General features: G+C 36.0%; 7 protein-coding genes and 2 long non-coding RNA genes across 12 annotated transcripts; 1 reads left to right on the forward strand and 8 right to left on the reverse strand.

Moving 5' to 3' along the window:
• Positions 1-5,611: 5,611 nt before the first annotated feature.
• LOC145126348 (uncharacterized) lies at positions 5,612-6,247 on the reverse strand. Its single transcript, XM_079061731.1, has one exon. The coding sequence runs from the start codon at positions 6,245-6,247 to the stop codon at positions 5,612-5,614; it is 636 nt and encodes a 211-aa protein (XP_078917857.1).
• Positions 6,248-6,928: 681 nt separating this feature from the next.
• On the forward strand, positions 6,929-10,742 carry LOC145125637 (uncharacterized). 4 transcript variants are annotated; one of them, XR_013716088.1, is made up of 5 exons: positions 6,929-7,575; positions 7,837-8,013; positions 8,104-8,383; positions 9,840-9,898; positions 10,366-10,742. It is a non-coding gene; the product is annotated as an uncharacterized LOC145125637 (long non-coding RNA). The 4 variants fall into 4 exon arrangements; XR_013716087.1 differs by having other exon boundaries at positions 6,932-7,575; positions 7,844-8,013; positions 8,138-8,383; XR_013716085.1 differs by having other exon boundaries at positions 6,933-7,575; positions 8,138-8,383.
• A 3,650-nt stretch (positions 10,743-14,392) lies between these two features.
• LOC145126350 (F-box protein CPR1-like) lies at positions 14,393-15,124 on the reverse strand. Its single transcript, XM_079061732.1, has one exon. The coding sequence runs from the start codon at positions 15,122-15,124 to the stop codon at positions 14,393-14,395; it is 732 nt and encodes a 243-aa protein (XP_078917858.1).
• Positions 15,125-18,188: 3,064 nt separating this feature from the next.
• LOC145126351 (putative F-box protein At1g47790) lies at positions 18,189-18,806 on the reverse strand. The gene has a single exon (XM_079061733.1). The coding sequence runs from the start codon at positions 18,804-18,806 to the stop codon at positions 18,189-18,191; it is 618 nt and encodes a 205-aa protein (XP_078917859.1).
• A 229-nt stretch (positions 18,807-19,035) lies between these two features.
• On the reverse strand, positions 19,036-21,125 carry LOC145123628 (putative F-box protein At1g32420). Its single transcript, XM_079058831.1, has 2 exons — positions 20,639-21,125; positions 19,036-20,558 (listed from the first exon to the last, which is right to left on the reverse strand). Exon 2 carries the CDS (start codon positions 20,522-20,524, stop codon positions 19,427-19,429), a length of 1,098 nt encoding a protein of 365 aa, XP_078914957.1. The 5' UTR covers positions 20,525-20,558; positions 20,639-21,125; the 3' UTR covers positions 19,036-19,426.
• Positions 21,126-29,051: 7,926 nt separating this feature from the next.
• On the reverse strand, positions 29,052-30,684 carry LOC145126331 (uncharacterized). The gene is made up of 2 exons (XR_013716408.1): positions 30,561-30,684; positions 29,052-30,145 (listed from the first exon to the last, which is right to left on the reverse strand). It is a non-coding gene; the product is annotated as an uncharacterized LOC145126331 (long non-coding RNA).
• A 1,736-nt stretch (positions 30,685-32,420) lies between these two features.
• LOC145125245 (F-box protein CPR1-like) lies at positions 32,421-34,978 on the reverse strand. The gene is made up of 2 exons (XM_079060735.1): positions 34,677-34,978; positions 32,421-33,826 (listed from the first exon to the last, which is right to left on the reverse strand). The coding sequence occupies exon 2, from the start codon at positions 33,785-33,787 to the stop codon at positions 32,702-32,704; it is 1,086 nt and encodes a 361-aa protein (XP_078916861.1). The 5' UTR covers positions 33,788-33,826; positions 34,677-34,978; the 3' UTR covers positions 32,421-32,701.
• Positions 34,979-36,307: 1,329 nt separating this feature from the next.
• LOC145126352 (putative F-box protein At1g47790) lies at positions 36,308-37,168 on the reverse strand. Its single transcript, XM_079061734.1, has one exon. The coding sequence runs from the start codon at positions 37,166-37,168 to the stop codon at positions 36,308-36,310; it is 861 nt and encodes a 286-aa protein (XP_078917860.1).
• Positions 37,169-39,885: 2,717 nt separating this feature from the next.
• Positions 39,886-47,901, reverse strand: LOC145124225 (RIC1-like guanyl-nucleotide exchange factor). Its single transcript, XM_079059494.1, has 19 exons — positions 47,542-47,901; positions 47,044-47,151; positions 46,256-46,866; positions 45,512-46,162; positions 44,607-44,802; positions 44,347-44,495; positions 44,085-44,259; positions 43,938-43,991; positions 43,677-43,856; positions 43,128-43,240; positions 42,889-43,047; positions 42,340-42,397; positions 42,149-42,250; positions 41,934-42,067; positions 41,720-41,855; positions 41,364-41,441; positions 40,988-41,104; positions 40,589-40,651; positions 39,886-40,246 (listed from the first exon to the last, which is right to left on the reverse strand). The coding sequence occupies exons 1-19, from the start codon at positions 47,686-47,688 to the stop codon at positions 40,160-40,162; spliced, it is 3,318 nt and encodes a 1,105-aa protein (XP_078915620.1). The 5' UTR covers positions 47,689-47,901; the 3' UTR covers positions 39,886-40,159.
• Between the last annotated feature and the right edge of the window lie 24,188 nt (positions 47,902-72,089).

Consider the following 72,089-nt stretch of genomic DNA (forward strand, 5'->3'; position numbering starts at 1 on the left):
TGCCTGAATCCCTCAAACTAAGGCTCTGATACCAACTTGTAACGTCCCAAAAATTAAGACTAAAAATTTCGATTTTCAGATTAATAAAACTATTAATCCAAAACAACATCAAAGGAACCATATTGAATCAGAGCGTATCAAGCATCCGAGTACATCAGAGTAATATAAAAATGCGGAAAAACATGGTGTGTGCACTGCAATCATCCCGGGCTCTTCCCCTTCTAACCAGAAGTACCTGAAACATATACTGAAAACTGTAAGTACAAAGCTTAGTGAGTTCCCTAAAATACCACATACCATACATATCAAACATATAATGGGCCCCGCCCGGCATCGAGCCCCGCTCGGAACAGATCTGTCAGTCATCATCACCGCATGGCATCGGGCCCCGCCCGGTATACATACAACATATAAACACATACATAAAAATCACAAAGATAAATAGCATACAATATAATCATCAGACCCCGCCAGGTAAACATATAAACACATAACACATGTAAGAGTCACGCAGACAACTAGCATCCTAAACATAACAAACCATGGGCCAGCATTGGTGCCTTCGACCCGCTAAACACAGTGAGGAAACTCACATCAAGCTGCATAATCTCTCAGATAAAAATCTCGGCTGCTGATCCGGAAAATCACCCTCGCTAACATCATCAATAATATCCGATTAATAATTGGATCACGACCCATAATCAAGAATCTAAATTACTTGCCCATCATCCAGGGTAAAAGACCATTTTACCCTTTTCTTACTTGGTCCATAACCAAGGCCCAACCCATTTGCTCAAAAAGCCCAATTTCCTAAATGGCATCCCAAGGCCCAATATGGCCCAACTTCCTAATTGGGCCCAATAAAAAATATTCTAGACCTAAACCCAAGAAGGCTCATATTCTAACCATGACCCAAAGTCAGAAGTCTAATGGCCCAACAAAGCCCAAATCCTAAAATCCCAAAATATGGCCCAAACCCCTGAAAGTCAAACCGAAAGTCAATCTGCTGAGTACGTGGGGCGTACTCAACTCGTACGCTTAGCCTACTCCTTTCGGGGCCAGTACGTGCAACGTACTAGCTGGGTACACCCCGCGTACTCCCCAGATAACCAATCCAACCCATTAAGCACTTATTCGGTTAAGCCAACATGCCAAACTCTCACATCTGATTCTAGGAAGTGACTTAATACGTAAAGTTGGCAACTTTACACCGATGCATGACTTAATAAGGCCCAAAACTCAAAAAGAACCATAACAAAGAACCTAAGGTGCTGTTTGTTTTTTTGAAGCAAAAATTCATTAAGTCTGCAGAACACCTCTGCAACCCTCTGCAATAGAAGAGGTGGACCAAATGGCTGCAGACTGTAACAAGAAGCGTGTTTGTTTTTTTAACATCTGCATGTTGCTGCAGATATTAAAAAATTAAAATAAACTGATTTTATAAACCAAAATAGTTTTTTAATACCGAAAAATTAATAATGTATGACATTTCAGCAAGAATTTATGATATTTCAGCAAAAAAGTAATGATATTTCAACAAAAAAATGAAGATATTTTAGCAAAAAATAATGATATTTCATCAAGAAATTATCATTATTCAATATAAAAAATCGAAAAAAATAAAGAATTCAACAAGAATAAACAAAAAAAACGGAAAATAAGATTTCAGCAACATATAATCAATATTTCAACAAGAAAAAAGAAGAAGAAAAGGTTGGAAGAGGCAATACAAGTGTTGCGCCAAACAGAACACGCGTAGAGGTTTTTTACTCTGAAGACTTCTAAAAAACAAACAATTGCGAGATTAAAAGTGTTGCGCGTGTGCTGCGCCGCACAGGAATAAGAGGTCTGAAGAGGTTTTTTTACAAAAAACAAACAGCACCTAACTCTTGCATGGACCAAAATAACTCATAAAGGTTGCATTTTTATGGACAATGGACCTCATTTGTGCTAAGATCTAACCCCCATGGCTTATGGGGTAGACCATAAACCCAACTTTAGCTCGAAAGACCCAAAAATGCATAAATAACACCCTAAGTTGGATCTAGCATAAAGAATCATCAAGATGAGAGCTTTTTACCTCAAATGACTTGCTAAGGTGAAGATAACTCTGGATCTACAAGCTCAAGCCAATCCCAAGAAACCTCCAAGTGTTCTTCTTCTTCTATTTCACCAAAAACACCACCAAAACTCACTTTCAAGCTCAAAACTCATAAAAAGCACTTAAGGTTTCGATATTAGGGTTAAGGTTGATGGAGGCTGAAGATAATAGGGTTTGAACACAAGATAAGGCCTTTAAATAGGGTCCAAGACCCTAAATTAGGGTTTGCATCAGACTGGAGGGCGTACTCCTGGTACGCCCAGCGTACTCCATCGAACACCCGCGATCAGTCTGTCGAGTACGCGCAACGTACTCTTATGTACATCCAGTGTACTAGGCTTTGCCTTAAACCTACCAATCTTCCGAAAGCCATAACTTTTCGTTCTAAGTCTGATTTTGACGATCCTTATATTCGCGAAAAGGTAACGAGAAGCTCTAAACTTCTATCAACTCTCCTTTGCCTTAAAACTTTTCGAACTTCAACCCAAAATTCATAAAGGCCCGAACTGATACTTTACCGATATACCCTTGGGCTCCAAAACACAAACCGAACTCCCGGGTCGTCCAAACTACATTTTCCACACTCAATGGGGGTGTCTAATTCTCTCTTTTCCAAAGGCCCTAAGCCTATGATAACCGATCTTCGAGTCATGGCCCCGAATTAGGAACGATTCAGAACAGGGTGTTACAATTATCTATACTTGCATCAAATGCGTTCTTACAAGCTTTCAACTTCCTATCTGTGATCATCCGGAAGAGAAAGAAGGTCCCGATATCATTTTCAGTCAGAAACCAATAGATAATAGAGTACATAAGCTTTAAAAAGTTCACTGAGGACTTTTCACAAACACTTGGTGGACAAAATTTTCAATATTTAATCAAACTTACCATCCCATTTGAAATTGTTCCAATTACTAGTATTGCTCCAATCCCAAGCTTTGTCAGGTTCAAATCAGAACCAACCAGCTTCACAAACTTATCTTCCTTGGTTTGCACCTTCACAAAGCCATCAGAAGCAACTGCCCTAATTCGTTCAACAGCAAAGTTACAGGCACCGTCGAATTGCAACGTCATTCCCTCACTTGATCTGTCAATTACTCCAGGTTTTGGTTATTATGCTTTCAGAAAAGAAAGCCCAAAAAAAACGGAAAAAAAACTACATATATAGTAGAAGGCGATGGATTTTGATAACCCTAACCTGAGCGGTGACGATCGTTGGTACCGGTGCAACACTAAGTGATGAATAATGAAAAATGACCATATTACCCCTTAATGATAAACTTTATATAGCGTAAAAAATAAGAATGAATTTTATTCTTGATTTTAGAAAAGGCAATGAACTTTGATCCAACCATGAATTCACCATTGAGATAAGTTTTGATGGGAGCTTGTGATACAACAAACAAATAAAGTAATTCAAGAAACAGGAATATTGATGGTACGATTAACCATAAAATGTATTTTTTTTTTGTTCAAAAGGAACTCATTCAAATGACAATATCATTGAATTGACCATAGTTCACATATAGTTTAAACAACACAATCATTGAGCATAATTTTCTAATAATACAACTATTGAGAATTGTGGTAAAAAGAGATCAGAGTATAAGTTTACAAGCTTACAACTATCACCATATTACAACCATAAATAACAACCAAACCACCACCATCTTGACTCACATTCGTCACCATTGCACACCTTAACCCACCAAAATTCACCACATATCTCCTTATCACCCACCACCAGACGCAACATTACCATCTCCGACCAACTTATCAATTGAAGGGAAAGAGGGTGAATATCGAATTTTTTGGTGATTGATTGGAGGACTGGTGTGTTAATTTCTGAGACCAAGAGAGAGAAGAAGTGCGATTTTGAGTTTCTTGCTGGGTACCGGACACGCACGCAAGGTCATCGATTCCAATACTAATGAAGTGAACACCAAATACCGATTGCAAAAGAAATCTAGACAGAGAGAGAAAATAGATGATACGAACCTAGACGCAGTGCAACAAAGAATCGTGTTCTTGTTCTTCAAATCGCAGGGCTTGAGTGAGATGAAATCGATTGAAATCTACCTTTCTGATCGACCCTTCAATTACCGATTTGAGGAGAAGTTGAGAGAGCTGATAACGAGAGTGGCAGGTTTGAGGAGAGCAGTGGGAGGAGAGTTCGATCAACCAGAAAGGAAGAAAGAAGGGCAAATGAGGGCAAATGGGTTTCTTTACCAGTCAGCTACGCTTTTTTCACTTACCGGGTCAGGAAATTGGTCGGCTATTGCTGACCGAGTAAGCCAATTTAGGGCTCTACCAAACGGCCTGACCGGACCGAGTCGGCCAAAATTTACTAAAATTTACTAACCGGACCCGGTTAGTTCATTATCAAACAACCCTTGGTCGTCTTGACTCCGGGTCGGATGGGGAAAGCGATACGTCATTAGCATGCAAGTTTCAAACTCAAAGAACAATTTCAGAACTCAAGGAACATTTTGAATACCCGTTTAATGGTTTTGAATTACAATTTTCATTTTTATTTTATGTAGATTGCACTTTATATTAGTTAACATACTACATTAGTTACAAAGGGGCTAGAGTACTTAATTTAAGTTATAAAAATTTGAAACTCCAATAATAGTATCAAAATTCGAAGAACAATTTTGAAACTCTTCTTGGTCATGTTCTTTAGTTTTTTAAAAAAAGATGTTTATATTTAATGGAAACCATGCCTGATAAAAAATGTTTAATATTTAGTTGCGAACTAGTTTATTAACATTAATTAATTTCTTTTCATTTCTTATACTCACATGTTTTTAAAATAATTATTTATTACTTCTTTCTCATTTTTCATACTCATTTTTTAATATGCAATTAGTAAATAGATTAAATAATCACTCTTGTATCCTTTTTGCCAGAAAGAAATTGCACAAAAGAGAGTTGTATAGTTTTGAGTATTACATTAGATAATCTTCAAAAAAAAAAAAAAAACTACATGTAAAATATTACTGTTCAACTCCCTGGTTAGTCTACCAAAGTACATTTTAAACAAGGTGCTAATTTGTATACATACATCAAGTAACATCATCCCCGTTGCAATAATCAGATCAACAGAGCAAAGTAGTGTTTCCATGTAGGAATGAATACTGAAGTGATAAGGCATATCACAAATCTCAAGAACATTGCTGTGTTCTGAGTTGGGCTCATAAACCACAAGTTTAGCCAGTCCATAATAATCAGCTTCATCCGTCACTTGCATTATAGGTATGCCATTTTTGCTAAATCCCACTATACAGTCGTGTGGAGTTTTTATGGTGAACAGCTTTGTAAACGATCTTTGAGACCCATGAGGCTCCATTATCCATACAGTAGTGAAGTTGTCGTTTTCACCATATTGAATCAGGGCAAGAGACTCCCTTACCTTAGAAATGCATACAGCACAAGGATGAAGGCGAGCCAAACTATCCTGAAGATCTATCATGTCAAAACTCTCACTAGTCAAATCAAATGACATAATCATTTTAACATCCTGTAACTGAACTTCCCAATAGATAAACCGATCAGTAAATATCGAGTTCGATTAAGGGGCAGATTGGTGGATACACTTCTCCATTTCCCCGAGCTCAAAGTGTAAACCATAACTCCATAAGAATGTGTAATTGCCACCATCTTGGGGTCACTAGTGACAGGACAAACCCCAAAAGCAACAGATGGTCTGATTGGGTCACCAGAGAAAGGACAAACCCCAAAATCAACAGATGGTTCGCCAGGCACGAGAACAGCAATCGATTTTCTAATTGAAGGATTCCAAAGAACAGCCATCTGAGTAGTAAAGTTGGGATGAGACCCAAACAAGCACAACAAGCCCTGAGAGCTGCCAACTACTATAGGAAGGATAAGTTGTTTAACCGATAGAGGGAGAGTAGGAACAGACATCTGTTGGGGGAAAGTGTCGTCATCGATATAACATCGGGAGAAGAGGACATAGTCTTCATCTACTGCTGGATTTTCATACGATACAAGCAGATGATGTGGTTGCATGTGGCGGCAGCGGCTGTGAGCAGCGATGAACTCAGAGCTGTCGATCAAAGACTTCCATGCTTTTGAGACGCATCTGGACTGAACCAGTGATTTCACGGGAAGCCTTTTCATGATTTCCTCTTGAACATGGAAAGGAATTTGGTCTGACATCGTTGATTTTGGGTGGTATTATGAATTTCTAGGGTTTCTAACGCTGGGAGAGAAAAGATGAGGCGTAATCACTACTCTGAAACAAAAAAGTTCATCAAACCGAAAGAAATCAAAGTAAATCGAAAAACTTAAAAAAGCAATGCATCAACATACAAGATAAAGCAATACAGCGTTTAGGGGTGGCGAAAAAGCAACGGTGGACGCCTGGAGTCGTGGTTTGGAAACCGAGAGTGGGAGAGATTGCGATTAGCAGAACTAGAATACAGATTAGAGTCAAAATCGGGCGAATCGAGTGCCTAGAGTGACAGAAGGCTGGAGAAATCAATTTTTGCTTGCCCTTGTAAAACGATAATTGCGATTCGGTTTGAGTATTCCAACTGCTCGTTCCCGCCTCCTAATTAGATCTATATCAACAAATAATTGGGCCTTCTTTTTATGGGCCTGTTAAAGAGCAATCCAGCATTCGATCTTTAGTATATCGGGTCCATTCTTTATATATATATAAATTTCATGTTGCTTTAGGAGCAGTATAGTCTGTCCATTTTAGAGTTGGCAACACCAATTTTCAAATTCATATTCTGATCACATTTCTTTGCTATAGTTCTAGTCCAAAACCATTGATTTTTCTTTTTCTCCTCTTTATTATAACATTTCACAGTTTTTCACAACGTGGCTGTTTTGGGTTTACTTTGCTTACTCATCAAACTTTTCCCTGGACACGTGGTATGTGTTTCTTCCACCGCTTTTTCATTGTTGACCATAAAGAATCACAGACCCACGGGTTGATTTCGTCATTCATCTCTGTCTTCTCCACTTCTTCCATATTTCATTGTCGTCTTTGGGCTGTGATCATTGGAAATCGGTTGCGCCTCCGCCGTTCTATTCAAATCGATTAAGGAGTTTAGTGTTACTCATCTAGCATCGGCGCCACTGGTGGTGGTCGGTTTGGTAAAGGGCGATAATGACTATTTGGTAAATCGAACCGACTTTGGAAACGATACTATTTGGTGGAGCATCGCTTACGATAGTCGTCGATAACTTGAATAGAAGATTTCCGACTGTGTTGTTGCTGCAAACACGAACTAATTTGAAGCAGGTATGCTCTGCTTTTTATCAGTATAGAGGTTAAGTCACCACCATTTTTGCTGCTTTTCGGACCATCTCTTCTCTCCTTCAACTCCGACCACTGGCCTAGATTACATGGACTCTCTATTTTAATGGACGACGTCGACGAGTTTTCAACTTGTGTCGTCATCAGATAGCTAATGTACACCATAGAAATGCGCTATGTAAGTATCCTCTATCTTCACATTTTGTGACCCTGTGAATGACCTTGAAGTAGTTTACGTCAGCAATTTGACAGTAATTCGGTCAAAATTCTACCAAAATAACTTGAAAATGTTCAAAATTAAAAACCCTAACGTGGTGTTTGGTGATAAAGTTGACTTTGTTGATTTGGAGTCGATTGATGTGTGTTTTCCTGGTTTAAAGTATCTTGCATTGATTTATGGTTTTAGAGATGATTTTAATGACGGTGTTCTTCATTATAGTTTGCAGGGTGAATTTGAATTTGAGAATGTGAGTTTTTAGATCTTGAATGGATGATTCTTGATAAACATTTTGTGGATTGGGCTGCGTGTTTGCTTAGAAGATGTCGGTGATTAAAGAAGTTAGTAATCCATGGATTTGTTTCAGAGTCTCAAACACATGTACACTCTCATATGTTGGTGAGTTTTACTTATTCAATTGTTGAACTTATGAGAAATTACATTCATGTTGATGTTCAATTTCTATATGAATATACCATTTTTTTCCAGAATTGTTTCAAGATTCGGGTTTTTGTGTTACTAGGCATGTGGTCGTGGGTTTCATTGGCGATGGAAGAGAAATCACACCCACAACTTATGTTAGTTTCCATCTGATTTAGAAGGTTTTGTGAGCAATCATTCCAATTTTCTGCATACAAATTTTTAAAGTTTTTCCAAAATTGAATGTTTGGAGTTCTTGATGGGTGTAATTTGGTGGATGTCGATGCACTTCCAGTTGCTTACGGAACTTGTCATGTGGCATTGGTTCATAGAGCCAATCTCAGGTCTGGTGAGTATGTCTTCAATTTCTTCAAATTTTTCTATTTTTAGATTTATGTTAATATCATACTAACCATCTGATTTACAAATTATCGTTATGAACTTCGCTTAGATTTGTTTGATTTTGGTCGGTAAATCTATATCATCATATTCAGTTAGGTAGCTTGAATGATATATAAGCAATTGTTTTTTCCTGGAATGTTCTTTTTTAAGCCTTTGGGTCCAAGGGTAAAATGGTAACTTTTAGAAAGTTACAGCTGGGTATTTTGTATTTTTTTTACCTCATCAATTTGAATTTTATGGGCATTCTGAAACTATGATGCCTAAATAAGAAAAAAAAAGATGAATGAATAATGTTATAATGATATAAAAGGGAACTGTGTCGCTATACTACGAAATAATTGAAATCTAACTAAAATTTACATTATGTTTTTTTGTTTTCCTTATACTATAAATACATATATCGGTTTTTCTTTTGTTTTGTAAATATATAGATTGAGTTTTTTTTGTCTTTTATATAGAAGAATGAATAATTACCTATTTAACTTCACCCATCTTTATTCTTAACAACACAACATACATTCATCACGCTTTGACAACAATATTTGAAATTGTGTTAGGGTTTAAGTTTTTATATCAACAGATAAGACCAAATGCCAATAATATTTTTTTTCATGCCACTCACACAAACCAACACCAAAAAAGGTAAATTTTCTATCAAGTACATATCACTGTTCATATCAGATCATAAATCAACATATCACCTTTATTCTGATGTTTCTTCTATATTTTACATTCTTATCTTCTAATATATATTTGAATATTTTTTGGTGTCATGAAAAAAGGCCATAGTGGAAACAAGAATGTAGTATAAACAACTCATGAAGTCGAATGCTAAATCCATAGTTCAGAAAATCCCTTCACAAAAATTGTGTGATTCAAAAATATTAGATATGGTTCGGTTTTATAATTCGAACCCTAGAAGAAATTATAGGTTCATCTTTAAGATTCAGAAATGTAAGAACTAGCCACAAGCAACATACTTTCCTTTTATTTTGTTATCTATAACATTCTACTTTTGTAACAGACCATATTTTAGCTGGAAAGTATGTATATCGATCATCAAATTGATCTTAATCCATATTGTGTGTTCCTTATCCACATTTAATATATCATATGAATTAGATTAAATGACTATTTTACCCTTACAATTCAAGAAAAAATTCATTATTCTACAATTATTTTGCAATAATTAAGCAAGCAAGTGTTTACAAGTATCTTGGAGCATTTTAGTATCATACAATTATTAACTATGCCCTTAACAAAACACTTTTTTCTGTTATAGAAGACAACAGTGCCTAAGGGTATGAAAAAAAAATTATAATAAATAAACCGTATTTTTTCATCATTAGCGACTCTGACTCACGAATTTCTAATGTGTTTTTCCTTATTTTTTCATTCATAAGGCAATGAATGGTTGACAACTATTGGCCAGACGAGCAATTCTACATGTAACATGTTATATGTAAGTTCTCACATCATGTTATCTCAGTTACAAGGTTATTTTAAAAAAACAACTTAATTAGTAGCAAAGATTGAGGCGATTTATAAAGAAATGTGGGTTCAGTATGGTATGAAATATCTGTTAATTATAGCATTCAAGATGTTTATAGTAATTTCACATATAAAACCAAATCTTCCTGAAAATGTTTATCACAAAGTAAGTTGCTATTTTTCTATGTCTGTTGTCTGCTATTGATATTGATGTGTCTTGAACTGGAATTGTTCCTATGTCAATCTTTCAATCAACAAAAAATAAACTACTAACACTAGAGGAAAATTGATTATATGTAATTTTCATATTTAAAGTTCAAACACCCCTTTTTATCCTTTATTTTTCCACCAATTTTGTAGTAAGTTATGACCTCATTATCTATCATGGTAAGTTTCAAATGTTTTGTGATTTGGAAGAATAAATGTGTCAAACCGCAGATTTAAACATGGAGCAAAAAGATTCTGAAGATAAAGGACTTCCACCTGGATGGGATAACACATATCAGCTAAAAAAAGAAGTGGAACATATGCTTACACCACAACCGTTTCACCAATTTCATCAGGTGGTGGAATTTGGCATATCTTAACCAAAATATGGCAATGTACTTTCATTTTAATGTTTGTTTTTTTTTTTATAATTTGGATCATCAAAATACCAATGTACATTCAATTTTTTTACCATGTTTGTAAATGGGCGAATTAGAGAATAGCAACATAGTTTACTATGGATACCAATTAAGGGAATGTACTTTAGTTGCACACAAAATCAACACCTTCCAACCCCCGCACCGCCGGGGGAACGCTTCTAGTTTCAATTGAATATCATTCATAAAATTATAAAATACAGATTAGAAATACTGAAAAATGCTAATCTAGCCAAACTTCTAAAGTACTTTTCAAAAATAATTTTTTTCATGTTTAGTCATTATTTTTGCAGAATAATCGTTGATACTGTGAAATACTGTGAACAATCTAAAGTACTTTTCATTAGAAATACTGTGAACAATCTAAACGACGTCGTTTAGCATTATTGGGCCTAGACTGTGAAAATGCAAATAATAATAATAATAATAATAATAATAACAACAGTATTTCTGCATTGTTCGTTTTTTTTTTCAAAAATTATTTTTTAAGTTTTTCAATGATAGGAGTCTTCAAATACTTGATGTAGCTTATGGATTTAATTTTTTTTTTTTGTATAAAATGAAAACTTTAAATATGTATTCGCAAACAACTTTTTTTTTAATTCGAGGTTTTTGTAACAAAAACTAAAAGCTCGACACCCTTATTGTTTTATGCATATATCTTAGTCCTTGCATTTACTGACTTTTACTTATATTGAAATATCTTATGTTTTGTTTGGAAAATAACATTATTTAATATAATAAATTAAACACGAACATAAAAAGTGCACATTTTACAGACGTAACGATGTTGACGAAGACTTATGTTTTATTATAACTATAACAAGTTAAATGTACATAACTTGGAACAAAAAAGGTAAAGAAAAAGCATGCCAAACACTTTTAATGTGTTGAAAGCCCCGTATTTGTTTTGGGTCACAAACTTCTTACATCGACAAGTACTAGTCAAACTAAGTATTTCTTTCATATTTAAGCTCAAACCTTTTATTCAATTTACAAGTCTAACCGGGACAAGACGTAGTGTAACAAAATGGTAATATGCATCATCTGACCAAATAATACACATCTCATCCTCTATGCTCTTATCGCGTAACGAATGCACCTAATGCCAAGGGGGTGAACATACTCCACTTGAGGTGCTCCCATCCAATACCATGGAAAACTAAGACAGAAAAGACATTGATATTATACCTTACTATAGTCAACATTACACCTAGAGAAATTTTTTAGTATTATGCTATATATTTATTTAAAGAGAAATTAAATATCCTCCTACTTTTGTTCCTACAAATCCTCTACCCAATTAAATGATGATATTTGTGATATTAGTATATTAAAATATCATTAAATGGGCATTAAATGTTACACATGTCACTATTTAATTGGGTAGAAGGATTTATAGGAACAAAAAATAGGAGGATATTTAATTTCTCTTATTTAGAAATAAAAAAACTTATAATAACGATAAGGACCCTTTTTTCTGGTTCGTCCAGAGCAGTTGAGGATATTTAAATCCCCAGGACCGGTCTTGGCATTATAGCAACACACAGGGCCGGCCCATGGGCCTGGGCAAGCTGGGCGACCGCCCCGGACCCCCAAACGCCAAAGGGCCCCATATTTATACTTGTTATTGGGTTATATTAGTCGCAGCCCATATTTTTTTAAGCCTATATTAATGACAGCCCATATTGTTTGGCCCAATATTAACATTTGCGCCTAATTTGAAGAAGCGGAAGCGGGAGTGTGACCTACCGTGTTTGAGTTTCTCGGTTACAGTTTCCAAGACTCAAATCGCAATTGAATCTTCGGCAGTTCGGCTTCTCTTCAGCTTCGTTTCCATGGAAAATCCAAACGACACACCATCTCTAACGGTTAGTTCTCGAGTCTCCTTCTTCTATTTCTAGTTCAAGACTTGAAGTTAATCAGTTACCCTTCTCCAATCTCCTCCTCAACTTCTCTTCTTTGAATTTTGATTTTCTGATTCGCCATCGCCGATTAGTCGATTACGGATTGCACAATACTCATTCTCTATTTCTCTTCTATTTTCCGATTTCAATTTTCTGAAATAGCTGGTTTGGTGGTTCTCTTTCTGAATCGTTTGGTGAATGGTTCGGATAATCGGATTTCGTATGAACTTGGAGTCTTGGAAGTATAGTACAATGCGTACAACGCTTTGACGGTTTTAGAATCGGAACTCGACATTCGACAAGAGGAGAACTCCGTTTTTTTAATACATGTAAGTCTAATTTTTTAATCTGTGAACTATTTATCTATTTTGTTAAAAGTATGTTGTATGCAATCGAATATGATTTATTGATTTTGATTAAATAAACTTATATAATGTTGATTTTGTTATGAATGATTAATCAGATTTGAGATTTGAGATAATAAGATATGAAATAAAATTTTTGATTTCTCTGTTTAACTGTTTTTTATGTTCAGATAATCAGATTTGAGATTGCTCAAAGATTATTAACAGCTAAGCAGGTTACACCCTACAGGTAATTTCTTTTCAAAAAAAAGTTAATCTATTTTCTGTGATGTTGCTAAATTCGAATTTGCTGATATTTAAAGATTATTTTGTATTTTTAATCTTCAGATTTCTCATTGTTTTGGGCTCAAAGGATTAAGGATATAATCTTATATACAAGCAACAGAAAGCAACCTGCTGAGCTACCACATTAGCCATCAGGTAGTCGTCTTTTCCTTTGTTTTTTTAATTTGTTTTTTGTGAATCTGTGTGATTGTTTGTTAACTGCTAGGTTGTTTGGCTTTCGGGGCCTGTCTTGAAGCCCTTTTTTTCCATAGGTGGGGAGTCCCCAGCCTTCAATTGTATTATTTTTTTAATTAATAAAAATTTCCGGAGGTTCCGCCCTCCTTTACAAGAAAAAAAGTTTTATAAGGGCCCCAATCTTGTTTTTGCCCCGGGCCCCAAAATGTCTAGGACCGGGCCTGGCAACACACTTATATTTTATTACACTGAATTTTTCAAAAATATAAAATAACTTATTATTATTATAACATATATTTAAAGGTTTGGTTTAAAATGATTAAATGTAAGAATTAAATTCATGAGTAGCAAAAGTAACATATTGCACCCTAATTTTTTACTTTACGTGGAGGATGACATGGTAAGCACTCCCTAAGAAGTGCCCCCTCCCTGGTATCCTCGCATACTGGGGAAGTCGTAGTAGGTGGCCGGGAAAGCTACTTATCCAACATAAAACATATTATCCTCAGTAAGAGGGAATATAACTATGATACAAATTTGTAACGCCATTATTTCATTACCCATAGTTTCATGCATGTTTTCACTTAATTGCAACATAATTTGATATTTGTCCCCCACTTTTGCATAACCATTAAAAAAAAAAAAAAAAAAAAAAGGAACAATAAATACATTTTTTTACAGAATTGGGACTAATGAAACATTTTATCATAGCAAACTACATGACTAGGCAGTCGGGTTGGAGGCTTCAACCTCTTAGCTTCATTACTTGGAAATAAAAAGGTCAAAGGCTCCTCTACCATAATCGTTTTAAACGCGGTAAGAAATTGTAAACATACCACCTCAATCAAAATTGGGACTAAGAAAAATTGTATCATAATAAAGTAGCCGGGTTGGAGGCTTCAACCTCCTAACTTCATTACTTAGAAAAAGAAAAAAAGGTCAAAAGTTCCTCTACCATAATCATTTTAAACGAGGTAAGAAATTGTAAACATACCACCTCAAGCAAAGTACATCTTGGATTCAAGCTAAACCATCACCAGTAAGAATGCCTACTACAAAATTCCAAATTGCTCGTTGTCCTCGATTTATGTCAATAACTATTACAGTCGGATCGACCAAGCAAAAGTAGTGTTTCCACATAGGAATTCAAATTGAACCACGAGGTCGTTCCACAGATCTCAAAAACATTGTTGTGTTCTGAGTTGGGCTCATAAACAGCAAGTTTATAACGTGCATTAATATCATCAGGATCATCATCTGTCACTTGCAAAATAGGTACACCACTCTTCCTTAAGCCCACTATAAAGTCATCTGGTGTCTTTATGGTAAATAGCTTTGTAAACGCTCTTTGAGCACCATGCTCCATCATCCATACAGTACAGGTGTCTTCCCTATAATGAAGCATGGCAAGAGACTCACATAGCTTAGAACAATACATGCGCATGGGATGACGGATAGCTAAACTATCCGGAAGCTCTATCACTTCAAATTTCTCATTAGTGACATCAAATGACATAATCATATTACGAGTCAATCCGACATGCCAATAGATAAACATATCAGTAACTACTAGAGACCGTGGATCTTGAATTGATTCAGTGGGCAGATTGTTGGATAGACTTCTCCATTTCCCAGTGCTCAAAGTGTAAACCATAACTTTACAACGGTAACCTGTTCCGATATTTGGGTCATCCGAAGATTGTGTAATTGATACGATCTTAGGGTCATTAGTAACCGGACAAACCCCAAAACCAACAATATCGTTGTTAAGCACAATAACAACAATCGATATTCTAATCGAAGGATTCCAGAGAACAACCATCTTAGTTGTATAGCTGGGATCAGAGCCATACAAGCACAACAGGCCACAAGAGCTGCCAACTACTCCGGAAGCTTAAGTTCTTGAACAGACAGAGGAAGAGTTGGAAGAGGCCTATGTTGAGGGAAAGTGTCATCATCGATGTAACAAACATAGTTTTCCTTATCTATTGGATCTTGATATGAAATGAGCAAATGTTGCTGCTGATTGTGGCGGAAGAGGCTGTGAGCAGCAATAAACTCAGAGCTGTCGATCAAAGACTTCCATGCTTTTGAGACGCATCTGAACTGAACCAGTGATTTCACTGGAAGCCTTTTCATGATTTCCTCTTGAACATGGAAAGGTATTTCGTCTGACATTTTTAAATCACAGATGCTGGCAAGCCGTGGAGATCTCCCTTGATTATCAAATTCACAAATTCAACAAGTAAACTACAAATAAAAATAAGAAACCATTAAATCCATCGAACCTAACTGCAGTAGCCAAAATGTAGTAACCAGAGTATTTAAGGAGAAAGCAAACTACAAGAGCAAAACAGCAATCCAATAATCCATCTACGAGTCAAAACACAAATCCGACGAGTTATATAAGTGTTTGCAGCAAGTTAAATTATACATCAGTAATAAAACGTAAGCATATATCCAATAATCCATTTACCTATCATAAACAAAATTGTTCACACAGCATCTCGTAATCCTTTCACCAAAGCAATCGGAAAACTTAAAAAGTAAAGAATGATACTTACAAGTTAGCGCACTTCAGCAGCGCGGTTAGCGGTGGCGAAAAGAGCAACGGCGGAGAGATGAGAGTGAGAGTGGTGGCGATTAGGGGCTTCAGTTTCCGGTCTGGGAAAGTAAACGGATTGGGCTCTCTTGGACCTATTTGGTCGAGCTTAAAAGCACTCTCACTTTTATGAAACATAATTTTTACATTTATTTTAGATATAATATTTAATTAACTAATATGCATATCGTATTAAATTATTTTATAAATACATTTATACATTAAAATTTTGTTAATTGAAACTTATGATTACTGTACATTTTAATAATTATTCTTATTTAAATTATAAATTATTTATACTCATGTTAATCTATTGTTGAATAATTTTTTATTATAGATAATAAAATATATATAATAACAAAAAACATAAAGTGGTTATTGATATTAGCTACTAATGCAGTGTCACTTAAATGACATTGCATTAATGTTTCGACCTATTCTACTTGCATCATATTTATCAGCCCAAGCTAAGAATATACGGATGTTGATTTAAATATAATTTTATGTTATAAAATAGATAGTCGAGCAAACTCTAAACAATATACCAATTAAAATTGATACATATGAAGTCAAATATAGTAAGGCTTTTTAGAGCTCACGTTGATTAAAATTGTATCTAAATTTAGTTAAAATGTAGTCGTTTGAATGTATAAAAATAATATTAACTTAGAAATTTTATAAATAAATATTGTATTAGCAGAATCTTAGAAATTGCTAAAAAGCATCATTATGATTGAATACGAAAAACATATGCACATTATTCATGTCCAAACTCAGTTAACATTTGTTGTTTCATATTTTCTTTTAGGGGATTACTTTGGTATATTTTTTGGTCGTTGCTGCATTAGTATCAAGATGGACTGCTGCATTTTTTTTATATACAATGCTTCCAGACGTGACTAGCGGAGAATTTTGAGCATGGCATCTTACACGACAATGTTCACCACCTGCTGGCACTTCAAGTGGTCGTAATATGGTCATTGCCACCAACTCACCGTTTGAAGTGATCAACTTTCAGGGCCATGTGATAAGACCACATGAGGTCACAACTCAAAGTGGTCATTTTCTTTTGATGGATTCTAAATGACACAATTTAGTCATCTTTTAGGACTAGTTCTACTTTTTCCCTTTGACAATTTTGGCGATTTTTCATGCTTTAGATCGTCATTTGTAGTTTTGTACAATTAGCAAGTGTTGTAATTTCCCTTTTGTTTGACCTTCGTCAATAGAGTTTGCAGGTTGCAGGTTTGGTCTTTTTGAGTGTGTTTATTGATTGGTCCAATTAAAATTAAAAAGACCCTTATACCCCTTTGATTAGCTTTTCTTTTATTTTAATAAAACATAATATATATATATATATATAAGTAAATAAACTGAAAGGGTATAATAGTCTATTTAGTTTTGACAAAGACCAAATCCACGACCAAACTAAGCCCAAAAGGACCAAACCTACAACTTTCAAACTTTGCACGAAAGCCAGAGAAATTAGCAAACCACAAAGAATAAAGAAAATTAGCAATCCAATAATCCATATACATACCATAATCCATTCATCAAAGAAACCAAATCAATTTGTAAAACTTAACAAAAAAAAATGCATGAAACTTACAAGGTACCCCACTACAACAGCGGTTGGCGGTGGCAAAGAGAGCACCGGTGGATGCGTGGAGTCGTGGTGGCGATATGAGAGTCAGAGTCGTTGGGTTTATAGCCGATTAGAATGAGAATCATGTGAGTCAGATGTCAGAATATTGAAGTAATCAAATTTAGCTTCACTTTTTTAAGAGACAACCATGGAACATAAGACCACCATAAGAATGTGGCCATTATGTCAATAACTTTTCCAGCCAGGCCAACCAAGCAAAAGTAGTGTTTCCATGTAGGAATGCATTTCGAAGCAGCAACATGATACAGAAGTCTCAAGAACGTTGTTGTGTTCTAAGTTGGGCTCATAAACAACAATTTTATACTTCACCTCGTAATCATCAGGACGATTATCTGTCACTTGCAATATAGGTATGCCACTCTCCCTAAACCCCACTATATGATGCCGTGTCTCTATACTGAATAGCTTTGTAAATGATCTTTGAACACTATGCTCCATCATCCATACAGTATAGATGTTCTCCCTTTTTTGAAGCATGGCAAGTGAGTCCCTTATCTTAGATATATGCAAGTCCATGATATTATGGCAAGCTAAACTATCCGGAAGGTCTATCGTCTCAAATTTCTCATTAGTCACATCAAAAGATATTAACATATTAAGATTCATTAACTCGGCACGTCAATAGATAAACCGATCAGTAACTACCAAACACCAATCTCGAATTGGTTTAGTGAGAAGACTGGTTGATAGACTTCTCCATTTCCCGGAGCTCAACGTGTAAACGAGAATTTTGCAACGGTAACTGGTTTCGATATTTGTAACATCCCAAGAATGTTTTATTATTGACACGATCTTAGGGTCATTCATGACAGGACAAACCCCAAAACCAACATATGGTTGGTCAGGAGCAGGAATAACAACCGATTTTCTAATTGAAGGATTCCAGAGAATAGCTATCTGAGTTTGAAAGCCGGGGTGGTATCCGTACAAGCAAATCAAGCCGTGAGAGCTACCGACTACACTTGTACGAACGAGTTGTTTGATGGATGGAGGAAGAGTCGGAAGAGACCTCTGTTGAGGGAAGGTGTCATCATCGACAAAACAAACATATGCTGGATCTTCATATGATAAAAGCAGATGTTGCTGCTGAGTGTGCCTGCGGAGGCTGTGAGCAGCAATAAACTCAAAACTGTCGATCAGAGACTTCCATGCTTTTGAGACACATCTGAACTGAATTAGTGATCTCACGGGAAGCCTTTTCATGATTTCCTCTTGAATGTGGAAAGGTACAGACATTTTGATTCTTAGTGCTGCTACAGAATTCCTTAACTATCAAATTCAACAAACTTGATTACATATAACAAAAAAAAAAATAGTAATCCATCTATTTATCTGCAGTATGTATTGTTCTTCAAGGTGAAAGCAAATTGCAGTAGCCAAATAGCAACCGAATGGATATGAATATAACACAAATGAATATAAGAAGATATCAAATGAAGATATATGCAAATCAAGAATCCAATAATCCAGACAGCAATCAAACGTGTTATGTAGGTGTTCTCGTCAAAGTTAAATTGTACATCATCAATTAAACATAAGCATAGAAAATTAGAAACACAATATTCCATCATCTATACATGAATGTTTCTTTTTTACTTAATGGGTTAAGCACTTAACATGGACAGCTAAATATGAATATTATTTTTTGACTTAATTGGCTAAGCCAAAAAACTGGGCTTAATGTATTAACAAACCAACCCTTTACCTATTTGCCCTTATTCTTTCTCCCTCTCAATCCTCTCAGGTTGACATTGATAAATATTGATGAACATAGATGAAGATTGAGGAGCATAAAACTATCACAAGAATACCTTCTCCAAACTCCAGTGCAGCCATTATCTTCATCTTGAGTTACGTCAATAACTATTACAGTCAGATCGACCGAGCAAAAGTAGTGTTTCCATGTAGGAACTCACCTCGAAGCAAACAGGTGATCCAGAAACCTCAATAACATTGTTGTATCCTGAATTAGGCTCAAAAACTGCAAGTTTATACTGTGCATCAAAATCATCAGGATCATCATCATCTGTCACTTGCATTATAGGTACACCACTCTTCCTAAAGCCCACTATCTGATGTGGTGTCTGTGTCTCTATAATGAATAACTTTGTAAACGATCTTTGAACACCATGCTCCATCATCCATACAGTTAAAATGTTCTCTGTGTTTTGAAGCATGGCAAGAGAGTCCCTTAGCTTAGATAAATGCAAGTCCGTGGGATGATGGGTGGCTAAACTATCCGGAAGGTCTATCACTTCGAATTTCTCATTACTCACATCAAAAGACATTATCATGTTAGGATTCGGTAACTCAACAAGCCAATAGATAAACCGATCGGTAACTACCATAAGCCAAAAATGTCGAATTGGTTTAGTGGGCAGATTGCTGGATAGACTTCTCCATTTCCCGGAGCTTAAAGTGTAAACCATAACTTTGCAACGAAAACTAGTTTCAATATTTGCTTCATCCCAAATTTGATAAATCGAAATGATCTTAGGGTCACAAGTGAGTGGACAAACCCCAAAACAAACATATGGTTGCTTAGGCACATCAACAACAATCGATTTTCTAATTAAGGGATTCCAAAGAACAACCATCTTAGTTGCAGGGTTGTGATGAGAGTGGTACAAGCACAACAAGCCGTGAGAGCTACCAAGAAGTCGAAGGTATTTAACAGATAGAGGAAGAGTTAGAGTCAGAACAGACCTCTGTTGGGGGAAGGTGTCATCATCAACAAAACAAACATAGCGTTCCTTCATTATCGGATCTTCATATGATACAAGTAGATGTTGTGGCTGAGTATGGCGGTGGTTGCTGTGAGCAGCAATAAACTCAGAGCTGTCAATCAAAGACTTCCATGCTTTTGAGACACTTCTGAACTGAACCAATGATTTGACCGGAAGCTTTTTCATGATATCCTCTTGAATATGGAAAGGTATTTCATATTCAGACATTTTGATTCTAAGTGCTGCTAGAGAACTCCCTTAACTATCAAATTCACAAGTTCAACAAACTAAACTACAAATAAATAAAATAAAATAAATAAAAAAAACTAGTAATCTATCTACCTTACTGCAGTAGCCACTATTGAAGGTGAAAGCACAATACAATAGCAAAATAATAGCAATCGAATGGATAGGAATATCAGAATTGGCTTTATGATACAAAAAGGTTTAGCTGCTCAACTTGTTGCCAGTATTCCTAATATATTGTGATCATTAAATGGTGGAATCGTAAATTCACAGAATAGGAGGGAAATTTTTTTTGACGCATATAGAGAACAAAGAATACGATTGAAGTTGTACATGTTATATTTGATGAGTTTCAGAAGGCGATCGGAGATCGTGAAGGCATTCGAACCCCCCACAGGTCCGATCAAAACCCTCATCCCCTAACCCTCTAGTTAAACCCCTTTTCGATTTAATGCCTCCCTCTTCTCTGTTCATTTTTTTTGTATCTAATCTCTTTTAATCTTGATTCAATGATCTGAGACGGTGGCGTTTTTTAGGATTGGAAGCAACGAGAAAGGAAATCAAGGCAGGTGGTTTTTCAATTTGCTTCCTTGATGAATTTCATTGATGCTCAGTTTGGAAAACTTGATATGTTGGTAACGATCGTGAAGCCTCATTGTTCACTGAACCTCAAATGAAAAAAGCCTTTTGTTTCATCTCCGTTTGATTTATGAAAAATCGTTGAAATCAGGTAAGCATTTCTGTCAAGATTGCTTCCTCGCCACCACCTCTAGCAAACTGAAGAGGGTAAAGGTTTCTTTCAAGATGGCTCTAGTTGGTCGATTTTCATGTTTGATTTGGTCAAATTCTCTGTCCGATTTCACCTGGGTTTTCATTGATTTCATCTGGGTTGCATAGAGTTTAGTGGCAGATGGGTTACTTCGAGCTTTCATTGACTGCACCAGGAAAGGAAAGGAAACAGAGGTGTTGCTCACCTCTTTTCAATTGTCTTCCATGTCCGATTTTCAAAAAAAAAATCCTTACAAACAAAAAGAATCTTAACTTTTCTTCTTTAACTATTCTTCTTAGGATGGCAAAATTGGTTTATTGGTGAGTTTTTAAGTGATTGTGGTGTATGAATTTTGATTATAACAGAGAATGGTCGTTTAGGTTTACGATTCATTAATCTGGAGAGAGAGAGAGAGAGAGAGAGAGAGAGAGAGAGAGAGAGAGAGAGAGAGAGAGAGGTGGCCCCCAAATTAGGTAATAATTTTATTTTTTATTTAAATTAAATAGAAAAAGCATAAAAAAATATATCAGAAGGTATAATAGTCTTTTCAGTTTATCAAGAGACCAAAAACACAGTGAAACTAGCTCAAAAGGACCACGAATCCAAAAAAATCGTGGTTTGGACTAAAACCCCAAAAATTTGCATACTACAGGGACCATTTTTGCAATTTTGTCTATATTTAATTAACTAATATGCTTATCATAGTAAATTTATTTATACATTAAAACTATTTCATAAATATTTTGTAAAATGAAATATATGATTGTTGTACATTTTTATAACTATTTTATTTAAATTATAAATTATTTACATGTTAAAATCTTATTGAATAATTGTTAATTATATATAATAATAAGATATTTATTGTAAAAATACAAAATTAATATGAAAAATGTAACAAAATAAATAAATTAAAGGAGTATAATAGACTGTTTAATTTTGACAAGTACCAAAATTTCACAATCAAAGTAGCCCAAAAAAATCAAACTTACGACTTTCAAACTCTGCATGAAAGTCAACGAAATTAACAAACCATTAGCACTTCTTATATATATTAGACTACTTTTCGAAAAAACTACATGTAGAATAATATTATTTTCTAAGTTTTCTCATAATCATAAACCAATAAATTGAACAGCTAAATAGAAAATGATACAATATACTTTTATTTATTTGTGTTCCCATCACACCTCTTCTGTAATTTCATTGAAGAAAGTTTATCTCCCAATGTTCTCAGCAAATCATGATATTCGGAAAATGACAGACACATATGTGACGGACCCATGCCCTACGTGTCATCCGTTGGCTGGTGCCACGTGTTGATTTCATAAGGAGGAAGGGATGCCTTTGGCTGGTGCCACGTGTCGGTCATCCGGTGGGGTCACGTGTCTGTTTCTCGACGGTCCATGTGTCGGCATCTTATGGTGTCACGTCATCAAGTGTAGGGACGAAGGGTCTCCTTTGGTGCTGACACATGTTAGCCTCTTATGATGCCACCTGTCTTGTCGGGTGTGGAGCTATTATCGAGTATTTTTTTTCGCTTTCTTCGAAAAATCATAACTCTCGCATACGAGCTCCGTTTTCGACGTTCTTTATATCTTTGGTTTCGTATCAACGAGTACTACAGCTTTCATTAAGACTTTGTCGGCTAGTTTGCATTCTATTTTTATTTTACAGTATATGAGAATTACACTATAAAAGACAACCCCTTCATATGAAACTTACCAGGTACACTACGATGGCGAAAACAACACATTTGGATCTGTGGAGTCGTGGTGTTGCCACCTGGAGAGATGAGTGAGAGTTCTTACGGTTAGACCGGTGGGAGTGGCTACGGCCTCTACCGCACCTCCGATGGCACATAAGCACGGATACTGCCCCTTGACTGCGGTTAGGGTGCGGCTAGGGCCGCACTACAGTATCCCATGGGAGCGCTCCCTTTGTCCATTTTCCAAACTTCATGACCGTTGAACGGTCGATTTTTTTCCTTTTTAACCTTTACCCACTCCTATTTAGGGCGTGTTCGACAAAATTAATGGGTAGCAGGTAGCTTGTAACTGATAGCAGGTAGCGTTTTGTTAAATGCTACATGAAGTAGCATTTGAATTTGGAGCGTTTTGTTTAAACTAGACGATAGAAGCTCGTAGTGTCGAACGAGGCTTTCTGTTCAAAATGGAGCGTTTTGTCAAACGCTAAAAGCTCTCAAATGCTCCGTGCCGAATACGCCCTTAAACCTCTCAAACCTTATAAATTTTTAACCAAACACTTTATATTTTACTATCTTTTTGTTTCTAAAACTTTTGAAAATGTCATCCTCCAAAAAACATACCAAACAAAAAACACCAAGGATGAGCTTCAAGTTGTTTTAGAGATGAAGGAGGACGTCAAAAAACGTTATGCTAATCGTTTTTAATTTGTAGTTTTTTTCTAAGTTTTTAATCATTTAATGTGTATTTTTTTCAAGTTGTAGGTTTAATATTTCTAGTTTGTTTTTCTAAATTTTTAGTTTTTTTTTTAAGTTATGCAATGTAATGGTACTTTTATTTTTAATTAATGAAATATTATATATATTTTTTTAAATAAACTTTTTATTTATTAAATAAAAAAAATAAAAAAGAAACCCCAAGTGTGGCATGAGGAAGTGGCTCCCACCTTAACCGAATCCCTATTCTAATAAATGAATAAGTTTATTCTCCTATTGATAAGTGTCACAATATTAGAAATCTTCATTAATATTATATGTCACATATCATGCCACATGTCAACCTATTAATTCTTCATTTTAAATTTTAAATTTTAAATTTTAAATTTTAATTTTTAATTTCTAAATTTCTCACTCTAATTACATTAAATTAATAATTGATTCTTCATTTCAAATTTTAAATTTTAAATCTCATACTCTAATTACATTAAATGAATAATAAAAAAATTAAATTAAATTAATATTCATTATAAAGTGATATAACTTCATGTATTTATTTAAATCAACTATTATAATTTTGTATAACTAAAAAAATATCTCTTAATAAATAATTTATTTGAAATAATTGATTAACAATTTTAAGTATTTACTATGAAAATTTTATTAATTTTATAACTTAGGTTCTGATTGGTTATAAACTAATAAAATATAAATTAGATTCAAAATTCTGGTTGCCGAGAATAAGAGGACCGAAGAAATCACAATCTAGTTCCCGCATATTGGACCTGGTAATAATGTAATATATTGGAAGTCGCAAAATCAAAAACGTTGGGCCGTTCTTTTAAGGGCTTGTTCAGTCGAGTTCAATATACGAGCATATCCAGTTTATAAGCTATAGAGTACAATTACATTCACACTAATGGTCCATGTGTTAGGAATTTAGTCTCTAACAAAGGAAAAAAACTGATATAATCTTTTTGTAATTTTATTTTATTGTTGCTTTTTGTTTTCTATTTCAATAACAAGATTAATCGAATGGGACCCACCCTCCTCACTTCTCCTGCTAAAATGTTTGCTATCCCATCTTCGTCTTTTCCGGCAAGAATGTATCTTCTATGACGAGACTGGTTTTCTCCGACAAGATTGTAAAAAGTCATTTGTGAAACAACCTAAACATTTAAACCAATTGCAACCAAAAAAACCTAAATTAAATAATCAGTTATAAAGAAAACCCTCTTATATGTTAAAAAAACTCGAATGTAAAAAAATAACTCATACCCGTTAATCGTTTATTTGAATAATATATTAATTTAAAGTTGCATTTAGATATGTAATATATAATTTGTTTACTGAACTATATATAAAGTCAGACATTTTGGCTATTTTATCACTAAAATAAGGTTGATTGATCGTTATAATTTGTATCTCATGTAGTTAAACTATAGTTTTTTGAACGTGGAAAAATAAATTAATTCGTAAAATTTATCAATCAAAACATTTTCATGGAATCTTAGTCATTTTAGAAACGTTTTGTTATGTTTGAATAGAATAAAAAGTGTCCACTAAACATCACATAATAGATTACCTATATAGAAGTGTCCACTAAACATGACATAATAGAAGTGTTTTTACAAAACCATTATATATTACACTATATATTAAAAGGCAACCTCAGTGGATGTTTCCACGGACATTTGCTACCCCTACTTTGTATAATGATATTTTTCACTCATTTACTTTGTAAAATGTCATTTTCATCCTCCTCAATTTTGAACATCGATATTTTCACCCCTCTAATTTGTAAAATGTCATTTCCCATCTCTATACTTTGCAAAATGTCACTTTTACTCCATCAAGTTAGAACTTCCTAAAATGTCACTTTCACCTTTTTATTTATTAAACTTTTGTGTTTACCCTCGTAATATATATAATATGATTTTTCTACAGTCACCGCCCTCAACTTTGTAAAATACCATTTTAACCCTCTTAACTTTGAACTTTGTAAAATATCAATTTCACCATTTCGATTTTCTAAACTTTCGTGTTTACCACATGCACCTATAGTTTAGTTAGTGATACCGGTTTTGTATATTTATCTACCAACAAATGCAATGGTACATAACTTTTATGAATACAATCGTCAAAATTCAATTTACAAAATGGATTTGTCCCACTGCAATGCACGATGGGCAAAATACTAGTTTGTTATAAAAAGGCACAAATGATCATGAGGGAGTTCATCACCGCTTGTGAACCACTATATCGATTATCACATGAATTTATAATTACTTATATATTATAAATGTAACAATTCTAATACATTTACTATTACGATAAAATGACAAATGATTACCCTTTTTATTTAATTTATAATTTTAACCAGGTCATTGTGTGGTATAAGTTCCAAGTAGAATGTCTCTTATCATACAATGACCAACTAGGCAACTAAGATGGAAAATCTCTATTCTAATAAAAGAAAAGTTTTTTTGTCATGTGTCATTCATTTAGACCTACTAATTAATAATAAGTCACTTGTCTATCTTTTGTTTCTCCTAATTAATATTTTGTCAAGTGTCATTATACTTCTTCTCCAATTTACATATATAACCATTAAATTTATGGATACTAAAATCATGGATTCCGGTTTTTTTTTTTTTTTTTTTTTTTTTTTTTTTTTTTTTTGTGACTATACCTAATTACATAAAAACAATTCATGCACCTTTATCTTCAAAAAAATTTTCATATATTCATTTAAATCAACGATTATAATTTTACATAACTAAAAAATATATATCATAATTAATAATTTATTTAAAATAACTTATTAGTAATTATTAGTTTTTCTATAAAAGCTTAATTTATTTTGTAACCGTGGTTCTCACAGATTACAACCTAGTAATCATAATGATAGACAGTTATTACTATAAATAATAATCATATTGATATTTTACCTCATATATTATTTTAAAAAAGTGGTCACAACTACAATCCACTTTTTAAATTGGACTGAGTGAATATGAGACAAGAAGAATTAGGCATCTAAATGGCTTTGCAAGTCTCCCATTTGAAGTTCAAAATAAAAAATAAATTTTCTAAATGTCATGGGAGCGAGTAATAGTCTTTTTGGGTGAGACAAAATACAACAATTTTTGTCCGGTAACATCATGTTACATCAGTATCAGTCGCAATCCAACCACACACCAAACATAATACAATGTTGTCATGTTATTTAAGATCTTTTGAAGTACCAACCACTAACCACAAATATGGTGGGTGTTATGTCACTATCATCTCATCATCACACATAATCACATTAAGTTGGTATACTCACCAATCAACATCACACTATCTTTCTTATTTTTTGATCATTTAAATAAAAAATGTTTTTTTAATTATTTAAATTGTAGAGAAATAGAAAGAGTTAGAGAGAGATAGAGAAAGATAGAGAGAGAAAGAAATTGATTGGGTGGTGTGCTTCATTGTCTACACCACAAAGCACCAAGACAACTAGAAGTATGCTTCTCGCGAATACCTTGACATTACTGTGTTTATGCGTTAAGAATGACCTTGTTACATACAATGCTTAAGACTTATAGTTAAATAATTATGTTGATTTAAGCTAATGTTAGTTAGATAACTTTACATTTATCTTAATAAATCAATTTCTTACCATAACTTCCTATTTGCTGATTTTGACCCACATGCTCTGTTATGTAGGTCATTAAGCCCTCCAGAGCACATACAACGGAGGGGCTCGTAGTATATGTAGCAACGACCATCATACGTTCACTTTTACTCGTTGTAATATTCCTACATTAGAATTTATAGTTCAAAAATACAAGCTTCTTCTCTCTCTGCATTGCCCCATTTTTTAATAGAAAGCACACCTGATTTTTTTTTTTCCTGACATTTTTGAAACAACATTTACACAAAATGATGCACTTTCATATCAACTAAGGACATCCAGGTACATATTAGCACATATACCACAATAAACCAAAACCACACAAATGGCATGACACAATGTTACTACATCTAGAGCATCAAAGTCTACAAAGTCCCATATGCTATCTACAAGCTAAGCTACTTCTTTTCACTTACGGTTTGTGCCACCACCTGTAACATGATTCATAAAATGATAAAAGCATCTATAAGCTAATAAGCTCAGTGAGTAAGATTATATTCCCATGTATATCCACGATAAAAATATATGAACATAACAACATAACATAAAATAAAAATCAACTTTCATACATCATCAATTAGTGCATTCAAGAATATGTACACATCGTTCTTCAAGTGTACAATTATCGTCCCGAGAGAATCACCTTTATTCCATCGTTTAATCACTACTCTCATCATCATTAGATTATTTCATCGATGCACACTACCTCATCATTTGGTAAGATCTTTAGTTGATTCATCTTGGATCATTACCCCATCATTATGAAAGATCATTAGTTAATTCATCATTAGATCAATACTCATTATTAGGTAGTTTCAACACCATCTTATTCTCAACCATACCATCATATCACACAATCTTCAATATAGATAATGAGTTACTTAAATAGTTAAATGAGTACTACCCTCATCTAAGTAGACTTACTTGACAGCCAATCCCCTTGAATATAACCATCACTCATTTCCCTTCTATAACCCAATACCCATAATACACATGTACTTAAACATAAATATAGTTATTGTCAATACATAGCAGCAGAATAATATATGTCCTAAAATCTCATCATCTACAACACTGGTATTTTGTAGGATTTATGTTTAATTCCATACTCTCTTTTAAACAAGGTGAGAAATTGTAAGCCTTAGTGCCTTACCAATTAAGCCAACGGAGTGAGGTTACTAAACATACCTAATTGACTTTCAACAACATATTAGTGCATAATGTTGATAAAAATGTGAGGTTTAACACCATTAATGTTAGAAACATTGATCCCAGAGCTAAAACAGCATCTACATTCAACTTTTTATCAACTTTAACAAATCAGCAGATGTCATCCTCAATTGTCAAACTGTAATGTGGCGATTCTCTTTGTCCTCTATTTATGTCAATAACTGATACAGTCAGATCGACCTAGCAAAAGCAGGGTTTCCATGTAGTTATTCACATAGAAGGAATAAGGCGAGTCAGAATCTCAAGAATATTGTTGTGTTCTGAGTTGGGCTCATAAACAACAAGTTTACTTGGTTCATCATAATCATTAGGATCATCTGTAAGTTGCATGATAGGTATGCCACTCTTCCTAAATCCCACTATTTTGTGAGGTGTCTGTTGGAAATCAGATCCAGACTCACTCTTGAACACCGATCAAAACAGCAAATTTGTATATATAACTTTCAAAAAGACTGATTACACACATATAAAAGAAACTACATATGCGGCTATATAAAGCTGAATGAAAACGTGATAACCCTAAAACTTTGTAGGTGCATGTGCTCCTATTAAAGTGGCAACTAATCCACGTTATTTACCTCTAGACTTGGTCATCCAAAGGCCAATTAAACCTAACTTATTTCAGTATTCAGTGGCCCACTAACCCATAACCAAAAGCCCGACTTGATCCATCAAGATTATCCAACAGTGTCGTTATGGTGAATATCTTTGTAAACAATCGTTGAACGCCATGTTCCATCATCCATACATCACAGTTGTCTCCGCTGTATTGAAGCAAAGCAAGACTCCCGTACCTTGGAAATATACAAGTCCCCGAGATCACGTGTAGCTAAGCTATCCGGAAGGTCTATGGATTCAAAACTCTCATTAATCACATCAAATGACATAATCATGTTTTGATTCGGTAACTCAACACACCAATAGACAAACCGATCAGTAACTACTACACTTAACCAATCATGAAGTGGTTGAGTGGGCAGATTACTGGTTAGGCTTCTCCATTTCCCTGAGCTTAAGGTGTATACCATAACTTCTGATTCATCCCAAGAAGATTGTGTAACTGACACGATTTTAGGGTCATTAGTCACAGGACAAACCCCAAAACCAACAAATGGTAGGTTAGGCGCAGCAACAACAATCGATTTTCTGATCGAAGGATTCCAAAGAACAAACAACTTAGTTTTATTGTTGGGATCATAGCCATATAAGCAAAACAACCCATGAGAGCTACCAACTACTCTTGGAATAATAAGCTGTTTAACAGATCGAGGAAGAGTAGGAAGAGACCTCTGTTGGGGGAAAGTGTCATCATCGATATAACAAACATAGTTTACCTCATCCATCGGTTCTTCATATGATACAAGCAGATGTTGTTGCTGAGTGTGGGTGGCGACGGTTGCTGTGAGCAGCAATAAATTCAGAGCTGTCAATCAAAGATTTCCATTCTTTTGATACTCAGACATTTTGATTCTTGGTGCTGCTAGAGAACTCCCTTAACTATCAAATTCACAAGTTCAACAAACTAATTACAAATGCTGAAAAAAAAAACTGCAATTCATCTACCTTGCTGCAGTAGCTACTAATCAATGTGAAAGCAAGTTGCAGTAGCTAAATAGCAATCCAACGGGTATGAGTATAACATAAAATATATACGACAGTTTCGAATGAAGATAATCCATCTACCAATCAAAATAGCACTCTAGCGAGTTATATCAGTGTTTTCGTCAAGTTAAATTGTACCTCATCAATATAACTTAAGCATAGCAAATTAGAAAGCCAATAATTCAAATACCTAATCAGTAATCACTGATCAGAAAAAAAATTGTTCACGCATCATCAGATAATCCATTCATCAAATTGAAAAAATCAAGCCAAAACGAAAATCTAAATAAAAAAAATGAATGAAACTTACAAGTACGGCACTGCAGTGGCGAAAAGAGCACTCTGAATTGAGAGCCGGGAGTGACAGAAATTGAACAAATTGAATGCCTTTCAGGGAACCGGTATAGACACATTTGGGCCCTCCTATTTTTTATCAGCCTGTTCAGCGAGCTTAATAGTTAATACGTTAGGCCTAGTCCATTTATAAACAGTATACTAAAATTAGGGGTAGTCCATTTATAAACAGTATACTAAAATTAGGGGTGTTCGTAACCGGATATCCGAATTTCGGATAGTTGATTTTTGGTATCCGATTCCATATCCGAAATTTCGGATATCCGAAGTTTCGGATATCCGAAATTTCGGATACGGATTCGGATACCAAAACGGATATCCGAAAATTTGAAATTTTGTTCAAATTTGAAAGGTTTTATATTAGAAAGACATATTTTTAAATTAGAAAGGCATATGAAGTAATATATGTATTTACTTGGTATTATGAATATGTTTTAGTTACTAACATTCAAATTATAAGACATATGTGATTAAAATAACAAATAATGTATAAACTAAAATCAAAATTTTCGGATATCGGATATCCGAATTATCCGAAAAATTTGAAAAACACTATCCAATTCTGATTCCGAAAAATCGGATATCCGAAATTTCCGATTTTTCGGATAATTCGGATTCGGAATTTCAGAATTTCGGATCGGAATTTCGGATACGGATATTTTTGAACACCCCTAACTAAAATCACCATTTGAATATTATTTTATGTCATTTGATGCGTAATTGAGCAACTCTAAACAATATACTAAGGTTAAGATTGATATAGTCTTTTTTATTGAACTGCAACTCAATATTGATTTCAATATTATTTTATGTCATTTGATAATTGAAGTATTGAACCAACTCTAAACGATATGATGAAGTCTGAGTATTTGGTTTTTTTTAGAGCTAGCACTTTTTTTTATAACTTGTATCTATGAAATGAATGTAGTTAAAATATAGTCATTTGAACATGTAAAATAGGATTATTCAAAAAAAAAATATTAATCAAAATGTTGTGATGGAATCTTAAGACATTATTAAGTTCTGTGACGATTGAATAACAAAAAGAAAAGATCACTAAACATAACATGGTTGATTACTCTTAGTCTTTGCATTTAGGGACTTTTAATGATGTTGAAATTTGTGATATATTGTGAGAAAATTAACATGGTTTAATATTTTAAATAGATCACATGAACTTATAGTTGTTTATATAATATAGATGCAACTATTTTGACGCATATATATATATATATATATATATATATATATATATATATATATATATATATATAATCATTTGTGTTTTACTTTAACTAGAACAAGTTAAATACTTAAATAGATATTAGACAAAAATGCAAAATTAGTCAGATACTGTGGATAAGGTCCAAAAAAATTTCTAACTTACTGAAAAATCTAAAATCAGAAATATCTCATCATTTTAATTCCTAGAGAACTTAAAATGTTTGTTTTGTCCTTTTAATTTCTTTTTTGTATTTTTTATATTTCTTTTAGCAATTTATATTTCTTGTGGTTTGGATTCTATCCACAGTTTTTTTTTTTTTAATAACAGATGACCAATTTTGTCTTAGATATAATAGCCAACTACTTGCATTGACTACAACTACGAGTCAAACTAAAATTTTAAGCTCAAACTTTCTGTTTAATATACAATTTTAGCCAACTACTTCCATCGACTACAACTGCGAGTGAAACAAGTATTTCACTAGTTTAAGCTCAAACTTTTTGTTTTTATTTACAAATTTAACCAAGTCATGACGTATTTTAAGTAAAAAAAAATCAAATTGTCACTTCTCGTATCCAAATCTTCCTTTTCTTTTCCTTTTTGCCAGAAAGAAATTGCACAAAGGAAAGTTGCATACGTGTATAAAACATCTTATATACATTACATTAGGGGGTATATGCATTACAATTACATGATCATCCAAAAAAAATACATGTAAAATATTAGTATTAATCTCCCCGGTTAGTCTACCAAAATCATTTTAAACAAGGTGATAGCGTGCAATTCAGCGAACCATTAGAAGTAAGAACGCTTGCTAGTTGCTCCAAAACTCCAAATTGCAAAGTGGCCATCATATTCGTCCTTGAGTTATGTCAATAACTGCTACAGTCAGACCAACCAAGCAGAAATAGTGTTTCCATGTAGGAATCCACAAAGTAAAAATTAACTGGTGGACAAATCTCAAGGACATTGTTGTGTTCCGAGTGGGGCTCATAAACAACAAGTTTAGGCAGATGTTCATCATCATCATCCGTCACTTGCATTATAGGTATGCCATTTTTGCTAAATCCCACTATCGACTCGTGTGGCGTCTTTATGGTGAACAGCTTTGTAAACGATCTTTGAGACCCATGATGCTCCATTATCCACACAGTAGAGAAGTTGTAGGCTTCACCGTACTGAAGGAGAGCAAGAGACTCCCCAAGCTTAGAAAGACAATAGTGAGCTATACTATCTGGGTGGTCTATCACTTCAAAACTCTCATTAGTCACATCAAATGACGTAATCAGCTTATGATCCTCTGACCTGGCACTCCAATATAGAAACCCACCAGTAACTACCGCGCTAAATGAAAGTCCAATCCGTATAGTGGGCAGATTCTTGGATAGACTTGTCCATTTCCCGGAGCTCAACGTGTAAACCATATATTCACAAAATTGTGTAATCACCACGATCTTAGGGTCACTAGTGACTGGACATACCCCAAAACCAAAAGATGGTTCGCCAAGCACATCAACGAAAAACGGTTCACGAGGCACATCGGCAACAACAATTGATTTTCTAATCGAAGGATTCCAAATTACGGCCATCCCAGCTTTCGAGTCGGGATCAGAGCCATACAAGCACAACAAGCCACGAGAACTACCAATTACTCTCGGAAGAAAAAGTTGTTTAATGGATTGAGGAAGAGTTGGAACAGACATCGGTTGGGGGAAATTATCATCATCAATATAACATTTGGAGAAGAGGACGTAGTCTTCATCTATTGGCTGATATTCATACGACACAAGAAGATGATGCGGCTGAGTGTGGCAGTGGAGGCTGTGAGCAGCAATAAAATCAGAGCTGTCTATCAATGACTTCCATGTTTTGGACACACTTCTGAACTGAACCAATGATTTCACGAGAAGCCTTTTCATGATTTCCTCTTGAATATGGAAAGGTATGTGGTCTGACATTGTTGATTCTAAGTGCTGTTGGAGGACTCCCTTAACTATCTTCAACAAAATAAATTACTACAAATTAAGATTTAAAAACCCGGGGATGAATGGATATATCATGATCGAGTGAAATTCGTTAACAACTATACCATACTCTATTAAAATCACCAAGTGGTGTTTGGTTTGGTTATTGTTATGGGAGGATTTGGAATTTATCAAAGGAATTGGAATTTGAAGGATTTGGAGCCTCAAAATATCCAATTCTATAACGTGTTTGGTTGGCAAGAAATGACAAGATCATGACCAACATGTGGTGCTATCATTCTACAGGGATCATCACATTCACATATTGGCTAATGTTTCCAGTTGTAGGAAATCAAACTTGAATAACATAACATACAGCAATGTAGTACCTTCATTACCAAAGGCTATAAAAAATAAAACTTATTAAACTCTGGCCGATGTTCAACTCATAGTATAAGTTGAATAGGACACCACCAACTAGAATACCAACGACAGTAGCATAATATGTTTTTTTCAGTTTTTTTATTTTATTATTATTATTCACCAAGAGGTCATGAAACTTAGTCGATTATATGACTTGAATAACATAATACCAACCAAATACCAAAGGCTATAAATCAAATTCTTTTGTTTTCGTCTGTCACTTTGAAATTCCATGATTTATTTCCAAACAACTGCAAAGTAACCCAAAACAATTAAAAAAAACGCAGCAGAATAGGGTAGAAAGTTCACGCGGCAAATCTGAGAACAAATCAGTTTGAATGTTTCATCAACTCCTCATTTAACTTGGATATTATGTCTTCAATTGTTCATTTACACGCACCAGGAAACACGCAGAATTGAATAAAATTACGAATCAAAAAGAGAGAGTGAGAGCAGTTACCTGATACGAACGATCGAGAGCGGGAGACAAGCAGTTCGTCGATGGTAGTTCCTGAGAGATGCTATTCACTTTCTAATATTAAATTGGGGGTGTTTTCTTTTGTTTTGTGATAATCTGCTTATTAGTCATCGAGGTATGACACGTGTTTTTAAGTTTGGTATGGCACGTATTAAAAGTATTTGAATAGAAAATATCTAATTAGAAACTATTAACAGAGTTTTTGATAAATTGTTTTTTATATTTATTTATATGAAAGAAATTTTTCTAAAAAATCACTATGTTTTTAATATTTTGTCTGAAAAAACAATTTTTTTCTAAAGCCATTGACATTTATAAAAAATTTAAGAAAAAATATTATCGATATGTTATACTCATTATATAGCCTTTGGTGATTTACGTAACATGTGGTTAATATTGTATGTCAATTTCTAAATCAAATATATATATATATATATATATATATATATATATATATATATATATATATATATATATATATATAGTCATTCATTCATTTTCTCCTCTCTCCCCTTCCCTTATACTGTAGCCTTTTTTTTCAATACTAAACAGTAAACACCATTATATATGAAGACACCAATCCCTTTTTAGTTTTTATTACACTTTTAGTGTTTGAGGAAATCAGAAATGCCTGGAATCTATCAAATGAATGAAACATGAAGCCGTATATAATTTAAGGAAATGGAATGTATCAATAACAGAAAATAAATAACTATCAACTTATTTTACTTATATATTTTTTGTTATTAAATAAAGGAAGAATGAAACTCAATTCCTTCCATCCTCCCTTAGCAATGGTGAAGTCCATCAAACATGGGGGGAAGGAATTTGAAGATCCCGATGGAATTAAATTGTGTGTATATGGTAACAACACATGCAATGGAATGGAATCTCAAATTCCAGTTCCATTGGATTCAGTCATGACTGCAAATCAAGCATGTCCTTGGTGTTTACGGAAGGAAAAACAAGACAAATTTTTTGACATAAAGCATGAAAGATGAAAGGACACTCAATTGATGAAAATGTTAGAGCTGTTTAATGCCTATAAGAAACAAGAGCGCGCATGGAGCATAAGTAAAAAAGATTGCATCATAGCCATGTCAATGAATAGACTGTAAGAAAAAAACACCACGTAACTACAAAATTATCACTTTTTCCATGACTTAAACATCATTAAAATCCTATTAACAATAATTTAAACATTACAGAACCCACATACAAAATTTATAAACACCACATGCATGACCTATGGGCTATATGTCTTTTAATTGAGCACCAACATATAAAAATGTTTGCAAAGACAAAGCAAGCATAGTCGGTATGTGGTAAGATCCATCGATCTCACAACTAAAACATGTAACTTGCTTGAAATGGAAAATAGCAGTGTTGAAAAGATATATAAAAGTGCATAATGTTGATAAAAATGTGAGGTTTAACATCATTAATGTTAGAAAGATTGTTCTCACAACTAAAACATCTACATTCAACTTTTTTATGAACTTCAACTAATCTGCATATATATTATCCATCCTCAATTGCCTGCTTCAAAACTTGAAAATGTAATGTGGCAATCATCTTCATCCTATATATAGTTATGTCAATGACTAATACAGTCAGACTTGATCGAGCAAAAGTAGGGTTTCCATGTAGGAATTCAATAAGATAGCTGGTGGACAAATCTCAAGATAACCGTTGTGTTGTAAGTTGGGCTCATAAACAATAAGTTTAGCCGGAAAATCATCATCATCATCATCATGATCATGTATAAAAATGATAGGTACACCATTCTTCCTAAATCCCATTATGTCGTTAGGTGTTATTACAGTGAATAGCTTTGTAAACGATCTATGAGCAGTGGCACCATGCTCCATCATCCATACATTACAGAAGTCTATATCGTTGCTTTCAGCATATTGAAGCAGAGCAACAGAGTCCCTTCGCTTAGAAATGCACACAAGCACGTGATCTTGGAGAGCTAAATTATCAGGGAGGTCTATCATTTCAAAACTCTCACTAGTCAAATCAAATGACATAATCATGTAACGAGACGTAAACTCAACACCCCAATATATAAACCCATCAGTAACTACCGCCCTACCAAGTGATTCTCGAATTAGTTGAGTGGGGAGATTGGTGGATAGAGCTGTCCATTTACCGGAGCTCAAGCTGTAAACCGTAACTTCTTCACAATGATACCTGGTTTTCCAAGAAGAGCGTTTAATTGACACAATCTTAGGGTCATTGGTCACAGGACAAACCCCAAAACCTAAACCACTTGATCCGGTAGGCACAGTAACAACAACCGATTTTCTAATCGAAGGGTTCCAAAGTAGAGCCACATTAATCCTTCTCCAAGTGTCACCCGAATCAGGAGCCCAGCCACACAAGCACACCAAGCCCCGAGAGCAACCAACTATGTCCGTAAGAAAAATTTCTTCGTCGGTCAAAGGAGGAGGAGGAGTCAGAAAAGACATCTGTTGGGGGAAAGTCTCATCATCGATATAACTTCAGCACACGATGATTTCAGTACTTGCTTTCGGATCTTCATACAATACAAGCAGATGCTGCGGATGAGTGTGGCACCAGAGGCTGTGAGCAGCAATAAACTCAGAGCTCTCAATCAAAGACTTCCATTCTTTTGATACGCATCTGAACTGAATCAGTGATTTCACCGGAAGCCTTTTCATGATTTCCTCTTGAATATGGAAAGGTATTTCGTGTTTAGACATCATTTTGAGGACGACTCCCTTAACTATCAAATTCACACATCAACAAAACTAAATTACATCCATATACCTAACTGCAGTAATCACTACCAAATTGCAGTAGCCATATATCAATCCAATTGATATGAATATAACACAAAAAATCGAATGAGGATGCAAATTAGCAATCAAATAATACATCTACCCTGTACACTCGATGGAGGCTAAATCTGAGAACTAGCTAATCATACACATGTGAGCACAATGACTTTTTCTACAGCACCCTACAGAAATAATAAATAATATTATAGATGATGAATGAAAATACAAACCCAACTATATATATATATATATATATATATATATATATATATATATATATATATATATATAGCATGAAAAGCAATAAAAATGCATAAATCTCACCATTGTGCGTGCAAACCAAGCAAGTTATAAGTACTATAATAGCCTATTCAATTCTAAAATAATCAAAATCAGATAAATCCTTTTGGGTTAATCAATGATTATAGATTAATGACTATAGTTGACTTTTTAAAGTCAAACAAACATAGACTTTAAAGGAGGGAAATTTAATCATGGTTGGAAATTTCTTAAAGACCTATGGCCAATTGAAAGGCAGTAGTTACCTGGAGGCAGAGGTATTGAGATCTATTTAAACAAACCACGTTAAGACTGAGTGCTACTCCATAGACCATAGTGAAGGACCTTAATTGTTTGTATAAAGTTAACACATACATAACCTCATCCCCAATTCGCTAGTTCCAGTAATTATATTCATTCATATATAAGTCTTAGTTGAAGTAGTTGTTTTACTAGATTATGCTATTTAGTTAAGAGCCATTAATCTACTAAATTATTAAGGTTAGTCATTGGCTTTTGTAGCTTAACTTTAATCAAAAAGGATAATGACTCTTTCATACAAGTAATTCGAGTTGAGAGTATGTGTGGAAAAGAAGAACAACCGAACAAGTACTAATATGTTATTCACTATGTAGGGACTTATTCTTCTGGAATGATGTTGCGATGTTAATTACCAGGTGAAAGTTAACCTAAGGAGTTGCGGAGAGTGTGTGTGGTTGAATCATTAGTTAATCGTCTGTGAGTACATATCCTTTCTACTTGGGGATATGACATAAAACCTGATTAATTGTTATTATACTTCTATCAGCAAAATTCCCCTCATGAAAAATGTGTATCCACTACAGATAAGCAATCGTAACTCAAATAAAGAGAGAATCGCAAAATGCATACAGAAACATAAACATCATTGGTTCAAGTTCATCAAACACATTCTCTGATGATGAAGGTAAATCACAAACTACATACCGATCACAAACGACAGTGCCGGTGGCGGAGAAGGCGCAGCAGCAGAGCAAGACGATGGTGCAGAGGCAGATGGCGACGAAGACGCAGAAGCGGCAGATGGGGACGATGGTGCACAGTGAGGAAGGAGCGATGGTGAGCAGGACGTTGTAACTTCGAGGGTTTTATTACACGATTTGAGGGCGCTACGATTTTATTTTTTATTTTTTTACGTGCTTTTGAAAATCAAATTTGGACCAAATTCATTTTCTAAAATATTCTAAAAACCTTCTTTTTGCATGTTATTTATTTAGATTCAAATCTTTTACAATGCTACAAAATTGTTGAAATCCGTAGCAAATTTTGCACTTAGCTACTAATGGACTTTTCGTTCTCTTTTGGTTGTAATACTTTATTTCTAATAATATTTTTTTTTTATCTCCAAGCAAACAATAGGAAAGACATCTAGGGTTTTAATACCTTCATTTTCCATAGTACTTTTTTCAACACAGTCCCTATAGTTTGTTTTTGTTGTGATTTTAGTTCATAATCGACTTTTCTTGCTTGGATCATCATTTGTACACTCTTGCTTTCATTTTTCTTAATTAATTGCGAGTGTTGTACTTTCTCTTTGACTGCAATATATAAGATGTACACAATCTTGCTAATTGTTGTGTTTATTGTTTGCTTTGTTAGATATTGTTATCTTTGTATTTAAGCATACTATTTGTTGGGTTAGCCCTCCTTTTAGGGACAAGCATTTTGGGCATTCACATGGTGGCTTGTCATAAACCGGGATCCTTGGTAGTTTGAATTATTGTTTGGATACATTTTCCCTAACATATAATACTAGAAGTATATCAGTATATATTTTTTATTGAAGAGACTTTCCCATTTACAACGAAAGGAGTACAAACAAGAGTAGACATAATAATTGTTATTGGGGATGTCCACTCTCATGTCCAAACGTGCTTAGACAAATGATTTATATGATAGACCCGAATAAAGAGCATATTGACCAATCTAAGTAACTAACGAAACCAACTCAAATAGGTAGATTTTTGGTACAAGTCGAAATGAGTTGGACTCAAAAACAGTTTCTATCCACCTTTTGAGTATGCTTTGTAAAAACTACAAAATAATCTAATTATTTAATCAAATAATTTAAGAAGCTGGTTGGCCCATTCATTCAAGTATAAATTTATAACCCAAATCCACCCATTAGCAAGCAATGCATAAGCATATAGATCGAAATATGACTTCTCTTATCCAAAAGCTACCTTTTCTTGAGAAAAACATCTTATATACATTAGATAATCGTCCAAAAAAGAAAACTACATGTAAGTGTAAAAGCAACTTTTCTCATAATCAGAAAACCAATAAATTGAACCGCAAATACAAAATGATACAACCTAGTTTGATTTATTTGTGTTCTCATCAGGCCTCTTCTGTAATTTCATTGGATGAAAGTTTCTCTCCCAAGCTTCCCAGCAAATCATGGTATTCAGAAAACGATGGATGCGACTGACACACGTAATGTAACACAATATTAGTGACTCGTCTTTTTCCAAAGATTAAGGACAAAATGTAAAAAATAGCAACCTACTTTCATTTATTTGTTTATTATTATACGTTTATAACAGCCTACTTTTATTTCTTTCTGTTACGGAAATTAGTTTTTTCTTATTAGGACATTATACATTGCAAAATCTACCCACTTATAGCATTGTACTTTTCAAAAAAAATCTATAACAGAAAGAAATGAAAATAGGATGCTCTAAAAAGAAATCAATGAAAGTATGTTGCTATTTCTTGCGTTTAACCCAAGGATTAAACATAACTGAACTGAAATTTCAGGGGACGTACCTCCAGTGTTGCACTATATGCTTTCCAGAGTCGCATATCATGGCGAAATAAATCAATGAGAACCTGTACCAAAATTACATAAAACATATATAAACTATATTTTCTAAAAACAATACTAATTTACTAACTTATATGAATTTCATTTTCTGATTATTTAGGGTGAAAATAACCAGATTTGGACCAGTAGATAAGGAGTTGTAGAAAATTGATTACTGAGATAAATGTAGAATTACTCAACTGTCCCTAACTTGAGTTCTATAACAACTGAGAGCATTCTTTAACTTCTGTTTTGGATATATATATATATATATATATATATATATATATATATATATATATATATATATATATATATATTGGAGACTATTACTAGCAAATACATTCACACTGATATCGTACCTCAGATCGCCTTAAAAGAGTCGCCAAAACTACAATCCACTCTTTAAATTTGACCGAGCACATATGAGACAAGAGGAATTCTGCATCCAACCGACTTTGCAAGGTTCCCATTTGAAGCTGAAAATAATAAATAAATTAAAAAAAAAAAAAAAACAATGATATAAGAGCAAGTCCATGTCCCCACCTTTTTGGGTGGGAAATGTCATGCACTACACTACGTAACAAACAGGCCCTTAGGGTCAAAGTCATCAAATATGGAGTGGTGATAGGAAACTGATTTATTGTAATAAATGTAAAATTACCTAACTACCCCCAATTTAAATCAACTGATTATTTGATTATGAGTATTGAGAAGTTTATGTAACAAAAGAAATACCTTCTGGCCTATCAATTCGAGTCCAGAAGCAAAATTCTCCAAACGAGCACTTCCATATTTTTCCCGTTGTAAATATTCCTGTCAGTAGAATTTATGGTTATATATATATATATATATGACGAGCAAATTGCAGAAACAGCAACATACTTTGCACTTTTTACCAATATAGGCAACCGACTTTACTTTTTTACCCATAATAGCATCGTACTTACAATTCTTTACACAAAAAAGCATCATACTTACATTTCCTTATTGATAATAAACAATATGTAAGTAATAAATAAAGTGCAATGCCCATATGGGTAGTAAAAATGCAAGTACATTGCTATTATCGATTATGAAAGAGTTTCTCTTACCACTAGATCAAACTGGGTGCCTTTCACAAACGCAACAAGCTTGGAGAGTTCTTTCCCAGACATCAAGTAGCTAGCATGACTTTCTAGGATATTCTTGACAGAAGCAACATGTGCATTCTGCTCTTTGAATGAAGGGCTATTTCGTCCAAAAACAATAAATCGATTAGTATCATTTATAGCAATGTGAATCACATGCAAACTAGACAACAATTACCTTCTTGCCTCTGTAGACTGTCTCCTATAACTAGAAGGAAAAAGAAAGTATCCAAGAAATCTTGGAGATAATTTATCCGAATCTGTTGGCGTTGTAGGTTCGTATTCCCTTCCAGATCTCAACAGAAATCTCACCTGGGTAACAAAAAAAAAATACCGTCATTACCCCTGCAACATTTAAGTATTGACCATATTACCCTTGACACATGTACATACCAACTCCCCAGCAAGTTCGTATAAAGATTCATCCAGTGTGGCCTGTAACAACCGTAGAGCACAGTATTGACTCACAGGCGCTCCTTCAAGCTTTGCAATAACCTTCATTCACCCACACAAGTCAACAAAAAAACATCAAATCTAAAGCTTTAACTACAGAAGCCAAACACTAGTCAAACCTAATCACGTACAAGTATATAGCAAGCTGCAGTTTGATACCATCTCCTTTGGAAACATTCTTCAAACAACCTGGATTACAGCATAAGCAACAAACAGCATATTAATTAAGGCAAATTGTAGAGAATAATAGCAATGTAGTTTACCCTATCTACCGATATAGGCAATGTGCTTTATTTTTTACCCGTAATAACAATGTACTTACATTTCTTTGTCGATAATAGCAATGTACTCTATTTTTCGCCTATAATAGCAATGTACTTACATTTTCTATATCTACTACCAATATAGGAAATTATAAGTACATTGCTATTGTGTGTAAAGAAAATGTAAGTACCTTGCTACTGTGAGATACCCATTGGTAAAAAAAATGTGTAAGCATGTTATTATGATAAATAAATGTAAATATATTGCTAGTGTGGGTAAAAGATAAGGTAGAATGTCTAAATTGATAAAAAGAATAAAGTACGTTGCTATTTCCTGTAACTTGACCTATTAATTAGAAGGTAAATCCACAAGCAAAGTTGATACAAGAGAATAAAAATAAAAAATAAAAAACTTACTCGGTTGATCTACCAGCAGCAGAAAACAAGTCTGCCCAATGTCGACCATCAGTCTTTCTTGCCACGCTAACAACAACATCAAAATATTCTGGAAATTTCTTTATTAAATCACAAGTTTTCTCCAAAAGAGAAGGGCTCTGATTTCTGTTTGCATTTTGGCTGTCAACAAAGTTTCAGTATAATTTGTGAGATACTTTAAAACAGAAAAAGATTAAGAAAAGAAACAATGTTAGAAATACCTGGAAATTTCAGCTTCAAAAACAGTAAAAAGAAGCCACTCTAAGCAATGTGAAAAATGAGGCTTCTCCTCTGATAATCGAGCCAGTTGTAAAGCTTCTTCACTTTTATCTCTCTGAACAAGACCAACAATTTATAAGCCAGTTTTATAGAAGTTTACCATTATTTTTACAGTAGTATGATCCATTTTAGTAATACTATAGAGGCTTAAGATCCATGGTAAACCCATTTTTTCGTGAGTACTAATATGGACCATTGATTCAAAAAGGGCATGGTTGTCAGTTGTCACATGCTTTGATTGTAATTTTTTTATGTAATTAATCATCCCAATGCAACATGTCAACTTGTGGTTGGTGAGCTTGTTTTTTTTTTCCAACAAAACTTATTTTGCAGACTTTATTTTTATTAAAAAAACTAAATAAACCAAAAAAAAAATTATTCCCTGCAATTGAGACCAATCTTGACATATTTTTATAATTCCGATAAATCGAATCATGAATCATAATGAGAGTTATGTATTAATTAGCAGAAAGGATAAAATTTGAAAGCACCTGAAGAAGGTGGCGAAGTAGGCAATGTAGTATAGTTTGAGCTTGAGGAGATGGCTCAAAACATGGAAACTCAGTGCATGCTGAAAATGACAGTCTCTGAGTAATTCCAACTACAATTCCCGCATTTGGAAGCAAACCAAGTGGATACACTTCACGATCAAATTCAAGCTCAGGATCCAGCTACAAGTATTATTACATTACGATTATATTCTGTCAAAAAAAAAAAAAAAAAAAAGAGGAAAATCATTAATCTGTGCTTACCTGTAAGAATTCTTCCTGTTTATAGGGGTCTGCACCTGAAGATGGATACCAAACCTGTAACCAGAAATCATGTCATCAGTCATATATAAGATAAGGACAAAGTGGTAAATTAATAGAATTTTGTAAGATTCGAAAATTATCTATCACCTGCATTCCACGATGGCCATAGTCTAACCATGAAACTTCTTCAATCAAATTTGTTTTATCCACTGATCTTCCACATGTAACCCAAAACAATTCTATAGACTCTGTAAGCTCCATTTCACGACCATCAATTAGATCAAGTAATGACAGTTCCCCATTCGCCCTTAGTATCAAACATCTAAAACGAAAAAAGGAAAACAATAAATAATTTTGCTAATATGCACAGAATTACCATTTATATGGTTCAATTGGTTAGAAGCAAAACCTAATGGGTTCTTTTTCTGATGATGATGATGATGATGATGATGAAACGTCTTTAACGGAGGCATCAGTTTCTGGTTGATCAGGTATAAAACGCATTGCAGCAGGGTGGCACTTTGCAGTCATGATGGATAACTCTCGTACTGTAGAAAGCTGTTTGTCATTTTATCACTTAAAAATACAGGAAGAAACTTAAAAAGACTAAAGTAACCCTCAATCAATGGTGCGCCAAATAAAATCAGTTCACAAACATAATCCATTTACCTGTAAAATAGGGGTACTGGAAGGAGTCAAGTCACCAGATAACTTCACATGAAATATATGGACATCAAATGGGTGGTAAGTCACAAGTAAATAGTCATTATAGACATCCATCACCAAGGGTTTTGCAAGCAATGGTTTTTGATAAAGAAGTGAGCTCTGATCAAGATGATATCTTGGGTAGAATAGCAACTCATACCTGCAAAAAAGTTGATAAATAGATGTTATTTACGAATTAAACATGAGCCATAATACGGAATTGTTACTTTTTTTTTTCTAATTAGGTCTAGTATGTATAAAGTGGCTCAATGGGTGATGATGTCTATCTGGATATAGTGTTGTATACATAATAAAGACTTTTTCTTTTCTGGACTGAATAAACTATCTGAATCTGAAACCTAAAAAAATGTAAACCCTTATAGTATTATTACATGTGAAAGTATCATACTTTTAATTATTTTTTATTTTAAGAATATATTATTTTAATAAAAGAAAGCTCCAAATGTCAAAACATATATTTCAATAAACATCAAAAACAAAATGGATCTAAATTAATGTCACCAATTTATGAAATACCGGTTAAAGTGGTCACTGGATTTTCACGTGTAAAAAAATTCAATAAAATAGTTTTTTAGTCACATATTTATATATATGACTATACTTGTTATGTAAATTTAGTTCAATCTTAAGTCTGAATCCATAAGGAAGGGGTGGGGATAAAAAGGGAAAAATGCAACAAATACTGTATGTATGTATTACGCCAGATTTTTTGGCTTAAACCATTAAGCCTTTCTGTCCAGATTAAGTACAAAAGAAACATCCATGTACAGTTGTCCAGATTAAGTCCTTAACCCATTAAGTTAACAAGAAACAGCCCCTAAGAATCTAATTGTGCATAAATTGCTCACATGTCGGATTGCTCGATGTAGTTGCAAACAACAACAATCTTTCCCATCCATAACAAGCCTGTACATTGAATCTTTTGTTCTTGAGTCACATCCCCAAAAAATCTCCATCGATTTAATCGAATGTCATATAAAATCAACCCATGAAGACCAGCAACTGCCAAATACATCCCATCCTCACTGGCTGCCACATGAAGAACAGGCCAATTTTGTGAAATATAAGAAACTGGAAGATTAAGATGCATTAACTTGAGTTCATCTGTATCTTGGACAACAAGTAACCGATCTTCACCATAGATAACTTGTCTAACATGGGTTTTACCCGAAACCCCTCTGTTAAGGCAACATTTCCCAAAAGAAAACGCAAGTATCCTCTCTGAAGAACCTTCTTCAACAGCATAAAGTCTATAACCATATTCATCCCACTGCATAAACGAGGTCCCACTCATTAAAGGTTCATAATTTCCATCTGGGTTTTGCTTTACCCCTGGAGATGACACGGAATTTAAACCAATTTGACGGATTGTAGACATCAAACGACAACCAGAAATAGACCAAACTGTAAGTCCTCTTAATTTCCATCCAACTGCAAAAGCAGAACTATCAGGTGTCCATGAAATAGAACTAACCGCACCAGTATCATCCATTGAATATCTACAGAAACAAACGTGGGTAAAACAGTCATTCATTACAAAGTACAAACTTCAAAGATGAATTCCATGATATAATTACAATTTACAAACTTACCCCCAATCGTGTAAGGAAACAGAACGAATAAGTGAAATGGGTTCGCTAATTTCATACAACTCTATGACACCTCTTCTGGTGCCAACAGCAAGGATTTGATGATCTGGCGAAATGGAAGCACATACCGCATCGCCAGAGCCTAACCGATACTCGGGTTTGACCGAGTCAGCTTGCTTCAGACCTCTTTTACTTATGGAACATAGCACCAATTGTCCATCAGAGAATAGAACAAATAACAGCCTTAGTGGCAATGAAAACTCCAAATAAGTGATGGCTGATTTTCTAGACAGAGAATGACTGGATGATACAACACCATTAGACAATTTTGTATGGCCATTTCCAGTGTTCAAATGGAAGTCAAGATCCAAGGCTCCATAAAACTCACCCTTCCAAGACATATTATACAAACTTCCATTTGAAAGTCCAACCAACAAGTTTTTGCTGTCACAAATGATATTGCTCATCATCAAGTCCTTTTCTGAAAAGGGGACTTCCTCATTCATAAGTAGAGAAATATTCGCAAGAGATAGACTGGATGGTTGTTTTCCTCCTATGTGTATTTTTTTCTCCATAAACTGGACTTTATATATGTGAAGATAAAATGAAGATGTCTGCAAGAAAAGGTAACAATATAAAAAGTTACATTATTCTACACTTGATATCATGATTCTAAGCATAGCAAAGAGATTTTACTTTACGAGCAACAAAACGATCCAAATATGATGCTCACAAAGTTATATAAAAACACCAACAAGGACAAGAAGCCATTTAGCCAATCCCATACTTACAAGAACAGCAATTAATTTGGTATCAGGGCTCCAGATAGCCTGCACATTTTCCCCCTCTCTTGCTATTGAATCCGGATCTCGCTTGTACTTCCCTAATCTCACCCTATGCTGCACCAGATATAGATCAAAACCAAAAATTAATGCTCATGATTATTAATTTCTTGAACCAAATGCATAAATTTCGCTAAAATTTCAACAGTATTTTCAGTTAAAGCAATTGGAAAACTACTTAAATATGTGGCCTAATAAAGCATTGCATCCACTCGTTGATTTTAGTACTCCATTCCTTTTTAATAGTAACTCGACTACAGTTCCATACACCACTGTCAGCAAAATTCATGATCATAATCATCAATTTCATATATCAAGTGCATCAATCTCGCACTGTTTCTAGTAAAAAACCTATTTAGCACAACTCAAATTGCGAACTAATGATGTAATTTCTAAATTTGTGCATATACATACTAACAATTTGCAAAGATAGAGAGAGAATTAGACCTGCGAAGAGCTCCACAGCTCAAAATGAGAAGGGCAAACAACTAACAATAAACGATCAACAACTTTAAGGTATATGATCTGCTGCGAAGTTGGACATAGCCCTGATTCCAGAGGGATCACCTGAGGCCATCCGTACGCCATATACATCTTCGCTTCTGATTGTAAGTATGATTATATCAAATTTTGAGTTGGTTTGCAGAGGATCAAAAGGATTGAAATGCTAGGGTTTTACGAGGAAATCAGAAATCATTGGGGGAGAGGGTAGAGACGGAGATGACGACCATGATTCAGGAGAAATAGAGGGTGTGTGGATCTGAGATTTTGAAAATGAGAAAATCGGGATGAGACGATGTTTGAACTTCTTTTGTGGCCAAATTAAAACCTTTATAGTACAAGGGCTAATAGGTAACAATTTAAAATGCTGTGGTAATTTGACGGTTATTTATGACTTAAATTGTACGACTGTACGAGGGCTAATTTTTGTACAAGTCTTTGCTAAACGTCTAAAACGAGGAATAACAATTATGCATTCTTGCACTAATTTGGTGTATTTCATATGTAACAAATAAGTTCTATAGGATCCAATTTTAGCATGTGTTTTTTTTCTTTAAGAGTTATCACAGATTCACAGTTAATTTTGATGAAATTAGATAAGTTTTTAATATGTGGTTTTTTCTTTAAGAGTTATCGCAGTTAATTTTGATGAAATTAGATAATTTAAAATAGAAAAATAATCATTTTTCTTAAGTTTTTGAATAATAACCATTTAGTCCGGAATACCGTATTTTAAAGTTGTTATGGTCGTTTTGGAGTTGCATTGTTGGTAAAAAAATCATCCAGAATCTGACATCCGTATATTTCGGACTGAAAAATGCATTTCGGATCTCTTATTCGGAATGCACGATCATTCCAAACTGTTAATATTAGGGTAATTTTATTGTCATTGTCGCTGCATAAACCAAATATAGTTTTTGGATACTAAAAAAATGAGTTTGTATAAGGAATTTTTTAGAGTATATGTTTCTAGTGGAAGACAATTAATGTGAATCAATAGATCTATGCAATATATTGCTCCAAACTACACATGTTTTGGTGTAGATTTAAGCAGTGATATCAACTTTTCTTGGTTAATTATGATGGTTGCTTCAAAGTTCATGTTACATACTAATCCACTACGTCTATCTTTTCAATGATATGGATCAAACATATTTATGCAGATTTTTTATGGTAGTGATGTCAAATATTTTCTTACTTTTGTTAGTATTATGTCTCCTAACACCGTACAATTATTTGTTATTGATTATGTTATGGAAAGTGGTATTAATCGATTTCTATGGGAAAACCGTTACGGTCGCAATAGAACCAAATTTGTAATTTATTATTTATGATATTGAGTCATGTTTCTTTTTAGAAATGGGCCTGTAAAAAAGAGGTTATGTTAGGTATAAAGGTAAGGTTACTGTTGATATCGGTCCAACATTTGATGTGATGAATCTGCAATTGAACATGCAATACTAATGTTGTTAGTTGATGATGGTAATATAATTCCATTTGGAGACCCATTGGAACAATTCCAGAGCTTCATTAAATTTGTTGGGAATAAGACTGAATATAAAGAAAAGAAAACCGAACCCTGACAAACCCGACAGGAAAAGTACCCTTATTATGTTTAGTTTCTGAATAAACAAAAACCATTAATTTGGGGATGAATGAACCCCTACCATTGCCCAAATTATCGTATAAAAAATGTAAATGTTTTGTAGCTCACAATCATTCTTCGTATGTTAAGTTATTTCAATTGTTCAAAACCAAAGAAGAGCTTCAGCTTACTTTATGATTCAAATGAGTTATTAAAGGCTTTCAAATTAGAGTGAGCAAATCTACAACATGCAGGTTTGAAGTTGTTTGCTTTTCGGAAATTTGTAAATAGCGGTTAAGGGCTACAAAAGATAACATTACAAAATCATTTCAAGTCGGTAAGTGTAACATCCCCTATTTTTCAGAACCGAAAAAAAAATCTTTACGCTTTTAAAATTTATAAGATATTTATTTGTTGAAAATCTCAGTAAATTAAAACATTTTGAGTACAAATGATTGTCTCAAAATAATAAAATTCTAAGGATGTCATATTCGATACACAACATATGTTACAGCGTAATGATCTAACGACCCTAAACACTATTGCAGATCTTCTCTTCAATTACTCAGCATCCTAATCCAGTCTTCAGCAGTCTTAACACCGCCACATGTGATGCATATAAATTAAGTGGGTCGGGTTGGGAAACGTGGTGAGACACATATGGTTTTCAATCCCACAATGTTATTATGATATCAATTCATAATCAATAGCCTGCAAAACCAACTGTTGCCAAACAATATAGATATATCCCACAACTTAGATATTTATAAACCATTACACCTATCCCAACCGATTCTCACAAATCATAAGAAACATTTAAATCCACAAATGTAAGTTAAAGATTAGTGAATTCTCCAAAATACCCCACACAACAATACACATACAATGCATGTACACAAGGCCTTCAGTACAGGGATGGACCCCCACCAGGGCCTTCAATATAAAACTTGCACCACCCTATTTGGTTCTACATCATGAAGTTGGACCGCCCTCCTTGGGCATTCAACATAAAGTTGTACCGCCCAGGTATCTTGGCTTTCAATATAAAACTTGCACCGTCCTATTTGGTTCTACATCATGAAGTTGGACCGCCCTCCTTGGGCATTCAACATAAAGTTGGACTGCCCAGGTATCTTGGCCTTCAACTTATCCAAAATACGTCGACATATGGATATAACAACAAACTACCAAATTAACAATCACAAGTAATTTATAACAATTCTACATGCCTAACAAAACCCTACAACATACTAACATCCTAACATAAAAAGTATCCGTACTGTAGTACAAAGTATAGTGAGAAAACCTACCTTACAGTCGAGTAGAAAAACACCATAGCTCCAGAGAAGTAAGGACTAGTACTACGAACCACCTATACATCAATTAGAGGTAAATCCTAGGTCTACAACCTAAAGCCCTCAAGTTAACCAAAAGTCAACTTAGTCAAAAGTCAACGATCAATGGTCAGCCACCACATCGTGGCTGACCATAGACCACATCATGACAGCTACAAGACAAAACAGTCGCGGTGAAACCTGCCACCGTGCTATTACGAGCAGAACACCATGCCTTGGGAACTGACCAAAACAACTTAATGGATTAAGCCCTTTAGCCATAATCTCCATGGTTCAAAAAATCAGACCTGGTCCTTCCAAATGTAACATCCCGAGATAAGGTATGTATCGATGACCCTAACTTTTATTACACTTGTCAAAACTAGCCCTTAATTGAGAAAAATGTGGTAAATGAGTACGCGGGGCGTACGCATGTGTACGCTCAGCGTACTCATGTGTGTATCATGAACGCAGAAACCACCTAGTACGCTAGGCATACCAGAGGGTACGTTGGGCGTACTAGGCTCAGAGTGTAAACCCTAATTGTATTGTGTGTCCCTATTTAAGGAACATGATGGCCTCATTTCTAGCCACCATTTCCAGCCTCCAACTCCCCTCAAACCCTAAATCCCATTTCCATAGCTTGTGTGAGCATTCGTGGCTTATTGAGTGTTCTTGTGAATATCTTTTGTGAAGAAGGAGCTTGAAGGAAGGAGATTTGGTGTCCAAGCTCTTGGATTTGAGCTTTTTTGTGGTTGGTGCATCATCCAGAGGTATCAAGCTTGAAACTTTCTCATTGTTTAGAATAGTTCATGTTTTGGTCAATTTTTAGGGTTTTATGTGTTGGATTAGGTGTCTAAGCCCATAACTATAATTGGTATGTACTTGAACTGATAGTAACATGGTCCTTTTGGTTTGCCTTCACCATAACAACTTGACTGGATGAATAATGCAGAAAGAGGTTAATTGTGATTTATTAATATATTATAAGAATAATATATTAATTGAGAAATCATATTATTTAATTAGTATTGATCAGAAATTAATTTGGAATTATTTTGGTGATCAAAAGAGACTAACTGAATTAAGGGGACTAATATTGTAATTATAAGATAATTACAAAGTTGGGCTTATGAATCCCTAAGGAAGGGATGGGCGAATTCTATGAGGGAGTCCACATAGATTTCGTCCATAGGGTCTTCTGAAAGGATCATAAGGGTTGCTTGAGGACTAAGCAACTGGATTAGGGTTTTACCTGAAACCCTAGTAGCTCAACTATATAAGGAACCCCTTGGATCCCTAAAATCGGCCACTTGAACCCTAGAAGGAATACCAGCCAATTTTGAGCCTCTTAAACCTCTCTCATATTCTTCCAACTTGTTACTTGGTGTTTGTGATCCATTTGAGGTGCAACAATTGAGGCACTAGGCTCTTGAAGGTCAAGATCTACAAGCTACAATCAAAGGGTATTCTTCTAAACTTGTATTATGTTATGATTTTCGAAAACTGCATGCTAGTTAGGGTTTATGCTTTGGATAACTTGATTTGCATGTATAACTTGAGAAAAACATAAATCCGAAGCATTAGGGTTGCATGTACACCATAGGGATGTTGTGGTGCTCAAAACCCATCAGTATGTCCCAAGCTTGAAGCTTTATGAGTTTGATGAACTTCATAGCATAACTTCTGTCCTTTTAGGTGTTTTTAGACGTTTGGGTTCATAAAATGTGATCTTAGTCGTCAAGATCTCTTCATGCATGAGATATGAGGACCTTTGTGATTAGAGGATTAGAGTTTATGAGTTTTAGACTTGTCCAGCCTTGCTAAGGCTTAAAGTCACCAACTTTATGGAGTAATGGACCTTATTCAACCCATATCTGTAGTGGTAGCAACTGTCTTAATGGATTAAGACAAAAAGATTGAAAAGAGGAAGTCTGGGGAGTACGCCGTGCGTACTCCCTGCTACGCGCAGTGTAACTCTGAGCCACCCCGATGCATGCATGGCTAGCTGTATGCCCAACGTAGAGGGATGTACGTCCAGCGTACGCGCTGGGTGTTGACTTTCATTGACTTTTAGGGTTTTGGTTAAGATGTGGACTTTTGAGGGGCAAAATGGTCTTTTTACCATCCTGAGGTTTAGTAGAGGACTTGGTCTAACATTTTAAGGGTTGTTTATGTCAATTATTAATTAGAGGTATATGTGACATATGTTAGGCTGAGGCTAGACTGACAGTTCGGGTGCAGGATTTATTTACTTTACTTGCAAGGTGAGTCTTCTCACTATACTTACATGTGTGGTAATCCATGTGTGACTGGAGGGTCTTATTCGTGTTAGTGACCAGAGGTTCCTATGTGCTTATAATGAGATATGTGTTATTGTGCATTCTGTCTATGTGATTTGTGTTGTTACATTATCCTACATATATTGAGTTATGACCGGAGGATCCATACCGAGCCGTGAGATTGGATGGTTTTCACTGAGACACATGACCAGAGGGTCCATACCAAGACGTGAGACCAGAGGGTCCTCACTAAGACTTATGACTGGAGGGTCCTTATCGAGACATAGTGTAACGCTTGTTCCAGGTATCATTTAATTTTCTAACGTTTTAGGGTTTTGTGTTAGGACTCGAAGAGTTGGCGAGCCCAACTGGACGAGTAGAGATCGATTTTGGACGCGGGACTTAGGGTCTACTCGACGAGTTTGAAGGCCCCAACTCGACGAGTAGACATTATAAAGGAAAACCCTAATTTTCAGGGATTTGTACCATATTTAAGGAACTTATGGATCATTTGTGGCCTCCCTCATCGTCCTATCTATCCAGAGAGAAACCATGGCCGCATTTTGGTGCTTTCTTGAGTGTGTGAGCCTTGGAGATTGAATCTTGTGCTTTTTAGAAGGAAACTTGAAGCTTGAAGAGATTGAAGTGAGGAGAGGGCTTTGGATCCGACATCTACCTGTTGTTAGCATCCATTTAGAGGCAAAAAGTTGCTACCTTGATCTCTATTTACTTAGATCCCATCTTATGGAAGAATATGGTCACTTTTGGTGCAAAAAGGGTGTCATACTCGGATTTGGACTTGTCATGAGTATATGGTTCCAGATCTGGACACCTCTAGGTCTTCAATGACATAAAGTTGCTCCCTTTACCTAGTCTAGGCCCTTTTCAATGTCCTAAGTATTGTATGAACCCTAACTTTAGTGTTTTAGCCATTTGAGGCCATGCACGCACGTAAAGTTTGCAACTTTACATGGTATTTCGGTCTTAAAGGACTGGATCTGTAGTTGGAAGTTTGGATTCGACTGGAAGGGTTGATTATGTTAAGACAAGGGAAAACTCGATGAGTTGCCCTGGCGACTCGGCAAGTTGGAGCGAGTTTCCCATTTTCGGTCTGCAGAGTAAACTCAGCGAGTTGATAAGATAACTCGACGAGTTGGATCGGGTTTTCACCATTTTCGGTATGATGAGTAACTCGATGAGTTGATGAGACAACTCGGTGAGTTGGTTAGGGTTTTCCCCGGTTTTCTGGACTCTTAAGGAACTTGACGAGTTGCTAGATGCACTCGACGAGTTGGGGTCAACATGGACTGTTGACCTTGACTGTTGACTTGGACTTTGACCAGGGTTGACCAAGTTTGACTTTAAGGGTATTTATGGTATTTCAGGATTTTGACAAGTTAATCACATGATGGTTATAGGCAGTTGAGTTGGAGCTGCGCATTGGGACTTATCTGATTCTATCTTATCAGTTAAACATTCTTGAGAGGCGAGTCTCCTCACCATACTCATGGGTCGAAGGCACTAAGGTCGGCCCATTTTATGATATGTGGTACACTAGTTGAAGTAGTGTTATGTGGCATGTTAGCTAGTTATGTGCCAGGAGGTATGCTAGTTGTATATGTGGTATGCTTGTATGAAAGACGGTGGGAGAGCCCATGACACTTGGATGTAAGACCATGTGGAGAGCCCATGGCTTTCCTATTAAAGACCATGGGAGAGCCCATGACACCTGGATGTAAGACCATATGGAGAGCCCATGGCTTTCCTATTCAAGACCATGGGGGAGCCCATAGCACTGAGGTGTAAGACCATGTGGGGAGCCCATGGCATCCTAGAGTAAGACCCTGGGGTGAGCCCACGGCATCCCTATATGTTATATGCATGGCTTATGTAACATCCCAATTTTCAAGGCCAATTTTTTTTTTCATTTTTAAGTAAGCAATTCATAAAATAGTTTACCAAACATTTCCAATGTTACATCAGTTCATAAAACCCTAACGTCATGTTTCAAAATTATATTATCAAAGCAATGAAAATCAGAGTGCAATCCCAGAAAACTTCATGCGGAATCATGTGTGTGTGTGATGCGCTGCTACACCGTCGGCTCCTTCCCCTTGGACGAAGAGGTACCTGAAACCAAAACTGAAACTGTAAGCACGAAGCTTAGTGAGTTCCCCCATCATACCACATACCATATAAACACCGAGCATATATACTGTCGGGCAATTCTGGGTGCCCAAACTACCCGGTCCGGCCATTCTGGGGTGCCGACCTACCCATGCCAGGCCATTCTGGGGTGCTGACCTACCCGTGTCAAGCCATTATGGGGTGCTGACCTACCCGTGTCAATCCATTCTGGGTGCTGACCTACCCTTCGGTCCTAACAACCGAACCATAGGGACTTTTTCACCCCTACCACTACTACCACATATATCATAACATAAACATACTGTTAGGCATATCTGGGGTGCCCGACCTACCCTTCGGTCCTAACAACCGAAACTTGGGGACTAGTCCCCTCCTACTACCACTAACACATATAACATATTATGCTAACACATAAACATATCAGGTAGTAGCAAACCAGACAATTATCACAAAGACAATCATCACAACTATAATCAACTACTAGTGGGCCGGCCTTGGTGCCTTAGACCCACTTCTACTGGAAAATAACTCACCTCAATGTCGCGTAGTGTCTGTACTGATCTCGATGTGGGATCGACTCTCCACGATTCCTCAATCCCTACACGACAACTCTTCCAAGTTATCAACTCATACTCATACACGTAACCCTTACAAGGGTCAACCCAATCCCAATCAATGTCCAAGTTAAATCCATGGTCAAAGCCAACTTTGGTCAAAGTCAACATCTGGTTGACTCGACTCGCCGAGTTGGCCCGCCAACTCGTCGAGTCCCCATAACCACAAAATGTCATTAACCTGTCCCTACCCGTCGAGTCCCCATAACCACAAAATGTCATTAACCTGTCCCTACCCGTCGAGTCTAGCAAGAGATCGACGAGTTCGCCTTCAACAACACATCAAACAATCTTCAACCGACTCGCCGAGTTCGTTCTTCAACTCGCCGAGTTCATCTTCATCCATAAGAAAATGTTCAGTCTATGACTCGCCGAGTTCCTCTTGAACTCGCTGAGTTTGTTCTTGAACTCGCCAAGTCCCATGATTTCCCGGTCCAAAACAAACCCCTAACAGGCTGAGTGTTCCTTCCACTCAACCAAAACCAATTCCAGAAGACACTTTGGGGGAAAAGCGTCCCGACTCGCCGAGTCACCCAAGTGACTCGCCGAGTCCCTCTTTGTCCAAAACTATACAGTCGATTTCAGTGGGACTTAAAGCATCCCAATCATAGATCTGACCTCTTAGGGTCCCTTTTATACGTAAAGCTACGAACTTGATGTCCATGGATGGGGTTTTTGGCTTAAAAGGCTATAAAATGGGGTTTATATGATGCATGGGCTTCCCATGGCCATAAAGTTGACACCTTTATGCCATGGGAAACCTTAATGGTTCCAGATCTGAAGCACAAACCCACATATACAAGCAAATATGAGCATAGCCTCTTAAAAGCTTAGAAAAGGTAGAAAATAGCCCCCAAACAAGATCTAGGAGATAGATGGTCAAGGTTCAAGCTTTTTACCTTGAATGAACTGAGAATGAAGCAAAACCTCTGCATCTTCTTGCTTCCTCTTGATCTCCCAAGCTCCTTTATTCTTTTCAAACTTCAATCACACAACAAATGTCACCACAAAGCTCAAACACACTCAATAATGGTTTAGGGTCTCAATCTAGGGTTTCTCTGAGTTGGGAGGGTGATGGAGGCTGGGTTGGGACGAGATAAAGTGTTTAAATAGGGTGCAACCCCTAAATATTAGGGTTTTGTCCAGACAACTCCTACTCGTCGAGTCGGTCTTCCGACTCGTTGAGTAGGTCACTTAAACCCCTGATCAAAAGTCGAGTCTACTCGACGAGTTGGGCCACCAACTCGCCGAGTCCCAGAGTAAATTGCAAGATTTCTTGAAATTAAATACGTACCAGGGATCGGGTGCTACAAATCTCCCCCACTTATTTTAGACTTCGTCCTCGAAGTCTGCTGCTGAATCTGGGAAAAGCTCGGGGTAGTGCTCCCTCATCTCTTCCTCCGGCTCCCAAGTCCATTCTGATCCCTTGCGGTGCTGCCATTGCACCTTCACCAGCTCCACCCTCTTGTTCCTCAGGTCCTTCGACTTCCTGTCGAGGATCGCTACTGGCCACTCGATGTAATTCAGGGTGTCATCCACCTGACTATCCTCCAAGGGAACCACTGCCGAGTCGTCCACCAGGCACTTCCGTAACTGGGAGACGTGAAACACACTATGAATCTGACTGAGTTCGGCTGGCATGTCCAGCCTATACGCCACCTTGCCCACCCTGGCTACAACCCTGAAAGGTCCAATATGATGGGTTTTGAGCATTCTAACACTCCTATGGTGTACATGCAACCCTATAAACCTTGGATCTATGTTTTCTCTATTATACATGCAAATATTAAATATTCCAAGGTTTCATCCTAACTAGCATATTATGAAGCACCTATACTACAAAGTTCTAGTTAGATGACATACCTTTTGATGTAGCATGATGTCTTCAAGCTTTAAGAGCTTAGCCCCAATAGTGTGGAAGCCTCAAGTGGAATCACAAATCACCAAAACACCTTGGAAAACCTTTAGAGAATAAGGATACTTGGCTCACACTATGAAATCGGTTATTGCCCTCTTTAGTGTATCTACACTAGCCACTAGCATAATTTCATGAACCATAAGACCCTTTATATAGTGTGGAGGATTAGGGTTAAACCCTAATACCCATGACCTTTCATTTCCTAGGATCCATGGGTTAAAGCTCCATGGACTATCCATGAAGACTTAGCCCAACCTAAATGAACTTGGCCCACTATATATATATATATATATATATATATATATATATATATATATATATATATATATATATATATATCTAAGAGTCCATATTTAATTAGTTCCTTTTGATCACTTAATTAATTATAAATTAATTCTTGATCAATACTAATTAAATAATATGATTATATATTAATATATTAGAACTTATAATATATTAATATAAATCATAAATATACTATTCTCAAAAGACTATCCATATAAATTGTGTCGGTGAAGTGCAACCCAAATGGACCATGCCAGGTCGGGTCAAGTACATACCAAATATAGTTATGGACTTAGACATTAATCCAACAGTCTCCCACTTGGATAAGTCTAAAACTATTATTGAGTATGACTTCAAAAACCAACTGGCAATCGTAGCTCTTAAAGCCGCTGTCGAACTCTGATCTTGTCAATGAACTCTGACCTTTGTCAATGACTTGTCCATTAGATAAGGGATCATATATTCCTCCATTCTAGATATCATATGGACTGAGACATGGATTATAATCATTCTCTCTGTCCATTTGTTGTTTCCCGATTTTTGATTTATGATGACTGACTGATTGAACAAATCAAATCAGTCCTGGCTTGGCCAAGCACTCACATGTGTCATCGCTAAATCATCGAGGGGCCCACAGATATCGCTTTTATCCCGAAGGTAAAAGGAATGGATAAACTTCGACTCATATGGCTTGTTCTACTACTTGTTGAATCATACACAAAGGCACGTTTTATAACATCGAGTTACCAAATGCGTTTTCGTGCAATCAATGTATAACCAACTCATAGTAACAACTCATATCTCTAGGTTTGAAGAATATAAGATATTATCGTCTCATGATCACTCGTGATAAAATCCATGAAGTGATTCAAATGAGCGCGGGTTGAATCCAATACTCAGAACTTATGAGCACTCATGAGTGTTGTAGCACCACTTTGTCCACCAACTTGGACCTCTACAAACCAACCCATGACAGTCTTGATTCATATCTACTTCCAACATATGACCGACTGTGGATGGTTTGAATAACTTAATCATTCAGGAATAGCGACTTAGTTATTCTGGAAGTCAAAACATGCAAAGTGAAACACAAGAATAAATGAATCAAATATGGTATCAAACCCTATGAATATAAATAAACACTTTTATTTATCACCATACTGATTACTCATTATTCATTGTTTCGGTTTTATCAACTTTATACTTGAATTAAAAACACTAGTTGTCCCATGCTCCAAGCATGTACACTATGTTTTTCTTGAACAATAGATTTGCCATACACCAAGTATGCACTCTATGTTTGTCTATGATCCTTACTTTGTGAAATAAACCAATTGAACATAATTTCAATGATTCTAATTTTACACTCCCAAATCCTTATCGAAAAATGTGAGAATTTCAAATTTCTATCATTTATCGAAATCTGTTTAGATTTTAAACTTATATGCACTAACCCTCCTGTAATGAATATGTACAAAGTCACAAAGACTTGTCAACAGTCATTATAAGGTATTCCAATGGAGATCAACTCCATGGAAACTAAGTCGCATATTCAAAGTACATTGCTTTGGACATGCTTCTTGCATTAAGTTTTCTAATCTTACACAGATAACTTCCACCTATGGAGACAACTCCATATTCTCATTTTGACTATCACTTCTGAATAAGAGATGCCTCTTTTCATAATATGTCAATATGGTCCTTCCAAAATTAGCACTATACTTCCAACTGTCCCTGAGCAACCAATCTTTGGTAAACCTCAGATTGTCCTCGACAATTGCTTAATCATTTTAGTCATATCCAATTCTAGACCTTTTCCCTTCTTAATGCCTCTGGGCATTTGGAAAAAGTTAGAAATGACAAATATTATAGCACATGCAATCGATCTTGTACCCAAAGCAAATGGTACACGATTCATGATGTCTCACATAAAGACATGATTCTAGACCAGTCTTTTGCTACAATATTTTTATTTTCCATGTTTTCAAAATTTGACTATGAAGAGGGATGTCGTAATCATAATCGAATTTTGAGAACGCAATATATAGAATTTCCTTAAGTTGAACCAATCCAACATGAAATTCATATATATATTCTTGACTAAAGATGATTAAGGTCTCAATCTAAGCCTTTAGAACTGAAATGAAGTATATCCTCTCCCTTAATTATAGCAAAACAACTTTTTCAATCCCTGCAGCCTCACGAATTGAAACTTTTGTTTTCTATAATTAACATTGCTAACTTGCAACACTAACAATAATTATCATGCTCCCACTAACATGATGATTATTAGCATAACACTTATGCTCCCACTAGCTTTGACATGTACTCAGAAATCAGCTGGACTTCTAGAAATCAATACTTTATTGACTTTCTTACCAAAGTTCAGATTTCTGATACGAGATGCTTTGATAAAACTTTATCAAAATCATACACCTTTCCTTAGATAGCATGCATGTGTGTCTAAACAATTTCAGAACTATGAAAAGGGATGCCATAATCATAGTCTCAATTGTTTAGACCTTTTGCCATCTGCTTCAAATCTACTTGGTGGAAGTGTTTCCTCACCATCATTTTCATGAATCGGAGAGAAACCTTATGACCCTTAGATTTTATGGTGTATGTGTTCTTATCCATGTGAATCGTCAAAACCATAGTCATAAGACAAGGATAATGACAAATCCAAACTCATATGGACTGAACTTATGCAATCTTAACTTCTTGCCACCTGACAGTACAGGGCCTGCCATTGCTTCCAAGTTGTTATGCAACCAATTGAGAACTTTCAGAACTCCTATGCAAAGCCAACTTTAACTGGAATGGGCACAGAATATGTCAACACGATAGGTTATAAACCTCAAGTCGTGTGCTGAAGAACCTCAGGTTTTATTCTTGATTAGTTCTTGAAATTCTTTTTAGGATCTTTAAGACTCCCACTATCCTCTTGACATATAAGACTATCTTGCCAAATATTCAAGAGATAGTGCGAATTCTTTATCAAGACAAACACTTCACACAATTGGCCTTAGTTGGTCTTTGTTTTATCCAAAACATCACAACTTACCAATTTCAAATGTACAAGAGTAGGACACTTTTACTCTTACATTTGACAAGTGTTTTAAACCTTTCTTTAAGATATGTCACTCAAGTTACAATCTTGGAGTATGACTCTAAGAATTGTTTTGGAACAAAGTATGACTCATCTTCCTGATCTAACCATTTCAACAATTCATGACTCCTCTTCTTAGTCATAAGAATGCACTAAGATGACCTTTAGAGGACTAATTGTGATATGATTTCTAAATCATTAAGATGATCACAAACATGATACTAAAGTACTCTCCCATCTTTTCAGATTTGAGAAACTTTTATCTTTCTGCCTAATTTGATTCTTCCCATTCGTTCTGTCATACATTGAGACTTTTCCAATGTTTCAGAATTATACTTAAACTTGTAAGTATAACCATATTTACTAAACTTTAGTAAATCAAATAGTCTTAACGAGCTTTGTGGTGGATATGACCAGTGCACAAGAATGTGTACTCGATCCCTTTAGTCCTTCACTTGACTCACACATCCATGTGAACAAGTAATTAGTCTTGATTTTCCAATGCTTGAAAGTTCTCATTTATCATGCTATTCAACTTGCATGATTCCAAGTTTCGGTCCAATTGAAACTTGGGTGATGAGGAACTTTCCTGATTTGGTAAATTTAGACACTGCCACAAATGAAAGAATCAAAATCCATTTTCCAATATTGCTGTCAGTGGAATCATATAAGCAACAATTTTCCACAAATGTCATTGTAAGGATACTTCAAATAAATAAAATTAAACAATTTTCTTTTATTTTAAAACTTTGCGGAAAAACTTATCCTTACAATCCACATGGAAAATTGTTGTTATCTATTCCTTAGCAATATATCATAACTTCTTAAGCAACTGCTCAAAATTCTGATGCGATCGAAATCCACCTTCGCGATCAGAATCAGCATATACTTCCTTTAAGATTTCTCTCTATTATTTGATTCTTAAAACATCAACATGTGACCCAGTCACATCATGTAATGAGGATCTCAGAATAGAACTTAACAGAGTTAGATAATGGGCTCTACCTGATGTAGAGCCAAACTTATTGACTTTAATATCCTTAGGTAAATTTGGCAGCTTTGCAATCAACGCCCCCTCCTTTGGTAAAATAAACATATGGACCATTTGGTAATGGGACTATCTCAGACTTAGCCTTTCTCTTTACCATTTGGTCAACCTAGTTGACTATGGTTAATCCCTTTCCTTGGGAAGAGAAGGCTTTTCTAGATATCCAATGTTACCATTGTCAATGTTCATGGTATTTGGGAAGTTGATCTACTAATCAAATATGCTCTCCCAGTGCTCCAAATTATTGCTGATTCAGCAGCACCAAGCAAATAGATAAGATCATTAAGGGTCATGTCATAGTCTGTTTCATAGTAGTCCCAAAGGAATTCACTATGTGACTTAGAAAGTGATTGAACCACCAACTTTCTCAAGAGTTTGACACCCAACTCTCCCGGCTTGTCAATATGTGACTTCATCTCCAAGATGCGATCACACATAGACCTTGCTTGCCAATAGGGCTTGAGTGACCTTGAACTTGTGGGTTAGGGAGAATAATTGGAGGAGGTGGAGGAAGTGAAGTTCCAAGAGATTTGGAAGGATCATAGATGTCTGAACCAGACATCTTTTTGGGAGATATTCAAGATAGTTGATCTAAAGTCCTTAATATAACACCCAATATGAAATATTAAGGCTAGGACCCAACAAACTATTTTATAACTTGGAAAAGGGATGTCGTAATCTAAGCTATAAAATATTTGAAGGTAGGTGAATGACGATTCACCAATTTCCACCAAGATAAACGAAATGTATTATTAGGTTTTAATTGGTTTTGAAACTCCTAGATTCTTTTGAGATTCATTGAACTTTTCAAAGGCATGTTTCAATCTCGAGTGTGCCCTTCAGGTTTTGTGACTGGGATGCCGAGGATCACAAAACAAGGTGTGAATAACCATGCAAATATACTTGGTACCCTTAATATTTACCCCTCAATCGATGTGCCGGTTAACCACACACGCTCCACCGATACTATGATAAACATTAAGTTACCCTTTGCCTACCTTGTTAAATCAAGCTAGTGTGCCGGTTAACCACACACGCTCCACTAACTGACTTAAGCAAAGTGCAAAGTGTAATTTCATGGGTTAGCACCAAATTCACATTTTCCTAAGTAACTAAGATTGGGTATTAATAACAGTTTAGTTACTTAGTATTTATCATTAATACTTTTAACGAAGGGAGAATTATAGTCCTTGTCCTACCCATTCGGCTAACGACCCTCCACCGGTCAAGGAAGCGGTGGGTGAGAGTGGACACCCATTAAACTGCCATTTTATAAGCAGTAACCTTATACCCCCCTTATAGACCGGCTTCGTGAATGAGGCCTACTAATGGTAAGACGACTTTACTCTTATACATATATATAAATATTATTAACTTATAATATTATAAAGTATAAGGGTTGAATTTTAACTTTTAAAATTCTAAGGGCTTAACTTGGAATTAAAATATTCATAAGTGAAAACTTTACAAATTCCAAAACTTGAGGGCAAGTTTTTGAAACTATTCAAAACTTTTCATTTCATAACTTATGAGTTTAATTAAGGTTTAATGAAAAACAAAATTCAAGTACTATAACTTGAGGACAAGTTATGGAAGACATTAAATCATTTAATGATGACATTAAAAATAGTGACTCTTCTATTTCCATAACCTATGAGACTTAATGACACTTTAAAAAGAAAAACTCTTCACTTTCCATAACTTGAGGACAAGTTATGGAGTTCATAAAAACCATTAAGATCAAATATTCCAATTAACACAATAATCAAATAATTTTTCTATGATCTAGATTAAACTCATAAGTAAAGATAATTCACATCAACAATTTTCAAGAAATTAGATAATCATATAAACTAATACAAATCTTGAAACTTTGACAATTATCCCTTTGAAGACTCTTGGAATTCATAACCTAAAGAGTTAATAAATGAGACATTTCACATCCATAACTTATGGAAGTTTCAAAACTCTTAAGATCATAACTTTTAAAAAAACTTTTGAGTTCCAAAATTTTATGACAAAATTTGTAACTCCTTAAAACCATTTAGATCAAACTTTTATAACAAATAAAATAATCATATCATTCTATCTTTTAATAAATTGACCTAATTCAACTCTTGTAGTAAAGTGACTCAAATTTTATAAATAATTAGTTTTTTTCATAAAATCAAGTAATTATCATAAAATTTGACAAACTTCATGTTTTTTTATCTTTTTTTTCCTTCAACTTGAAAAAAAATACATTTGCATCAATATAACAGAAAACAACCCATGGCTCTGATACCACTGATGGGTTTTGAGCATTCTAACACTCCTATGGTGTACATGCAACCCTATAAACCTTGGATCTATGTTTTCTCTATTATACATGCAAATATTAAATATTCCAAGGTTTCATCCTAACTAGCATATTATGAAGCACCTATACTACAAAGTTCTAGTTAGATGACATACCTTTTGATGTAGCATGATGTCTTCAAGCTTTAAGAGCTTGGCCCCAATAGTGTGGAAGCCTCAAGTGGAATCACAAATCACCAAAACACCTTGGAAAACCTTTAGAGAATATGGATACTTGGCTCACACTATGAAATCGGTTATTGCCCTCTTTAGTGTATCCACACTAGCCACTAGCATAATTTCATGAACCATAAGACCCTTTATATAGTGTGGAGGATTAGGGTTAAACCCTAATACCCATGACCTTTCATTTTCTAGGATCCATGGGTTAAAGCTCCATGGACTATCCATGAAGACTTAGCCCAACCTAAATGAACTTGGCCCACTACATATATATATATATATATATATATATATATATATATATATATATATATATATATATATATATATATATCTAAGAGTCCATATTTAATTAGTTCCTTTTGATCACTTAATTAATTATAAATTAATTCTTGATCAATACTAATTAAATAATATGATTATATATTAATATATTAGAACTTATAATATATTAATATAAATCATAAATATACTATTCTCAAAAGACTATCCATATAAATTGTGTCGGTGAAGTGCAACCCAAATGGACCATGTCGGGTCGGGTCAAGTACATACCAAATATAGTTATGGACTTAGACATTAATCCAACACAATATACCTGGGGCCCAGCTTGCCCCGTTTCCTGAATCGAATGACGCCTTTCCAAGGCGACACCTTCAGGAGGACCATGTCCCCGGCCTGGAACACCAGGTCTGATCGGCGCTTGTCGGCGTAACTTTTTTGCCGACTCTGAGCAGTCTGAAGCCTACTCCTAACCTGCTGAATCCTCTCTGTCGTCATGAGCACCACTTCGGTGCTCCCCATGACCCTCTGTCCGACTTCACCCCAACATATCGGGGTCCTGCACTTCCTCCCATACAACATCTCAAAGGGAGGACGATCGATACTCGCGTGATAGTTGTTGTTGTAGGAGAACTCAGCTAATGGAAGATAGGTATCCCAGCTACCACCGAAGTCTAGAACGCATGCCCGCAGCGTATCCTCCAAAGTCCGTATGGTCCGCTCACTCTGACCATCCATCTGCGGGTGGAACGCTGTACTGAAGTGCAGACGAGTACCCAACTCGTCGTGAAACTTCTTCCAGAACCTGGAAGTAAACCGCACGTCTCGGTCCGAAATCACTGAAACTGGCACTCCGTGCCGAGCTACTACCTCTCGGATGTATATATCGGCCAACTTCTCGGCCGAGATGCTCTCCTGGATCGGTATGAAGTGGGCACTCTTGGTCAACCGATCCACGATGACCCAAATCGAATCCACTCCCCGTGCAGTCCTGGGAAGCTTGGTGATGAAATCCATAGTAATATCTTCCCATTTCCACATAGGAATGTCTAACGGCTGCATGTTGCCGTGTGGCCTCTGGTGCTCGGCCTTGACCTTCCTGCAGGTCAAGCACCGCTCCACGTACCAGGCGACATCCCGCTTCATGCAGGGCCACCAGTAATCGGGTCGAAGATCTTTGTACATCTTCGTCGCCCTGGGATGAATCGAGAATCGGGATTTGTGTGCCTCCTCCATCAGAACCTGACGCACACCCCATGATAGGGAACCCATAACCTACGATGTAGAGTTAATAACCCTCGGCTGTCGTAGTTGAAGGAGTAAACCTGACCCACAATACGCTCGTTCTTCCGATGTTCCTCCTTCATGGCCTCCTGCTGGGCCTCCCGAATCCGCTCCAACAGCGGAGTCACAACTGTCATCCTCATACAGATATCCCTGATTGGCGCTGCCTTACGGCTAAGTGTGTCGGCCACGAGATTGGCCTTCCCCGGGTGGTAGAGGATCTCGCAATCGTAATCGTTTACCACATCAAGCCACCGACGTTGCCTCATATTTAGATTTGGCTGATCCATGAGATACCTCAGGCTCTTGTGGTCCGTGTAAATGGTACAACGAACCCTATAGAGGTAATGACGCCAAATCTTGAGGGCGAAGACAACAGCCCCCAACTCCAAATCATGCGTCGGGTAGTTCGCCTCGTGAGGCTTCAACTGCCTCGAGGCGTAAGCGATAACATGCCCTCTCTGCATCAATACCGCGCCCAAACCCGAGATGGACGCATCACAATATACTACAAAATCCTCCATGCCCTCTGGCAGGGCTAAGATTGGCGCCTCACACAATCTTTGTCTCAATGTCTCAAATGCGGCCTGCTGCTCAGGCCCCCAACGAAAAACCACAGATTTCTTCGTCAACCGGGTCAATGGTACCGCTATCTTGGAGAAGTCCTGAATGAATCTCCAGTAATAGCCTGCCAATCCAAGGAAACTCCGAATCTCAGATGGAGACTTCAGAACCTCCCATCTCATCACGGCCTCCACTTTGGCCGGGTCGACCAATACCCCGTTCTGGTTGACCAGGTGCCCCAGAAACTGCACCTTGCGCAACCAGAACTCGCATTTGGAGAACTTGGCATACAAGCTCTCCCTCCTCAAGGTATCCAGAACCTCCCGCGGGTGCTCCTCATGCTGCTCCTGCGTCTTGGTATAAACCAAGATGTCATCGATGAAAACTATCACAGACCGATCCAACATCGGCCTGCACACGCGGTTCATGAGATCCATGAACACGGCAAGAGCATTGGTGAGCCCGAAAGGCATCACCATGAACTCATAGTAACCATAACGCGTCCGAAAGGCAGTCTTCTACACATCCTCCTCTCTGACCCTCATCTGGTGATAATCTGAACGCAAATCAATCCTGGAGAACCAAGATGCTCCCTGTAGCTGGTCAAAGAGGTCATCAATCCTCGGGAGTGGGTAACGATTCTTCACCGTTACCTTATTCAGCTCTTGATAATCTATACACATCCGATGCGACCCATCCTTCTGTTGGGTTAGTGTCTAAGGCTGTAACTATATTTGGTAAGTACTTGACCCGGTTATGCATGGTCCTTTTGGGTTGCCTTCACCATAGCAACTTGACAGGATGATTTGTTAAGAGAGAAGAAATATTATTAATATATTATGAGAATAATATATTGAGGAAATAATAATATTATTTGATTAATATAAGTCATATATTAATTGAGAATTAATTTGGTGACTTAGAGAGGTTAATTGAATAAAGGGCATAAACTGTCAAATGTGTGATAGTTGTATTTTGGGCTATGTATCCTTATGGATATTAGGGTGAACGAAATTTAGGGGCTTGGGAACCTTAATTTCGTCCAAGCCTATAATCTAGAAGGATCTTGGATTGCTTAGGGCCTAAGTCATTCAATTAGGGTTAAAGGAGAAACCCTAATAGCTCATAGTATAAATAGGACCCTTGGGGTGGAGAAATCGACACTCTTGCAAGCCAAGGAACCCTAGGGCCGATTTCTATCCCTCCTCCCTCTCTCTCAAGATCATCTTCTTGCTAATTGGTGTTTGTAAGCCATTAGAGGAGTGACAATTGTGACTCTAAGCTCCAAGAAGAAGAAGTATCAAGCAAGTAATTCAAGTTATTCTTTCAAATCTGATTTCATATGATTAGATTCAATATATTACATTAGATCTAGTATTGCAAGTCTTGGATTCAATGCATGTTCAATTAGAGAAACCTAGATCCAAGCAATTAGGGTTTGCATGTGCACATAGGAAAGTTCTTATGGCTAAAACCCATCAGTGGTATCAGAGCTTTGATTGATTTCTATTGAATTGATGCATTGGTTGATTGCTTGTTGCTTACAAAATTCGATTTTTGTGATTCTGACTGCTGTACTCGGCGAGTTCCACTGTGGACTCGGCGAGTAGCTCCAACTCGGCGAGTCCATAGGGGAACTCGGCGAGTTCAAGCGTCAGAGTGAGGTAGTTTCGGGATTTCTTGCTGTTTTTCTTGAGGATACTTGCCTTAACTGTTTTGGGTCATTAAAATCCGATTTGAATCATATATATGAGTATATTCTTGACCAAAATAAAAGATAATTGCCAATTAGTTGAATAATAATTTCCTTATATGATTTTGATTGATTATTTGAATTGAATTGGTAAATTGTCATGCAAGTAATGTTAAGTAAGATCAAATTGAGATAATCTAACATGTTTTATAAAATTCCCAATCTTAGTTACTTTAGGAAAAGTGAATTGATGCAATCCCATGAAATTACACTTTGTACCCTTGCTAAGACATTAATGGAGCGCGTGTGGTTAACCGGCACATTAATTGGGTTCTAAGCAAAGGTGGCAAAGGGTGACTCATTGTTTGTTATAGTTCAATGGAGCGTGTGTGGTTAACCAGCACATTGAATAGGTAACTGTAACAGTGGGGGCACCTTGTACATTTGCATGGTTATTCACACCCACTTTGTGATCCTCGGCATCCCAGTCACAAACGAGAGGGGCATATCGAGATTTAAACATGTCATTGAAAGGTTCAATGAATCTCAATGAAATCTAGGAATTCTCAATACATTTAAAACTTAAAGCTTATGTTTTTCATGGTGAAGAATTAGTGAATCGTCATTCACTTACCTCCAAATTATTTGCATATTGGATTACGGCATCCCTTTTCTAATGTGTAAATAACGTTGTTGGGTCCTAGCCCTAATTTTTCATTTTGGGTGTTAATTAGGGACTTAATCTAATCAAACCTTGTTCTTTCTATTTGTAGATGTCTAACGCAAACAACGCAGCTACTAGCTCATTTCCTCTAATGAGCCTTTGTCAAAAAGTGACATTCGATGGAACGAACTTTAGCGAATGGATAAGATACATTCGCACGATCGCGCGTTACGAGGAAAAAGAGTATGTTCTCGATGAGAAGCTCGAAAAGATCAATCCAGAAACTGCTACTCCTGAAGAAATGGCTGTCTTTGAGAACCATGAGCGTGATGCAACGAAGGTCCATTGCATCATGATAGCCACAATGAACTCAGAATTCCAAAAGTCCTATGAGGACATGTATCCTTATGAGATGCATCTAGACTTGATGGAGAGGTATCACCAAAGCGCGAGGCAAGAGCGCTATGAAATCATAACGAATATGATTACTGCTAAAATGGGAAGTGGAGAGTCTCTTACTGTGCACTTGCAAAAGATGCAAAGGTATGTTGATCGTCTTCGCAAGTTGAATGTCAACTTTGGGGAAGATTTGGCTATCGACATTGTTCTTCACTCCTTACCCTCATGCTACAACCAATTTAGGATGACCTACCACATGAACAAGGAAGAGGTCACCCTAAGCAAACTCCAAGGGCTCCTGAGGACTGCTGAGAGCAACCTCAAGGACAAGTCTGTTGCACCAACTCCCAATCCACCCGTTGCTCCTGTTTTGGCTATTGGACAGGGAAGGGGCAAGAAGAGGAAGGCTTTTTCAAAGAACCACCACAAAGGAAAGTCCCAAAATGGTTCCTCTTCTAGTGGGACCAAGGTTGATCCTGCTAAGCCCAACCCAAACCCAAAGGAGGCAGAGTGCCACCATTGCCACAAAATAGGGCATTGGAAGAGAAGCTGCCCGGAATATCTGCAAGCCATCAAGGATGGGAAGATCAAGCCATCTTTCGCAGGTATTTACACAATTAAATCTAATGATTCATCTCATGCTATTTCTTGGGTTCTTGATACAGGGTGTGGTTACCACATTTGTTCTGATTTGCAGGGACTAGGAAGAAATAGGGATGTGAAGCTTGGAAGAATAAATCTGATCATGGGAAACAGAAGAACGTCGCCTGTCACCAAGATTGGAGTATATTCTTTAGAGCTTAGGAATGGTTTGAATTTAGAATTAAATAATTGTTGCTACTCGCCAGATATGGCAAGAAACATCATTTCTTTTCATGGTTTATTTAGACAAGGATTTAGATATTCGTTTAATAATGAGAATGGTTCGATTTATGCTTATCTAAATGGTGTTTTATATTTTGAAGCAATGCCTTGTAATGGAATTTATGAAACTGTTATGGTTGTAGATAACCTAGGAAATGATGTGTTGTGTATGGATTCTTCCAATGGTATGGATAAAGCATCCTTGTGGCATTGTCGTCTTGGACATGTCAACAAGAAGCGCATAGCCCAACTCCAAAAGGATGGAGTGTTGGAGTCGTTCGACCTTAGGGAAGATGACACGTGCGAATCTTGTTTACTTGGAAATATGACCAAGTCACCCTTCACTGGCACTTGTGCGAGGGGTGAGGGTTTATTGGATCTCATACAGACAGATGTATGTGGACCCTTTAGATCCACCACAAGGGATGCAAATCGCTTCTATGTGACTTTCACAGATGATTATAGCAGATATGGGTATATCTACTTAATCAGGCACAAGTCAGAAACCTTTGAAAAGTTCAAAGAGTTTAAACAAGAAGTGGAGAATCAATTGGGCAGGAAAATCAAGATGCTTCGATCTGATCGAGGTGGAGAGTACCTAAGTCTTGAATTCCACGACTACCTCAAGGAATGTGGAATAGTTTCACAATTAACGCCACCTAGGACACCACAATTGAATGGTGTAGCTGAGAGGCGTAATCGAACCTTGCTAGACATGGTTCGTTCCATGATGAGTCGTGCTTCACTACCTATCTCATTCTGGGGGTATGCCTTAGAGACTGCCGCCCATATCCTTAATTTAGTACCCACAAAGAAGGTTGCCAAAACACCTCACGAGATGTGGACAGGGAAAGCTCCCTCGTTGGCACATATCAAGGTTTGGGGCTGTGAAGTTTTCGTAAGACGAGAAACTCACGACAAGCTCGAACCTCGTAGTGAGCGATGTATATTCATCGGCTACCCACAGAAATCCTTTGGATATCTCTTCTATAGGCCGAGTGACAATGTTGTCTTCGTTGCGAGAAGAGGGGTTTTCCGAGAGCGAGAACTCATAAGCCAAGGAGACAGTGGGAGGCAAGTCGATCTTGAAGAGATTCAAGAATCTAGCGATGAAGGAACCTCTAACACTGGCGCTCAACCCGAGGAGGAAACTCCGGTTGAACCAATTGACGAGTCCTTACCTCTTAGACGTTCCGAAAGAGTTAGAGTTCATCCCCAGTTTTATGGTTTTCATATTACTACCGAAGGGGCCACGTATATTAGTGATGGTACACTAATAAATCTAGATGAACCTAATAGCTATAAGGAAGCCATGGCAGGCCCAGAGTCTGTAAAATGGAAAGAGGCGATGGACAGCGAGATTCAGTCCATGTATGACAACCAAGTTTGGAATTTGGTTGACAATGTACCAGGTCGTAAGACGGTCGGGTGCAAGTGGATCTTCAAGAAGAAGACCGACGTGGATGGGAACGTGCACACTTATAAGGCGCGATTGGTTGCGAAGGGTTTCACTCAGACTCCTGGAGTTGACTACGACGAAACCTTCTCACCAGTTGCGAAGATAAAATCTATTAGGGTGATGCTAGCCATTGCTGCATTTCATGACTATGAAATATGGCAAATGGATGTAAAAACCGCTTTCCTTAATAGGAAGTTGGCTGAGGATGTTTACATGGCTCAGCCAGAGGGTTTTGTCGATCCAAAGCATCCCAATAGAGTGTGTAAGCTTGAGAAGTCCATTTATGGGCTTAAGCAAGCGTCTCGCAAATGGAATCTTTGCTTCGATGAGAAAGTCAAAGAGTTTGGATTTGTATGAAGTGAAGATGAATCATGTGTATATGTCAAGGCCAGTGGGAGTATAGTTAGCTTTCTCGTTTTGTATGTCGATGACATACTGCTCA

This window comes from Lactuca virosa, chromosome 7 (assembly GCF_052849685.1).
Source record: "Lactuca virosa cultivar CGN04683 chromosome 7, Lactuca_virosa_CGN04683_v6, whole genome shotgun sequence".
Lineage (NCBI taxonomy): Eukaryota > Viridiplantae > Streptophyta > Magnoliopsida > Asterales > Asteraceae > Lactuca > Lactuca virosa.

What these genes read in the sequence shown, in the direction of transcription:
- LOC145126348 (XM_079061731.1), bottom strand. Translation starts at nt 6,247, where the DNA reads ATGAAAAGGCTTCCCGTGAAATCACTGGTTCAGTCCAGATGCGTCTCA.
- LOC145126350 (XM_079061732.1), bottom strand. Translation starts at nt 15,124, where the DNA reads ATGGTTGTTCTCTGGAATCCTTCGATTAGAATATCGATTGTTGTTATT.
- LOC145126351 (XM_079061733.1), bottom strand. Translation starts at nt 18,806, where the DNA reads ATGTCTGTACCTTTCCACATTCAAGAGGAAATCATGAAAAGGCTTCCC.
- LOC145123628 (XM_079058831.1), bottom strand. Translation starts at nt 20,524, where the DNA reads ATGTCTGAATATGAAATACCTTTCCATATTCAAGAGGATATCATGAAA.
- LOC145125245 (XM_079060735.1), bottom strand. Translation starts at nt 33,787, where the DNA reads ATGTCAGACCACATACCTTTCCATATTCAAGAGGAAATCATGAAAAGG.
- LOC145126352 (XM_079061734.1), bottom strand. Translation starts at nt 37,168, where the DNA reads ATGTCTTTTCTGACTCCTCCTCCTCCTTTGACCGACGAAGAAATTTTT.
- LOC145124225 (XM_079059494.1), bottom strand. Translation starts at nt 47,688, where the DNA reads ATGTATATGGCGTACGGATGGCCTCAGGTGATCCCTCTGGAATCAGGG. An exon ending in CCAAATTAATTGCTGTTCTT is followed by an intron (nt 46,867 to 47,043) that starts GTAAGTATGGGA and finishes CTTTTCTTGCAG; the next exon opens with ACATCTTCATTTTATCTTCA. An exon ending in CAGTCTACAGAGGCAAGAAG is followed by an intron (nt 41,856 to 41,933) that starts GTAATTGTTGTC and finishes TGGACGAAATAG; the next exon opens with CCCTTCATTCAAAGAGCAGA.